We start from the raw sequence: 72,089 nt of genomic DNA on the forward strand, positions 1-72,089 counted from the left end.
TTCATTACTTTGGGAAAGCTGAGAAGTAAACAACTTTTCAGATGAAAATGAGGGTAAAGGAAGATCACAGATCTGAAAACAAGCACAAAGTGGGACTCTCAGATAACAGGAGCAGTTGCTGGCAAATAAAGGTCCTCCTACCAATTGACGGGGTTTCCCTGCAGAGTGAGGTATGCCGCTGACGGTGTCTCCAGACCGACAGCCCGGTATCAGGGGTTGGAAACCTCTAGCCCAGCCTCATAGCTCTCAAACCCGCGACACCCGCCCGCTGCATTTCCATTGGACACCCGATTGTCGGCGACAGCCAATCAGGAGTCTCTTCCCCCGCTCCCCCCATTCGCCCGGTGTGCGACGTCATCTAGGGCGGGGACCAATATGCGTCTAGGTCACGTGGACTAAACAGTAAAACGCCTGCCCTCTCATTCCATTGGTCCAACAGCTGTGGGGGTGGGTCCCTCCGCGTGCTGCTGCCGTCGGTCTTTTTAAAACTGGAAATCAGTAACAGCCAACGGTTTCAGGGGATCGGAGCGACAATGGGAGAACAGGGGAGGTAAGGCGAACGTATTTGCAAAGACCGACGTCACGAATGAATTGGACAAGCTCAAGGCCAGCGCTGCCGTGGGCCGGAATCCAACGAGTTTGAGGAAAGCGCGCGCGCTCGCTCGCCTGAGACCACAACACGTGACCCTCAGCTGTCCATCATCTCGAACCCCACCTTCTGTTGGCCACTTGCTCATCGGATTGGATAGATTTTGTGTCACGTGATACCCCACCTCTCTCCGTCACACCTGCGTGTTGGTATCTGCACCTGGTGCTGTATTAATTAATCCCGATTCAGGTAAACCTCCAGTGGCTATTTAAATGTCCGGATGGTACATGGCCAACACACCTGAGAATGCGCTGAAGGCGGACTGCCTGCGTTTGCCACACATTCCGGCACCAACAAAACATGCCCATAATGTACAGCAGAAACAACACAACAAAGTACATTTCCATCCTCCACCCACCCAACATACCTCCAACCCTCAGACAGGCTGCCTCTGGACCTCTCCGTTCAGCTCTGCCCCTCTGATTCCTTTGGGCTTCTCCCTTCGGTTTTCAACCTTCAGCTTTCTACCTCTGGAGTCCAGGCACCCACTGTGTAGAAAACAATTGCCCCAGTTCCCTTCGAAACCTCTTTCTTCTCAGCTCAACCTTTGTCCTCTTGTTGTAGGCACCCCCACAGAGAGGGCTGAAAATTACTGTATTCTCAAGCCAGAATTGGCTGCCCACTTGTTCCCTGGTTCAGTGTAGTACTGTTCAGTATTGGTGGTAGGAGGAGGAAAGGGATCTGATTTATAGACAAGTCATGCTGAGGTGGGATGGCATGCTTCACTCCATGAAGAGTCGATTAGCAGATTTGTGTCTTTAATTCATTTTCTGGATAAGGGCGTCAATGAAAGGCCAACTTGTATTGCCCATACTTAATGGAAGCACTTGATCTATTTCCTTGAATCACTACAGTCCTTAGTATAGTGTTTCCAGGGAATTCTCTACCCTCTGATTGAAATATTTCTAATTATTTCATTACGAGAGTGCAGGCAGCTTATTTCACAACTGGTTCTCAATACTGCAGCAAGAGAACAATCACTGAGGAGGAAATTATAGGATTTAAATTCAGCAACAATCCATAATTTCATGGTTACCACTGCAAATGTTTTATTCCAGGTTTCAAAGTCAAAGAAAATGCTTATAGTACCATGTGTCTGCTGGTGACACACTTTTGTTTATTTTTCTCCCAATTTAGTAGCTTTGTAGATCATGTGAACCTGTATGTGGTTTTTTTTCTTTGAGTGGCATCTGCCTCCCTCACCCTTTAAAGCAGTGGGTTCCAGGCCTTTTGAATGAAAGGTTATTTCCTTGGAAAGGGCTGGAGGTCAGCGATTACTGATGTAAATCTCCTTAGCTCTGAGCTAAGAGGACTCTAACTTCCTAACTTTTTAGAATTCTTCTCCATGATTCTGGAATATCATTCTCAGTGGGGATAATCTCGGGATATACTATTTTTGGATTTATTCCCAGATGTGCCTTCACATAACTTTTGCCTTAATCTATACTGCCACCAAACCTTCATCTTTTTGTGACTCATGCACCACTGTCCCGTATCAACGTAAACACAAATACAGTACACATTAGCAGATCGGATGATCGTTAACTGTTAGAGAAACTTGGGGTACTCTGAAAGATCAGCTTTGCTTTTCACAGTAAAATGCATTGATTGCTTCAAGACCCAGCACAGTCCAAGGATGTACAGGGGGCAGCTTGCAAGTGTTATCATGTTTCTGGCACCAACATCACATGCCCACAACTTTTTAACCCAGGGGTTCCCAATCTTTTTCATGCCGTAGACCAATACCATTAAGCAAGGGGTCAGTGGACCCCAGGTTTGGAACCCCTGTTCTAATTCTAACCTTTGGAATGTGGGAGGAAACTGGAGCAAGTGCCTTTGTGTCTCACTGCCTTGTCTCCATGCTTCCCTCATTTATTGAGCCAGTATGCTCATTGTGAGCACCAGTTTTCCACTGCTGATTAATTTTTCACTGTCAATCAGAATAGCCTTCTCTCACAGGTGTTATATTTGTCTCAAGTCTCAGAATAAGTGGTCAGCCATTCTGGACTGGAATGAGAAGGAACTTTTCCACTTGTAGGGCACAGAATCTTTTGAATCCTGTGCTAGAGGGATATGAAGGCTCAGATGTTTAGCATATTCAGGGAATCACAGGATGTGGGATTAGTGTTATAAACTGTCACTGGTTAAAACAAGTTTGCCATGATCTTATGAATGGGATAGTAAGCACAAGGGGTTGAAGGGTCTATTCCCATTTCTTTAATGTTCCTGCTGGTAAACAGTTACAATTTTAAACAAAAAAATGACCCCCCCCCCCCCCCAAATCAGTACTGAGAGGAACTGCTGATGTTTTGGATCAAAACCCAGTTCAAGACCTGATGCAGGATTTCCACCTGAAAAGTTGTCAGTTCCTTTCACCTCACAGATGCTGCTCAACCTGCAGATAGTTTGTTGTTTCAGTCTTTCGTTTAGATTTGTGCTTTAAATCCACATAGAGTGAACTCCACTCATTCTCACATTTGTGTGTTTGGGTGTGTGTGTGTCTCTCTCTCTCTATCTCTCTCTCTCTATCTCTCTCATATACAAGGAGAAAACAGTGTCTTTATATTGATTTGATGCTGAGATACATTCTCGAACGCACTGGGACACATCAGTGATGTAAGCTGAGGTCATCCGGTGTTTCAGGTCATTCAACATCAGAGACTCTCTCTCAGGTGACTCAGCCAGGGTTGATCAGTCCCTGGCTTGTATCACACCTCTTGATCCACAGCCATCTTAAGGCTTGCTCAGCAGCTGATGGCTCTTTTCTTTGCAGCCCATGTAATGCCAAGGAGAGAGTAGGTTCTGCACAGCGAGCAGCCAGCAAAACCTCTACACCTCAGATCTATAGGCTCACATCATGCCCTCCTCTTGTTGTTCAGATTTTTTCATTTACAAGGCAGTTAACTACAGGTAATATACTGTGAATTTAAAAGGTACTCTAGGTAGAATATCCCTGTTAATCACTGTAGACACTCATATTATTTGTTCTTGTCAGTAGCAAATTTGGCTTGTTACAATGCATGTATAAAATAATCTTTGCATTGTGTTAAATTGAATGCAATTCAGCGTATATTCACACATTTTTCTATAACACTCTCAATTATTAGCCATTTTCAATAACCGAAGTACTTTATGTGAATAATAAATGCATATCAGGGCGTCATGGTCGCATTGCAGTCTGCACAATGCTGTTCCAGCTGGGGGGGTGGGGGTGGGGGGGTTGGAGTTCGGGGTTCAATTCCAATGTCATCTGAAAGGAGTCTGAATGTCCTGCTTGTGGAATGCGTGGATTTCCCCCAGGTGCTCTGGTTTCTTCCCACTTTCCAAAGACATACCAGTGAGTAGGTTAATCGGTGATTGTAAATTGTCCTGTGATTAGGCTGGGGTTAAATGGTGGCTGTCTGGCGGCACAGCTTGAAGGGCCTGTTCCATTACGTATCTCTAAATAAAATTAAACAATAGGCAAGATATAATGCTGGATAATCTAATTACCAACAACTTTCTTTCTGAATAAAGTTCACAAGATCTTAAAGAGAAGGCTACATGACACCATCCTTTAAGTTGACCACACTGACAAGAATGAATTGAAAGAAGATGGTGACATTTTCAAAGAACCTTTGATAGGGAAATCTCATCTGGTTAAACAAAAATTAGCTAATACCTATAAAATAATTCCAGATAAGAAATTTGATTTTGCTGCAGTTGCAAGAAGAGATTAGATGAACTTTTGGAGGTAAAGTAAACCATAGCATAATTTTGAAAAGAGAAAATGTGAGGTTTATTTTATCTGTGTTACTGTGTTAGAAAGGAAGCTGCTTCTCAGATGCTTGCTCAGCCATTTTACTCCACACCACTTTCTTGTGCTAACCCCATAACCCCATATTCTAGATTCCCCTGATATCGGAATCAAATTCAGGTTTAATATCACTGTCATATGTCCTGAAAAAGGCAAATTTTTCATGCTAGGGATCCTTAGTTTGAAACTGATAAAGTGTGGTAGCACTTCATGGTTTTAATTAGCCATTTGAAATGTTATACATGTGTTTTTGTGTAGCAGTTTAGAGAAATGGTTGAAAGTTATACTGCATAGTTAAATGCTGCTGAGGGTTCTGCCCTAATTCTGCAAAAAGATATCTTGCAATCACACCTCAAGTTTAACATCTACACCAAGAATAGCACAATTCTGTACAGTTATAGCCCAGAATGAAACTTCAACAAAATTACAGCCATGCATTTTCAAAAACCTCTCTTCCAGTCAGGGAAAAGTTGGGTAAGGGTATTGTCCCATAACCACTTTTCATGTGTTTGCATTGATTACATAAATAAAGGATACTGTGAAACTAATGGTGTTCTAGCTATTAAGAACTTACACTTAATCATTGTGTGTTTAGATAATTAAAAGAAACATTTAATGAATTGAAATAAAGCAGATTTTAATTCTAGGGTTGATGAAAAGGGATATAAATCCCTCGATTAAATTTAATTTGATTAAATATTCTAAAATAAAAGTGCTCCCCAGCATGTGTCATTCCATCCTGAGAGCAGTTAGGAAATGCCGTGAATAGCTTCATGCTAAAACTGGTATTCCTGGATTTAGTTTGCAATAACAATCAATTGCATTTGTTGTTAGTTCATTTGAATTGCTGCAACAATTCAGGGAGCAATAATTACAAACATATTTCCATTGCTTAACCCTCTTAGCAGCACTCTGAATAACGAGTATTGATAATCCTGAAATCACATTGGTAATCCATCCCTTTTCTGTTCAAACCAGAAACCGATCAATATTGCCTGGTTTGAAATTATTCAAAAGTCACCTTCTAACTTTGAGAATCACACCCATGAATTTTCCCATTTCAAACAGGATCTGCCATGGAATTTGATGTTAGCTTAGGGGCAACAATGGCTGCCCTGTGCTACTGGAAGAGTTAGGATATGATCCTGGAACTTCTGGTTGCATGATGATTACAGGATAGTTATGGCCACAAGTCTCCATCTTTTGGGACTCAGCTTCATGCTGGCCTCCTTTTTCAATTTACAAATATATGAAAATAGCAGAAGAGGAAAATGATCCCAATGCCAGTAATGTGGATGTTACAACTACCAGTGTTGGAGAAAAGAGTGATGAATGCTGACACGAGGAAATCTGGAGATGCTGGAAATTCTGATATGTCTATCCACGGCCTCCTCTACTGTAAAGATGAAGCCTCACTCAAGTTGGAGGAACATCACCTTATATTCCGTCTGGGTAGCCTCCAACCTGATGGCATGAACATTGACTTCTGAAACTTCCGCTAATGCCCCACCTCCCCCTCGTACCCCATCCGTTATTTATTTATATACACTTTCTTTTTCTCTCTCTCCTTTTTCTCCCTCTGTCCCTCTCACTATACCCCTTGCCCATCCTCTGGGCTTTTTCCCCCTCCCCCTTTTCTTTCTCCCTAGGCCTCCTGTCCCATGATCCTCTCATATCCCTTTTGCCAATCAACTGACCAGCTCTCGGCTCCATCCCACCCCCTCCTGTCTTCTTCTATCATTTTGGATCTCCCCCTCCCCCCTCCCACTTTCAAATCTCTTACTAACTCTTCCTTCAGTTCGTCCTGATGAAGGGTCTTGGCCTGAAACGTCGACTGTACCTCTTCCTAGAGATGTTGCCTGGCCTGCTGCGTTCACCAGCAACTTTGATGTGTGTTGATGAATGCTGAGCTCTGTTAGCTCTACGGCAGGCAAAATTGCAGAGCTAATGAAGGAATTTAAACACCACAAGATATGGGCTTGGGAGCCATTAGGCCCATCAAGTCTGCTCAGACATTTTATCTCCCAATACATTAAAATTTACTTCAATAGGGATTAACAAGCACCAATGGGACGTGGGATTGTGTAGAGACAGAAGGAACAAAATCACATGAATTAATGTTTATGGGGCATCAGTGTGCCAAAATGGAGAAGAATTGAGTAGTCAAGTGACAGCCGTCTAGGTTTTTAAAAGTTATCTGATGACAATGCATTTGAGAAGGGCAGTGGAGGTTTGATTAGTTACAGCCTGTTTAGCCGATGTTATTGGCAACAAGTGCCACACTTCCTTTGCCAAACATTAAAAAATGCACTGTGAGGAAAATGCTTAATTTTTGCTTTGATAGGAAGAAAGTAAAATTGCTCTGAATTTTATTCGTTAAGGAACAAAACATGTTTAGAATGGAGAAAGGCCTTTGAAAATTAATAAAAAGGTAGAATGGAGAAAGGCCAATATTCATTTTTATTTCTTTTTCCCCAAAAGGACAAACTAAGAAATAAAGACCTTTATAGTAAACACTTCAAGGCAATGACTCTTTCCCTTTCTGATGACATAAAATCTAAGGCAAAATAATTGGCACCTGAATGATATAAACTAATAGCTGATGTTTTCACGGGAGAATTAAAAAAATTAAGATTTAAGAGTAGGTATTTATTTTAATACTTAAATATACTTATTTATTTGAATACTTATTTTAAATAGGCTGATCATGTTTGTTTAGTGTGATCTGGATCTGTCACCACATTTTGAAAAGAATGCCTGGATCTGTACCTGAAGAGCTAAGGCTCGGGACTGAGTACTGAAAAGAGATTAGACATAGTTTTCCCCCAAAATCAAGTTGTTATGTTTTGATTTGAGTTGATGATTAGGATGCAGAGCAAATTACTATATTTGAAAATAGCAAAAATGCTTGTGTGGGAACTGAAAAAAATTAGACTGCAGAATTCAAGCAGGTAAATTGGTAAATGAAATTTAATGTTGGGGAGTATGAAATGATACATTTTGGCAGAAAGCACAAAAAAACTGTCAGCAGGAGAGAAACCTGGGTGTGTATGTGCTCAGATCCTTCAAGGTGCTAGGTTGCAAAAGTGATGGGTAAACATATGAAATCATGGATTCCTTACAGATGTGTAATTCAGGCCAGAACATTCAGTATTGATCCTTGATGTGATCACAACAGAAGTAACATGAAGGACCAAGGGAACTTGCAGAAAAAAGTTTCTAGAATGGTTCTACGGTTAAGGGATATCAGTTATTAGGACAGACAAGAAAATCTAGAGCACACAAGGTTAGTGAAGATTGGTAGAGATGTGCGAAACTAACCAGGTAAATATGAAGAAGCTGTTCAATTGAGTGGACAGATTAAGTAAATGACGATGGATTTGAAGTTCAAGCAAGAAGTCTGGGGGTGGTGCAAGGATAGAGATTTTATAGAGTGAGAAATTATCTGGAATGAACTACCTGAAAGTGAGATCGATGCAAAATCAATTGTGTAATTAAAAAGGAATCAGATACAAATTTAATACAAAAAATGCTGGGCTTGGTGGTGGTTGACGATGGGAGGGAAATTGAACAAGTGAATTGTTCTTCAAAGAACAAGTAGAGTCAATGATCAACGTGTTCTCCTGTGCTCTTTATTCTTTTTTGGTGTTTAATTCAGAATGCAGTATTGCATGTTTGAAATGATTGCATATGCCATTCTAACAGATTTTACTTTAATTCCACAGATTGCCGCCAGATTTCTCTGGGATCCAGAATATGATAACTGGTGTGAAAGCCAATTTCAAACAACTTCATCTTTTGTAGTAGGGATAGTGTATGCTGTATATTTTGATAGCATTACTATAATGTTTACCATTTACTTCATAATTTAGAGAGCGTTTTAAAAAGCATATTGTAGTTTGTTGAAGAAATTAAACCCAGAATTCACAAAGTACGCAAGCGTGGAGTATAAAATTGTTTCACTTAATCCAAAATTTTATCTGCACTTTCAGTTTTAATAAGTATCAAGTACGGGGATAAGGCAGGAACTGGATACTGATTGTGGATGATCAGCCATGATCACAGTGAATGGCGGTGCTGGCTCGAAGGGCCAAATGGCCTACTCCTGCACCTATTGTCTATTGTCTAAGTACATGCTTTGTGTGCAAATAAGTTTACATAATTTTAAATTATCATTAGTTAGCAATAATATCACAAATCAATGTGAAGTAAATAGTTTTTCCTAATTCAAGAAGCCTGCCATGACATTTCATATGTTTATAACTTCTTTTCAAAGTTCAAAGTAAAATTTATTATCAGAGAACATACATGTCACCACATACAATCCTGAGATTCTTTTTCTGTGGGCATACTTAGCAAATATATAGAACAGTAACTGTAAACATCAGGAACTATAAACTTTAAGCAAACTGCACAAATGTCGATATAAATGAACTGCAATAGTTAAGAGTTTGAAACAATATAACAGAGTCCTTAAATGAATGTACCTATTGCCTTTTGTTGAAGAGCTGATGGTTGAGGGGTGGTAACTTCATGAGCCTGGTGATGCAAGTCCTGAGGCTCCTGTACCTTCTACGTGATGGCAACAGGAGGAAAAGAACATTGCCTGGGTGGTGAGGATCTTTGATGATGGATGCTGCTTTTCTGTGGCAACATTTCATGTAGATGTGCTCAATGGTTGGGAGAGTTTTACCAATGATGCACTGCACCAAATCCACTATCTTTTGTAGGATTTTCTGCTCAGAGGCATCGATGTTCCCATATCAGGCTGTAATGCAGCCAGTCAGCGCACTTTCCACTGCACATCTATAGAAGTTTGCCAAGGTTTACAATGACATGCCGAACCTCCACAGACTCCTGAGGAAGCAGAGGCGCTGTGGTGCTTTCTTTGCAATCATATTCAATAATGGGTCCAGTACAAGTCCTCTGAGGTAGTGACACCCAGGGATTTAAAGCTACTGACCCTCTCCACCTCTTTTCCTCCAATGATTACTGGCTCATGGACCTCTGGTTTCCCGCTCCTGAAGTCTACAATCAGTACCTTGCTCTTATTGACACTGATTGAGAGGTCATTGTTATTACACCACTGAGCTATATTTTCAGTCTCCCTCCTGTACGCTGATTCATCGCCCCCTTTGATACAGTGGTGTCAAAAACAAATTTGTATTGTTGTTGGAGCTGTATGTAGCTACATAGTTGTAGGTGTAAAGCGAGTAGAGCCGGGGGCTGTACACATCCCTGTGATGCTCCTGTAGGAGATTGTAGAGGAGATGTTTTTGCCAATCTGAACTGACTGGGGTCTACAAGTGAGGAAATCCAGGATCGAATTGTACAAGGAGGTACTGAGGCCCAGGTCTCAGAGGTTATTGATTAGATTTGAGGGGATGATGGTGCTATAATTGATGAAGAGCATCCTGATGTATGCACCTTTGCTGTACAGATGTTCCAGAGTGGTGTGAACAGCCAGTGAGATAGTATCTGCCGTAGACCTGTTTCTTCGGTAGGAGAATTGGAGTGGATCTAAGTCAGCATTCAGACAGGAGCTTCATCACCTGCCTGTCAAGACACTGAATCACTGTGGATGTAAGTGTCGCTGGGCGATCGTCATTGAGGCAGGTTACCAAGCTCTTGGGCACCGGTACGATTGAAGCCTGCCTGAAGGAGGTGGGTACCACACATTGCCAGAGCCAGTTGGTCAGTACAGGTCTTCAGTACTCAGCCAGGTACTCTCTTCTGTACTAGTTCTCCATAATCCTCAACTCCTACGTCTATTTCAAATACTTATCTATTTCCATTTTAAATAACATAATAATCTGGTCTTCACCAACTCAGGGCAGGGAATTCCCGAAATTCACTGCCCTCTGAGAGAAGGAACTTTTTCACAACAGTTTTAAATCACAATCCCCTTTTTTGGAACACCTTCCTCATGTTCACAATTCTCCTACTAGTGAAATTAAGTCAATATTTATTCTCACAAGACTCTTGGGATCATGCAAGTTCAAATAAGAGCACCTCTCCTTTTTCTAAGCTCCAAAAAATTACTGTCTACCCATGCCACACTGTGATTTTTAAAAATGTCTAGCCTCTCTTGACAGAACAATCCTTTCATTCAAGGAGCTAATCTGGAATGCTTCTAATGCTACTGGATGCTCCTTCATGAGGAGAAGCGAACTGTTCACAGATATGGCCTCACCAACACTCTGTTCTGTACAACTGTGACAAAACCTCCCTGTTCTTAAACTCCATACCCTTTGCAATAAAGATAAAAATTCTGCTTAGATTATTGGACTTGCCTGCAAACATTTTATGAATTAGATCATGAGATATCAGAGCAGAATTAGGCCATTCAAGGCATTGAGTTTGCTCTGCCATTCTATCATGGCTGATTTATTGTTCCTCTCAATGCCATTTTTCTTGCCTTCTCCCTGTAACTTTTGATATCTTTAATAATCAAGAGCCTATCAAACTCCACTTTAAATATAGCCAATAACCTGGCTGCCACGGCTGTCTGTGGCAATGAATTCTGGCTCTGGCTAAAGCAATTCCTCCACATCTCTTCTAACCTTCTAGTCTGAGGCTTTTCCCTCTGGTCTTAAACTCCCCCAGTACAGGAAACATACTCTCCACGTCCACTCTATCTAGTCTTTTCAATATTTCATGGGTTTCAATGTGATTTCTGCCCCCCCCCCACCATTCTTCTAAACTCCAACATGTACAGGCTAAGAGCCATCAAATGCTCCTCACATGTTAACCCTTACATTCCCAGAATTATTCTCATGAACCTCCTCTGGACCCTAAATTTACTATCTTTACCAGCTCTCGTATTTCAACTCTCTGTTACATCCAGAAACAACTTGAACAAATTTGTCAAACGTGATTTCCCTTTCATAAATCAGGTTGACTATGTTTCATTTCATTCAGCTTTCATAAGATTAGTTATATCCTCTTGATTATTGACTCAAGCATCTTGCCAACAATATATGTTAAACTAACTGACCTAGAGATCCCTGCCTTCCATCTTCACCTTTTAAAGAAGAGAATCACATTGGCTGTTTTCCAGTAGGTACTTAGTTCTGTTTCCAATGGTCTAGCTTGTTTTAAAAACCATACAGTGCAAGAAAATCAGATTCTGGTTTATTTTCAGTTATGCATATTGTGAAATGTCTCGGTCTGCAGCAGCTGCACAATGTACAGCACAAAAAATTATTGCAAGTTACAAAAACACTCTGAAACACTCTGGTTGTGTCGCCTGCGTAAGTCTAGGGAAGATGATCTCTGGCCCCACCAAAGATGTGAAATTGAGATGCGAGCCCTTCCTGAAACCCCATTTGTGTGGATGCTGCATGATTTGCTACCCTGTTGCAAATGAGTACCGCGAGATAACAGACAGTACACTGCATACAATTGAATTATTTAGCTTTATAATTCTTAATTTGACTAAAGTTAGTAAAGAGAAAGTAAAAACAAAAAGAAGAAAAGGGCCCATTTTAATGAAACAGGCTAATGTGCACAAGTTGGAGCTCAGTTTCCCCTTCACCAATCCTCCTTTGATCGCCCCGGGCTTCGCCGGATTATGGCCCCGCTCCTGGTCGAGTCCAGCGACCTCCTCTCTCTGGCGTCTTCTCCCTTCATTTCCCGCCAAACAAAAAATCCAGCTCACCCCACTGTCAGGCACACAACATGAAAACACACTCCCTTCATTGGATGGCTCACATTCCAAAGCACCTATTATCTCTAACCATAACCCAAACACTGCTTCTTCAGAAAGACAATTACATTAGCAGTGACACGAGGAGTTCTGCAGATGCTGGAAATTCAAGCAACACACATCAAAGTTGCTGGTGAATGCAGCAGGCCAGACAGCATCTCTAGGAAGAAGTACAGTCGACGTTTCAGGTCGAAACCCTTCGTCAGGACTAACTGAAAGAAGAGCTAGTAAGAGATTTGAAAGTGGGAGGGGGAGGGGAGATCCAAAATGATAGGACCCCTCGTCTTCTCCTATCATTTTGGATCGACACCCCTGCAGCCGCTTTCAGTCCTGCACATTGGAGCCTCCATATCATCTGGCCCATTGCGTCTGCGATGTCTATTGACTTGTTTAAGGGACATGCCAATTAGAATCAAACCCATATCATTTTCCGTTATCCTGCAGTTTTCCTTAATGTGTTTATCCAATCTCTATTGATACTGTTTCAGCAAATTTTCTAATTGTGTGTTAATTAATAGCCAGCAGTGACGCTTGGAATTTTTGCTTCCAACTACTTTAAGTATCTGCTCTGACTATTGACATCTCCCATTGGTAAAAGTTTCTTTTTCCGTCTGAAGTATGATCAATAAATCAGTGGATGAAGCAGAATTATTAATGGAATGGAATAGACTTTATCTAGAGATTTCCAAATCTTCCAGTGTAATTTTGGCAGGAAATTTTCAAATGATGTTTCTGTCATCCAGAGGTTTTATGTTCCTCACAGGGACTTCAGTCACTTCAGCAGCAAAGCTTGCTGAGCAGGTTGTGGGAGGAGGTCAGCATCTGTGGAGTCTGTACAAATACTTTTTATAGTGATAATCAATTGGTATATTTTCAACTTTATTTTTCATCAATCTCTAAATACTGCAAATTTTCATTTCAAGAACAGTGACTGTTTTGCTAGCCTAATATTCCAAATTCGTATGCTAGTAATCTAAAATATTTGAAATAATATCCACAAAACAACAGTTCTCTACCAACATGTCCCTGTGGTACAAAATCACTGTCCAACAATAAAAAAAATCCCTCCAGACTGCAAAATGTGAGCCACCTGCAGTATCTCTGAAGCTATCCCTCAGCAAAGACAGACATTAATAATGAAATTCATTGTCACATTCAACGTGGTGCATAACTGCTGGCTGTATGAGGAATGGGCCGCTGGAAGATCTAGTTCCCAAGCAAAGCTCAAAACTTGATGGCTATTGGGAAGTACAGATCTCTATCCTCCTACATACTTTTGAGATCTGGACTAGATAAAAGTATTAACCTTAAAATACCAAGAATTTTCTCTCTGTAAAAGCCTCCAATCCACAGAAGGGACTGATGTTAGCATCCTTTCCCAGACTCACATCCTCAATGCTGAGGCCCTAGTTCCACTCAGCTGGCCAGGCCACATTATTCACATACTCTGTCATATTGGATGCTTGATTCCAAGGTCTGATACAGGAAGAGATTACCAGGCAGACAGAGAATTGTGGACACAGCTCAGTTCATCACAGAAACCGGTCTCATCACGCGGGACTCTGTCTACAATTGCCACTGCCTAACATAGTGAAAGAGCTCTCCCACCCTGGACGTTCTCTCTTATCAAGAAGAAGACAAAAGGCACGTGCCACCAGGCTCAAAAACAGCTTCAATTGACTATTGAATGAAAACCACAATAATAAACTTTTGACCACAGTCTCCCTCCATATGGCTGTTGCAGCTTATTGTCTACCTGCACTGCATTTTCTCAGTAATGGGAACTGTAACAGGATATTTTGAATTTGCTAATGCTCAATTGGTTTATTATTGCCATTTGTACCCGGGTAAAGTGAAAAGACTTTTACACAGGAAATTCAGCGGATGCTGGAAATCTAAAGTAACACACACAAAATGCTGGTGGATCTCAGCATGTCGGTCAGGCAGCATCTGTGGAGGGGAATAAACAGACGATGTTTTGCACCCAGGCCCTCCATTATACAGACATTTCATCACATCAGCACATGATGCTAATTCAAAGGAAAAGCTCCAACAGAATGCAGAACTGCTTTTCCCACGTACTATCTGGATGTATGTAGTTTTGAAATGACTTGTATGGAGGACATGTAAAAGAAAGTTTTTCACTAGCTAGGTGTATGTGTTCTGACCAACAGCCATGAATCAGGCTGCCACGAAGGAATCCAACAAAAGCTACTTACATCTTTAATCGCGAAATGCCTTTAGGTGCTTCATAGCAAGATTATAAAAATGTCATTTGTACCCGTGTTAAGGCAGATGGCCAAATGCTTGTTTCTAAAGCATCACCTTACAGTGTGTAATTGCAGCAGATTGCCTTCCCGATGATGTACATTTCATTGCCTCAGTAAAGCACCCAACATAATCAAAGATCCAACCTAACCAGGCCGTTCTCTCTTCCCCCCTCTCTCATCGGGCAGAAGATACAAACATCTGAAGTATGTTCCACTGGGCTCAAGAACAGCTTCTATCCCACTGTCAGGCTCTTGAGTGGAGTATTTATACTCTCCGACAGACTCTTGGCCTCATAATCTACCTCTTTATGATCTTACACTTTATCGTTTACTTGCTCTGCACTGTTTCAGTAGCTTTTACCATTTTACTTTAGTCTCGCTCAATGCGCTGTGTAAGGATTTGATGATCAGTCTATCTTGGTACATGTGAATAATAAACCAACGCTAATAATGAACAGACTGGAATTGGAAGGCTAAAGCAATCTCGATATTTTACTTAATGCTAACAACTTCACTCTTATAAATACATCTTCGTGAAGATATTTTGCATTTGGTCTGACCCCCTTCTTCACTCCAAGCCCAAGATTATTCCGCAGACAATGATCTGTTTTGGACCCGAGGGATGGAAACACATCAAGTAACAGCATCTGGTGGGCCGACCATGGCGCTGGCCGAGATTTTCGGCTTCGGCGTCTAAGGGAACGCTTATGGTCGGCCCACTAGCCAGGAAAAACGCTTCAGTTAAAATGGCTACTGTGGTATCATCGAGCCGCCTGTGCGATAGCAACCCGGCAACTCCGGGAGCGCGGTCCAGCAGGGTGAGTGTCCAGGAAAAGGGAGCCGGGTTCCCTTTGCTTTCCCCATCCTTCGGTGCGGATTCCTGGCGGCCGGGGCTTTAACCTCGGGTTGCTAGGCGCCTGCCCACCCGCTCTCTCCCGAGCGAAGGGATGGATTGATTTTGAGTTTACGGCTCAACGAATCCGCCTGCAAGTGACGCGAGCGGCATAATTCCAAAGAGTTTCTGACAGTCCGGTGAAACGTGAAAGGTCACTGGCCTGAAACTTCATCATATCTCCCACCAAATGATTTGCAACGGGCTCCTGGCATTCTCTGTATTTCCAGTTTCTATAATTTTTGTTTCGTAAAAAAGAAAGAGGAGGATTCCAGTCACCAGATCAACCACGTCTATGTATTAACACCTCCTGAATAGGACCTGCATTTATATACTGTAGTGCCATCAGGATTAACTAAAGCACTTTATAGCCAGTTAAGTACTTTGAGTCTTATCACTCTTGGCATTGTGATAGCATTGTTGGGCCGAGCAAGCTCCCACAAACGGCAGTGTAACAACGTTTTGGAAATGTTGAAAAGGAATAAGTATTGGCGAAAGCAATGAAACCAGTAATTGGGAGATAATGGTACAATGGTTATGGGTTGTAACAAAGACAGAAATACTGGAGACACGCCGCAAGTCCAGAGACATCTGTGGAGAGAGAAATAGTTTATGAAACCTTCATCAGAACTGGGAAAGAGAGTAAACAAGTTAGTTTGAGGTAGCAGAGAAGGTGGGAAGGGATGGGTAGATCACAAGAAATAACTTTGATAGGGTAAGACTATCTGACACAATTTATTTTTTAAGAAATGTTTATCAGTGATTTCGACTGTATTATAGGAGATGACAGGGCCTAACTTTTGACTGATTTGAGAAGGGGGGGGTGGTGCGGATTTCAGAGGAACGTATTTTACACAGAGAGGGTTGGGTGTGTGGAATGCCCTGCCAGGGGTGCTGTTAGAGGCAGGTACATTTGGGACATTTAAGAAGCTCTCAGAGAAGCAAGTGGATGAAAGAAAAATGGAGGGCTATGTAGGAGGGAAAGGTTAGATTGATCTTAGAGTGGGTTAAAAGGTCAACACAACATGGTGGGCCGAAGAGTATGTAATGTAAGAAGTTAAAACTAGTTAAAAACCAAAAATTTGAGAGCGAGCAAAGAAAACTGAGAGCTGCAATACATTGTCAACTAGCTGGCTAGGCAGGAAAATGCCAAATGGTAGGCAATTCCCTTCCCTGCAGCCAGTGATGCACTTGGAGGGAGAAAACAAATTATGAAGATGCATGATAAATAAGAGGAAACTACCAAGTGTTGAGAACAGAGGAACGTTGGAGCTCGTACTCATAGGACAGGTAGATAATAACGCAATTCAGAGCATACAACTACTTTATTTACCAAACCTTAGAATATAAGTAGGGAAGCCAAGTTAAAGCACTCCAGTCATAGTGCCTCTTCCGTTCTTACTGGAAGTGAGTGAAAAGCTGGGAGGTGATTGGTGGAAGAAGTAAAGTAAGAGTCTTTACCTCTTCCACCTCTCCCCTCTCAGGCTCTCCTTGATCTTCTTCACCCCCCCTCCCCCAGGCTGGACTTACCCGTCAGCTTGTACTCCTTCCCTCCACCCCCCCCCAACCCCAACCTCCTTATTCTGGCTTCTCCCCTTTCCTTTCCAGTCCTGGTGAAGGGTCTCAGCGCAAAATGTCAGCAGTTAATTCCTTCCCAGAGATGCTGCCTGACCTGCTGAGTTCCGCTGGCATCTTGTGTGTGTTATTCTTGACACTGTTCCTTGACTTGTCTTCCTCAGTTTTCTCATTAGAATCAGAACAATTCTTTCCCTCAATTGTCCGTTTCCTTCCAAAGTGCTACCCGATGCTGAGTTCAACTGGCATCTTGCTTCTCACTCCAGCTTTCAGCTTCTACCATTTCTTGTGTGTTTAATTCCTTTTCTTCCCACTTATGCTTCATGTCACTGACCTCTTTCGTGTCTTCCAGTAGCGCAACATCCTGTAAGACAGCAGTTGCTGGAATCTGGAGCGAGAAACTTTATGCTGGAGGAAGTCAGTGGGCCAGGCAGCATTTGTGCGAGGAAGGGAATTGCTGCTGTGTCGCATTAAAACTTTTCATCAAGTCCTACAGAATTCGGCAGTTAGGGGGTGGGGATCTCTTCGAGATTAGCTTTATTTGTCAAATGTACATTGAAACTTGCAGTGAAATGCATTGTTTGCATCAAATCCAATCAGCAAACATTGTGCTGGGGATAGCTTTGACGCACTTCTGGCGCCAACATAGCATGCCCACAACTCTCTAACCCTAATCAGTACATCTTAGGGACGTGTGAGGAAACCAGAGCACCAGGGAGAAACCTCATGGTCACTGTGCCAACCATTACACAATGGTAACCATTACAATGCTAACCATTACACAATAACTAGTGAATGAAGTTTGCAGCATATTTATTGGAGAAATCGCCTGCTGGTCCAGAACTGGAGAGGCCCAGAAAGGTGGCGTTGAGATAGAGCAGAGAGCCACACATTAAAAAAGGCTGGAGGAGCTCAGCAGGTCAGGCAGCATCTACGAAAAATTAATAAACAGTCGACGTTTTGGCCGAGACCCTTATTCAAGGCTGGAAGGGAAGGAGGAAGACAGCAGAGTAAAATGGTGAAGGTGGTGGGTGGGAAAGATAAAGGGCTGGAGAAGAAAGAATCTGATAGGAGAGAAGAGTGGACCATGGGGGAAATGGAAGAAGGAGGGGCATCTGGGGGAGGCCAAAGTGGGCCATAGAAAAAGAGGGAAGGGGGAGAGATTTTTTTTTACCAGAAGGAGAAATTGTTGAATCCATCAGGTTGGAGGCTACCCAGACAGAGTATGAGGTGTTGCTCCTCCACCCTGAGGGTGGCCTCATCGTGGCAAAAGAGGAGGTCATGGAGCGACATGTCAGGACGGGACTGGGGATAGGAATTAAAGTAGTTGGTCACTGGAAGATTCTGCTCTTGGCAGATGGAGTGGGGGTGCTCCGTCCCCTGAGAGTTATTGCTGATATGGAAGGGGAAGGAAGGGTTTCACCAAGATGTAGCGTGTAGGCAGGAGGTGGAGGAAAAGCTGCCATTGTGACGTTATCAGAATCACTGGCAGAAGTAATGAAATTTGCCGTTTTGTGACAGCAGTACAGCGCAGATATAAATTACAATAATAAATAGTGCAAAAGAGGGCATGTTCATGGGTTCACACACCATTCAGAAATCTGATACCTGATATGAGAATGGAATTGGGTGAGTGTATCTTTAGCTGAATGATATACGGAAGCTGTTACTGGAGATTGCTGTGATCAACTGTGTCAGAGGTTGGCAGCAGATTTAGGAGAATTATATAGATTACTGACGATATTAAGAGCCACATCAATACACTGCTGGGAATGAAATCTGACTGAGAGATGTTTCAAACATATGCCTTGCACCCAAAGGGGACCAAACCCAGCAGATTCAGCAGATCAGGCAGCATCTATGGAAAGGACTAAACAGTCAATGTTTCAGGCCTGATGAAGGGTCCCAGCTCAAAGCGATGACTGTTTATTCCCCTCCATCGATGCTGCCTGATTGGCTGAGTTCCTCCAGCATTTTGTGTGTATAGGTTCTTGATGAGGACGTTGTGGAGCAAGGGGTGAAAGGCCACTGTGTGTGGAATGGGAATGAATAACCGAAGATATATGCAGAAAATAGATAGGTGACCAAATGTTTGGATAAGAGGTCACTTATGAATGTCATGAAAAGATTTACCCAAAAGTGATTGATCTTGTACAGTGTTTAATATTCTTGTTCATTGTTCTAGGAAGATGCTGAGGAGACTTCAAATGATGACGCTACAAGTCAGGCTGCCAAGCGCCGACGCATGGGATCTGGAGACAGCTCAAAAAGCAGCGACACCACTCAAGACTTCAGGTAGAGAATTGTGTCATTTCTGCACCTTTTAGAAAAAATCTGCATGTTAATATTTGCACAGATTGTCTAACATAATTATGTCCCAATAAATCAAGTTGAAGTTTATTGTCCTCTGACTATGCAGTACTATGCAAAGGTCTTAGGCTCATATATAGAGCTAAGGTGCCAAAGACTTTTGCACAATACTGTACATATTTAGACAAACGAAACATTGTTCCTCCAGACCACAGTGCACCCACAAAACGTATATTACACACAGCAGATAAAACAAAATATTACCACAAATAAGTTAATAAAATGTAATTCGAAGTGTGTGTAGTGTGCAGCACAATAAACAGCTCGCTGTCCGTGTGACAAGACCTCGATGGTGACAGGGTATTCATTGGTCTCCTGGCCTGAGGGAAAAGCTGTTACCCAGTCTGACAGTCCTAGTCCTGATGCTTCTGTACCTCCTTCCTGGTGGTAATGGATCAAAGAGATTGTGGGATGGGTGATAGGGGTCATCAGCAACACTTTGGGCCCTTCATATACAAGGACTTCATTTCTGTCTTGTTATCTCTGTACTTAGATGTTGTTTTCTGTGCTGTTTTCTCCAGGTTTCCAACATCTCTGCACACTAGCATTCATGCATCTTGAGTTCTCTGATCCTTATCGCTCCACTGTTGTCATCTACATCTTCAGATTTCAAATCCCAAGAACTGGGCTCGTTTTCTGCCTGTCTCTTTAGGTTTCATTGTTGAATATTTCTTTAAAACCTCCCATTTCAACCAAACCTTTTGGCTATTTGTCTTGATGCTGAAATTCTATTTGACAATGCTCCCTGCAAAGCCCCTTGCAACTTTGAAGGTGCAATATACCCTACTGTGCTAAAGTCTTAGGCACGTATATATAGTTAGGGTGCCTTAAGAATTTTGCACAGTACTTAAGTAATTTTATGTATTGCACTGTACTGCTGCTGCAATAAAAAATAGTCATGACATATGTGAGTGATGATAAAGCTGATTCCGATATGGGTCGCTATTGTGGACTGAGAGTGGGAAGGGGATAGAGAGAGGAGAATCATAGTTGGGAACAGGAGAAGGGAGAGTGGAGGGAGCAGGAAGCACCAAAGAGACATTCTGTAATGATCAATAAACCAATTGTTTGGAATCAGATGACCTTGCCCCTGATCACTTCTTCACCACCTGTCCCACACTCCTCCTACGGTGCTCCATCCTTGTCTTTCCCAACGTCCTTAACTCCTGCCAGATTTACAAACTTGCTCCCCGCTCCACGTTGACAAACACAGTACTGTGCAAAAGTCTTGGGCACCCTAGCTTTATATATGTGCCTATAACTTTTGCACAGTACTGTAAATAAATTTATTGTTGTCGTAATCTCATTGAAGAGATGTTGTTCGCCAATTTGTACCATGTCATTTCCAATTGGACCTATTAGAACATTAGCTGTTTAAACTATAAAATTCAACTGTACTGGAGAAAGTTTAAAATAACTTTTCTTCTCAGCTCAACCTATTTTCCAGCAGAGATGTTGACGGAGTATAAATGGCCAGGTGATGATACAGGAGAGTATTATATGCTGCAGGAACAAGTTAGTGAATACCTAGGCGTGACTTCGTTCAAGCGAAAATATCCAGGTAGGCGGTGATTTTCATTTTAATTTTGTTTTGTTTATTAATATGTATTTAAAGGCTATGCATACAGTGGAGTTAATTGGAACACATTAGCACCAGTACAATTAAGCGGCTGCCCCAATTTCCAATACTACTACAGTACTATAAAACTGTGTATTGTTTCTAATACACATTGAGCACCCCCTATCCGAAAATCCAAAACTGGAAAATTTTTTGAATGCTGACATGATGCCATTAATGGAAGGTTCCTAGCAATGCGCAGGTCTCTGCACCCCACAGACAGTTCTGAAAAGTGACCTCACATACCCCTTTTCAACCTTTCAATCTTTTGTTGCTTACATAAAACCTCAAAAGAGTAAAATGCAAATACAGTATACTGCAAGCTTTTAATAAAAGCACAGCATGGTAGATGGAGACTGAGAGCCTGTCGTGTGTTGTTCAACAATTGATTCAGGTATTCTCCCGATGCTGCTGTGCTGCTTATCTTACTCACTGTATTTTCATCATATTAATGGTATGTAATCACTTTTACTGTTAAGTTTATGTGTGTGATGAACAAGTGTAAGACAAAGACTGGTTACTGGTAGCACATAAATTCAGAGTTGGGAATGATGGCAATATCAAACAGCCACTGACTGCCCACCTGGGCAGCTGAGGTAGTGATACCTACCTTTAGGTATATGCATAAACGGTGTACGTAATGTAATTTTGTGTTTAGACTTTGGTCCCATCGCTAAGGTATCTCATTGTATGAATGCAAATATTCTAAAATCCCCCCAAAAAAAAATCAGATATTCGAAACGCTTTTGCCCCAAGCTTTTTGGATAAAGGGTGCTCAGCTTGTAGTTATTGATGGAGGGATTCATCCAGTGTCTACGATGCCATGTTCTTTTGATTGACCGTAAATGAACAAAATCAGCGCAGACATTTCATTCAGATAGTGGACTTCCTCCATACAATCCTTTTAACAATTTCATCTTCCAAATCTTCATTTTCACTGTAATATTCAAGGTGTTTGTCAAAATCTTCAAATTCTTCGTAGTTTTTATCTTGTTGAAGTCGTGAAATCATTTCATTTTCACTCCTGGTCATTTCTGGCATCTTCAAGCCCGAATACAGCTGTACTGAATTGTCTTATTGCTATTTCTCGCTAATTATCAGTGTCAAAAATCACTGCTTTTCAAACACAGGCACATACAACCTATGCTATTGTCTTCCTGCACGAAGTAGTGTTAGAAAATACTACTTTTTAATTCGGCGTCCATCGGCCCAGTTGAACAACATAACACAAGCACAATGCAACTGCTGCAACTCTAACTACAGTGTACTGTGTAACGGCAACGCAAGTACACGTGCTCTGTCACTAGTTGGAAACTTTTTGGCAACAATCTTCTGTCCCAATTAAGTGGCAATATTATACCAACTAAACGAAGGGAATCCCAGTTTTCTCAATTAGTTTTTGTTCTTTAAAAGTTGTCGCAAACCAGTGGCTACTCTGATTAACCACTGTAATTGTAAAATTACCTGAAAGTTTATGAATCCAATCCTAACCTGAATTCTGCATGGGAATGTTGGTGCCTCCCCTCAACGACCTGCCACCATCCTGTGGGATTCTACGCACTTCCAATTGATCTCTGGAATTGCAAAGCTGTACTTTGCTCTTTGGCTTTGTTTCTTCACGAGACTCTAGTATAGGCTTCCCATGCAGGTTGAATAGCACAGGAAATACATAACTATTACCGTTAATGGAGAAGTCCAGTTGTGAGGGGTTTAATTTACACTTAACTTTGTTTTCCAGCACTTTGAAATGTTGCAAGTGTATGTTTAACATATTAAATACGAAAAGTTTCGAGTGTACAATAACTTCTATTTTTGAATGATGAAGGTATTCAGGGTTTTGTTAGCTTAGGGCTTCACCATTAATCAGTGTTTTTGTTCTTACTTCTTTTGTGCTGGGTTTGTTCTTGCCCTGAGAAGTTCAGTGAAAGCATGGCAGGCGCTCGTGATAAGTGAGGCCTTGGCCTGTTCCTGACAAAGAGTTGTAACCAATGTTCCGTCTAATTTGTAATGACCAGTGGCACAAAAATCTTGCGCTGTGCAATTTTTTGCCCAGTGACAACATGTGCGCACTGAATTTTATGTATAGAGGTATTCATTTTAAACAGTAGCTAAACACTGTCAACACGAACTTCGATCTCCTCTAGGTTTGTTCGTTTTCGCTCTCGTTTATTGGCACTCTCACAAAACATACTTAGCAGGTTTTGCAGCGCGTTTTCTCACTGGAGATTTTGCACACCATCCATATGTGATTTGCTTGCTAAATGATGCTTTGAAAAGTTAAGTTTCCAGCTATCACTCCACTTCTTTCCACTTGCAAATTCTCCATCAACTTTTGCATCATGACAATACTCACAGTAACACCAGTTTCTATGTTGTACATAAATATTTCTCCTAGCTGCATTTTCCTGACCTCATGAGCTTTCGGTGCAACAGCTTCTTCTGTTTCATTAAGCCATTCCACTGTAAATGAACTAGCAGTTCTTTTGCGCTTCACGCCCTCTGCTTCTTTGGAATTTGACATAGTGAATCGATAATTTCTTCAATAAAACAGTATAAATAAACCAGTTCTAAAATCTGCAGACAAATCATTGCAAACTCCACATTGTCAGCAATGTCTGGATCAGAAACTGGAGACGGAAATGTGATTGTGTTCTATCGTGAAATATACTTAACATGCCAATGAGTTAGAGGGCGACAACCTTTTGTGCGCAGTTTAATTTCCTTTGTGTGCCAGTAGCAAATAATGTGAGGACGCACAGCTTAGTGGGAACGTTGTTTGTAACTATCTGGAATGCTTTTTGTAACTTTGGAGGAATCTCTACAAAGCTCTAGAAGTTTGTTAAAGTTCAGAGTTAAATTATTATTAAACTACATATACGTCACCATATACCCTGAGCTTGCAGGAATACTCAATAAATCTACAATGGGATAATAACCACAATAGAATCAATGATAGACCACACCAACTTGGATGTTCAACCAGAATGCGAAAGGCAACAAACTATGCAGATACAAAAAGAAAGCAATAATAATAAATAAATATGTGATAACTATTGAGAACATGAAATGAAGAGTCCTCGAAAGTGAGTTTGTGGGTTGAGGGAACAGTTCAATGATGGGGTAAGTGAAGTTGAGTGAGGTTATCCCCTCTGGTTCAAGAGCCTGATGGTTGAGGGGTAGTAACTGTTCCTGAACCTGGTGGTGTGAATCCTGAGGCTCCTGTACCACCTTCCTGATGGCAGCAGTGACCTGGGTGGTGTGGTTCCTGATGATGGATGCTGCTTTCCTGTGACAACGTTTCGTAAAGAAGTGCTCAATGGTGGGGAGGGCTTTACCCGAGATGGACTGAACTGTGTCCACTACATTTTGTAGGATTTTCCGTTCAAGAGCATTGGTGTTTCCATACCAGGCTGTGATGCAGCCAGTCAATATACTCTCCACCACACATCTTTAGAGTTTGTTAAAGTTTTAGGTGTCATGCTGAATCTTCGCAAACTGCTGAGGAAGTAGAGGTGTTGCTGTGCTTTCTTCGTAATTGCACTTACCAAGGAATTTAAAGTTTCTGACCCTCTCCACCTCTGATAAGGTCAGGCACATGGACCTGTGGTTTCCTCTTCCTGATCAATAATCAGCTCCTTGGTCTTGCTGACATTGAGTAAGAGGTTGTTGTTGTGGCGCCACTAAGCCAGACTTTCTTGTATGCTGATTCATCACCACTTTTGATTCGATGTATGACAGTGGTTTCGTCAGCAAACTTGAATATGGCATTGAAGCTGTGCTTAGCCTCACAGTCATAAGTGTAAAGCGACTGGAGCAGGGAGCTAAGCATATGGCCTTCTGGTGCACTTGTGCTGATAAAGATTGAGGAGGACATATTGTTGCCAACACCTGCTCCACACTCTGACTTGATTGGGGTCTACAAGTGAGAAAATCATGGATTCAATTGCACAAGGAAGTATTGAGGCCAAGTTCTTGAAGCTTATTGATTAGTTTTGAGGGATGATGGTATTGAATGCCGAGCTGTTGTCGATAAGCAACATCCTGATATTATGCATCTTTGCTGTCTGGATGTTCCAGGGTTGAATGGAGAGCCATTGAGATGGCATCTGCTGTTGAATTTGCCTGTAGGCAAATTGAAGCAGATCCAAGTCGCTTCTTAGGCAGGGGTTGATATGTTTCATCACCAATCTCCTATGTAACCCTCTCACCAGAGCTAACTCTGCTGACAGCCATGTGACTCACTGGTGAGAAGGCCTCCTTCCATAAGCAGCACGTGTGGAGTCAGTATGATTTGGGTTCAACCAAACAGGAAAGCTAGGATGTTTTGATTAAGGAACATTGATTGTAGTGAATGCTCTGTAAATACTGTCCCATGCAAAGTTATCACTTGCCAGAAATATAACAGATTATATACCGGCATAAAATCACAAAGGGAATATATTTACCAATATTTTGACTTTAACAAACAGTTAACAGATAAAGAAAAGAAAAATAAAAGGCCCATTCCAGTTAAGCCAGTCTAAATGTGCACGTAAATGTTGACACGAGATAATCTTCAGATGCTGGAAATTCAAGCAACACGCACAAAATGGTGGTAGAACACAGCAGGCCAGGCAGCATCTATAGGAAGAGGTACAGTCGACGTTTTGGGCCGAGACCCTTCGTCAGGACTAACTGAAAGAAGAAATTAGATTAGATTAGATTCAACTTTATTGTCATTGTGCCGAGTACAGATACAAAGCCAATGAAATGCATTTAGCATTTGATCAGAAATGCAAAGAATAGTGTTACAGGTTTCCCCCACCATCCGAAGGTAGAGCGTTCCTATGAAACGGTTCGTAAGCCGAAATGTCATAAAGCGAAGAGCAGTTACCATTTATTTATATAGGAAAATTTTGTGAGCTTTCGCAGACCCAAAAATAACCTACCAAATCATGCCGAATAACTCTTAAAACCTAAAATAACAGTAACATATAGTAAAAGCAGGAATGATATGATAAATACACAGCCTATATAAAGTAGAAATAATGTATGTACAGTGTAGTATCACTTAGCGGAATTGGGAAAGCACGGAGCACACGGATGATGGTGTGTTAGACTGAGTCGTCGCAGGTTGGGTGGTGCAGTGGCCCCCACCCTCCGGGCCGCCGACCCGATACATTGCCGCGAAGAACGCAGCAGTAGCCAGGAGGCACACAGCACATCTTTAAGGAAAAAGCTGAAATAAACATGCTAATTAATTAGGTGCTGCCCGGCACGTAAATGTCGGCCCAGATCAGTGCCGACTGCATCGCCTCTGATCTGGGCCGACAATTACGTGCTAGGCGGCATCTAATTAATTAGCATGTTTATTTTGGCTTTTTTCTTAAAGACGTGCTGTGTGCCTCCCAGCTACCGCTACATTCTCCGCGAATCAGTACAGTGTCTGTCCGGGGCCCGGGGTTTGGGGTGGTGGGACACGGGGGTGTCATCTCATCGTCAACTGGGGCAAGTAGCTCATCTTCTCCTATGACTGCCCGCCTCGATGTCAAAGGTCGAGGTTCGTCGTCTGCTCTGGAAGGCTTGCTTGACTGCTGAGCCTTGCGCATTTTTCTATCATACAGTTGTTTGTAAGCATTCAAACCATCTTGCAAATATCCCCTAAACCTACGTACCCTTTCAAAAGTAAAGTCGTACTTTATCATTGCAGCGAAAATCTCACGCAGTTGCTTCACTTTCGCTACTGCATTCGGTTTCGATTGTTATCCTTCCCTCTTCCAATTGCATCAGCTCTTCATCTATCAGTTCTTGGTCATGAGATGTCAAAACCTCTTCAACATCATCTTCGTCAGCTTCCACAAGCCAAACTCACTTTGTCCTTGCTTCGCTCACCATGATTGAAATGCTTAATTACGTCTAGTTTTACGCTAAGTGTAACACCCTTACTCTTTCAGGCTTTTCCGACACCTTAGAACTCACCTTGCAAACGGCTGCTCACAGACACGTGTTTAAGCAATGCCGTTCCGAATCTGGGGGAGAGCGGCTGCTCGGGGCACGCGCTGCCTTTTATTGCACGCTGATTTTTTATTGCGCACTACCTTTCTTCATAACAGTGAAAACACCTTCTGAAAGCGAAAACAGGGTACTAATGTAGGTCTTTCGTAACAGTGAGGTTTCGTAAAGCGAACGTTCGAAAAGCGGGGGACACCTGTATTTACAAAATAACTGCAAATAAAAAGTGCTACAGCACACAAATATAAAAGTACTGAGACATTGCAATACGGATGCAATGCTGCTTAGTGCTGTGATGTGAGGTTCAGTAGGGTCACAGCCTCAGGAAAGATGCTCTTCCTGTGTCTGCTGGTGTGGGAGCGGAGGCTCCTGTAGCGCCTACTGGCCGAGAGGAGAATAAAAAGTCCATGGTTAGGGTGAGATGCATCCCTGATAATGCTTTTCACCCTTCCCAGGCAGCGTTTATAGTAGATAGTCTAATGGTGGGCAATTGGGTGCCGATAATCCGCTGGGCAGCTTTCACCACACGCTGGAGTGCTTTGCGGTCCGATACAGGACAATTGCCATACCACACTGAGATGCAGTTGGTGAGTATGCTCTCAATGGTACAGCGGTAAAAGTCTGTCTGTATTCTGGGCCAGAGGTGAGCTTTCTTGATGCTCCGCAGGAAATAAAGACGCTATTGTGCCTTTTTGATCAGGATGGAGGAGTTCAGGGACCAGGTGAGATCCTCGGAAATCGTAAGAGATTTGAAAGGGGGGGAGGGGGAGATCTGAAAAGGAGAAGACAGGAGGGGGAGGGATGAAGCTAAGAGCTGGGAAGTTGATTGGCAAAAGGGAAACAAAGCTGGAGACACAGGAGAAAGAAATGGGGAGGGGAGCACCAGAGGGAAATGGAGAGCAGGCAGGGAGTGATTGTGAGAGGGAAAGAGAGAGAGAAGGGGGGGGGGAATAATAAATGAATAAATAAATAAAATAGGAGATGGGATAAGAAGGGGAGGAGGGGCATTAGCGGAAGTTAGAGAAGTCAATGTTCATGCCATCAGGTTGGAGGCTACCCAGACGGAATATAAAGTGTTGTTCCCAGACAGACTATAAGGTGTTGCTGAATAAGGTGTTGTCATAAATGTTGAAGCTTGTTTCTATAGTGGTTGGGTGTTTCACTTTACTCACATGCTGAACCCACGTTCTGTGTGAAAGACACCAACCACAGTTTGAATTTCCCTCGAAGATCATCTGAAACAAACTGGCTAACTTAGGAGTATAGGCACTTCGTCCTTGGAACCACTCGTCAGCTCAAAGAACTTCTTTCAATGGGGTCTCTCCTTCGAGGGGCATTCTGTGGCATCTTCCCTGGTGCTCCGCTCCGCAGCTCCTGCCAAAAGACCCCGAACCAGACTACTGTCCTTCAGAAATCTGATCCCACTCAGCTCCCTTAGCTTCCCACTAGAGTTACAACACCTTACCAGGACAGACCTGATTGGCTGACACAACATTCCTAAGTTGGGCAAATGGTTCCTTATCTTTGGCCAAAGTCAAAACACTCTTACTAACAGGACACATTGCTTTTGCAGAAAACTGCTAAAATAAAAATACCTCACAATCTTAACCAGGACATTACACTTAAAACACTTCATAACTGTTGATGTAAGTGCTACTGGATGAAAGTCATTGAAGCAAGTTACCAAGTACTTCTGAGGCACTGGTACAAGTGAAGTCTGTTTGAAGCAGGTGGGTACCTCAGTCTGCTGAAGTGAGAGATTAAAGATCTCAGTGAACATTCCAGCCAGTTGATAAACATAGGTCTTTAGTACTTGGCCAGGTACCCTGTCTGGGCCATATGCTTATCGTGGATCCACCCTCTTGAAGACTGCTCGCATATCGGCCTTAGACTGAAATCACAGGATCATCAGGTGCTGCGGGAGTTCGCGATGGTTCCTCCATGTTTTGACAGTCAAGGCGAGCATAGAAGGCTTTGAGCTCATCTGGAAGCGAAGCCCTGTTGTCATCTATGCCCTTAATTTTTCTTTATAAGGGGTGGTAGCACTCAAGGCCAGCTTCAACTGTCAGGCATCTTTCTTTGATTCAAGTTCAGTCTGGAATTGCCACTTTGCCTGTGAGATGCATCCATGATCCATGGTGCTGGTAGTTGGTAGCTTTTGCTCTTATACAGAATTAGTGCTATGGTTAAAACAGTGTGAACATCCCACTTTGCTCCTCCTATTTGGACTGTTCCTCAGATCCAAATGTCATTCAGCATCTGATTAGAAATCTGAACAGCAAATTGCCTGTGGCCTCTCAAAACTATGAATCAAGGATCAATTACCTCAATTACCTCAGGTGTTTTAATTCATTGTAAACTGAGTGGTTTGTTGAAACCTATAACCAAGAAACCTTTTTGTAGGTCCACCCTCCTGAATACTACTCACATGTTGGCCGCAGACTGAAATCACAGGGTTTTCGGGGTCTTAGAGCCATGACAATAACATTCCAATCTTTTATTTTGGTCCTTCAGCAATGAGGAATCTCAAACACAGGGGTTCCCAACCTGGGGTCCACGGACACCTCAGGTACTACCCCTTAACCATCAGGCTCTTGATCAAAAGGGAATAGCTACACTCACTTGCCCATCCATTGAGAAGTTCCCACAACCAATGATCTCACTTTAAGGATTCTTTTTTTTTGTTTTTAAATTTTTTTTTGTTCAGCATAACAAAACTTTCAATTTCCAGGTACATTTACATTTCTTCCCCTCACAGATATCAGCTATCAAAACAGTTCCATCACCACCACATCCTATACAAAGTCCTTATTAGTATAGCAGAAGGTTTACATCTACATATTGTAGAAAAGATTGCCATGTTTTATGAAAACTATTTGTTTTTGAGTGTACCATACATGTTTAAAAAGTCCGAAGGAATATATTCCATGATTAATTTACGCCAACCAGAAAGTCCAGGGGCCTTATCGGATATCCAACAAAGTAAAATGTTCTTCCTCGCACAAAAAGTCAGGATGTTAAAAAGTTTTTTCTGATGTGCATTAATAATAGGACTGCTGGGTAAGCCTAAGAGAAAAGGCATTGGGTCCAGTTCAATCTCCATCTTCAGAATCTTTTCCATTTCACCCAAAATGTCACTCCAGTATGCCTGAAGTTTGGGACAAGTCCAAAAACAGTGGGTGAAAGTTCCAGTATTTACATTTAGAATACATTGGAGAAACCCCCGTCTTAAATTTCGAGAGACGATCTGGAGTCAGATGGGCTCTATGCAGAATGTTGAGTTGCATTGCTTTAGTTCTATTACAAACTGAAATTTTCTAAGCATTATCACAAATGTTTTTCCATGTTTCAGCTGTAATTTCTACTCCCAGCTCTTCCTCCCAGACCCTTCCCAGCTGCTCAGCCTCTCCACAAGAACATTCCCTCAGGATGCTGTAAAAAGTACTGATGGAGACTTCACCCTTAGAACAAAACACCCTCTTTTCTATGTCAGAACTATAGAAACCAGTTAACAATGATGTTTTTTCCTGTATATAATCTCGTATCTGAAAGAAAAAAGATCCTTGCTGGGTATGTTGAATTTCTGTACTATTTGACTAAAAGATATCATCGTTCCTTCATCAAACAAATCTCCTAGATGGAAAATACCCTTAGAAATCCAAAGTTCAAATCCAGGATCCAATATGCCAGGCTGAAAATCTGGGCTGCCGGTTATTGGAGTGAAGGGTGATATTTTTGCTCTGTTGCCCTCAATTTGTCGCACTGCCCTCTAAGCCTTGATTGTGTTAATTATTATTGGATTGTGACAATATTCCTTAACTAATTTCATCTTATTGAGGAAAAGCAAATTAATAAGAGGACATTTTGTTTGTGAGGCTTCAATGTCCAGCCAAATTGAGGAGGGGTCCCTGCAAACCCAGTTAACCACATAAGATAAAAAGGAACTTAACTGATACTTTTTGATGTCTGGAAAATCCAGACCCCCTAGACTACTGCGAAGCTGTAACTTAGATATTTTAATAAAGGGTCTTTTTTTGATCCAAATGAAAGAAGCAAACCAGCCATTTATTTTTTTAAGTGTTTGTTTGGTGAAAATGACTGGAATCATTCGTATTGGGAAGAGCAGACAAGGAAGAATGTTCATTTTGAGCAAGGATATTCGGCCAAGCCAAGAAATGGGAAGAGTGCACCATCGTTCAAGATCCTGTTTGATTTTGTCAAATAACTGTGTTATTTTTGAACAGTTAGCTTTGAAGAATTGATTAAACGTAGGTGTGATGAATACACCTATGTAAACGAAACCTGTCTGTGACCATTTAAAGGGGAAAACACCCTGAGTGTCAGGTACCTGCTGCAGATTCCCCAGAGGCATAGCCTCTGATTTAGTAAAGTTGATTTTATAACCTGAAAAGACGCTAAATGAATTAATGCATTGTATAAGGTGGTGCGCTGACATAGCAGGGTTTGATAAGAAAATTAGAACATCATCCGCATACAATGTAATTTTAAGTGACTAGTCCTTTGTCTGGAGCCGATATTTTGGAGTTTTGCCAAATAGCCTCAGCCAATGGCTCAATCGTTAGTGTGAAAAGTAGTGGTGATAAAGGGCAGCCCTGCCGGCTGCCCCTCAAAATACTAAAGTTATCCGACCTAATACCATTAGTAAGAATCGCAGGCAGAGGGTCTTTGTAAAGAACCTTCACCCACTTAATAAAATTATTGCCCACACCAAATCGTTCTAAAGTGAAAAAAAGGTACGGCCATTCGACACAATCAAAGGCCTTTTCTGCATCCAAGGAAACTACCAAGCCGTCCACTGCCTGTTGCTGACATGCCTGAATCACATTAAGTAATCTTCTGATATTGTTAGATGATCTACGGCCTTTTACAAAACCCGTTTGATCCTCTTTTATGATAAAAGGTAACACAGTTTCTAATGGCAACGCTAAGGTTTTAGATAAGATTTTAAAGTCAACATTTAACAATGAAATAGGCCTGTAGGAGGCACAGTCTTCAGGGCTCTTTCCTTTTTTAGGAATTAAGATATTAATTAGATATTAGCTTCTCTCAATGATGGTGGGAGGAGACCACAATTAAATGCATGATTGAACATGTTTAGCATAGGCTCTGATAATAACCCTGTGAACTCTTTATAGAATTCACTAGTGAGTCCATCAGGACCAGGGACCTTCCCACTTTGGAGCTGTCTCACAGCTTCCTGTATCTCATGAGGAGCATTGAGGAGAGACTCTTGTTCAGAAGAAATGCCTAGGAAATTTAAATTCCTGAAAAAGGACTCCATCCTAGATTGTCCATCATTTCATTGCTCAGATTGATACAATTTAGAATAAAAATTCTTAAACACAATATTAATCATTTTAGAATTACTAGTGAGGGCTCCTGTCCCATCCATAATTGAAGCAATAGTCTGAGAGGCATTTTTCTTTCTAGCTAAATAAGCTAAATACCTACCTGGTTTTTCACCATGTTGAAACAACCTTTGTTTAACATATGTCAATTTTCTTTTGGCTGCTTGTGTAAATGAAGAGTTTAGTGTACAGCGTAGGGCTGTGATATTCTGTAACTTGGCTGCAGAAGGCTTATTAATATAATCCTTTTCAGCTGCCGCAAGCCTTGCTTCCACTAGGCACTACTGTTCCGCAGCTTGTCGCTTCTTACTAGCAGAGTAGAAGATAATTAATCCCTTTGCATAGGCCTTAGCGGTTTCCCAGAGCATCGATAGACTATTAGCTGATTTGGAATTAATAGATTGGAAGGTTTTGAATTCGGAACTAAAGTAGTCTATAAACTTATTATCTTTTAGAATAAAAGGGTTCAGCCTCCAATGTCTAGATCGTGCTGAATTATCTATGGGCTTAATATTTAAATATATTGCTGCATGGTCAGATATAGTGATATTTCCAATTGTGCAGGATACAACTAAGTCTAGGAGTGTTTTGGGGGTTAGAAAAGGATCAATTCTGGTGTAACACTTGTGTGGATTAGAAAAAAATGTGAAGTCTTTGTCTGAGGGATATAACAACCTCCAGACATCCACAAGTCCTATTTCTCCACAAAAGCCCATGATTTGTTTGGACTGTGAGAAGAGCAATGGGGGATCACTAGGCACTCTGTCCATCAATGGGTCCATGAGACAATTAAAATCCCCACCTACAATAATGTTTTGTATTGAAAAGCTTGTAAGTTTGGAAAAAGCATCTATTAGGAATTTGAGAGGATGAGCTGGAGGGCAGTAAACATTGAGAATACCGTATTCCTCTTCATATATTGAAGCCTTAACAATCACAAATCTCCCATAATTATCCTTAATGCAGTCTAATAACTTAAAAGGTAAGTTCTTCCTAGTTAAAATGGCCACCCCTCCCCCACTCCTGGCATTAAAAGATGAAAAATAGACTTGATCAAATCCACTGTTTTGCAGTTTTAGATGTTCCTTGTCATTTAAATGTACCTCCTGCAATAAGGCTATATCCACCCTCTCCTTTTTCAGGTTTAGTAGGACTTTCTTTCTCTTGATTGGTGAATGATTCCCCTTAATGTTCCAAGTGCACAATTTTAATATATTACTGGCCATAACCCTTTATAGCAATCATTTGACTCCGGAGGAGAAGAAACCCAACTTAAGATCAGCTGAGCGGCAATAAGTGAACAAAAAAAACCCACACAAAAAAAAACAAAGCGCCAACAGTGCTGAACAAAAGGATTTACCCCACACTTAAAGAGGACATCTGAACCTTCGAGCACCCCATATTCTGCCCCACTGCCACTATGGCATTTAACCTAGTCAAAAATGAAAACAGGGCCCGGCTTTGGAGCCAGCGTACGATGAGCTCTTTCCACTTTAATGCGTCCAGCCTTGGTTTCCAAATCAAGGTAAATAGGCAGCCAGCCCTCAAAAAACTTCACTGGCTGGCTGCCTTCTGTATCATCAGGTAGACCGATGATCCGTATGTTTTTCCTCCTGTCTCTATTCTCAAGATCATCAATATGGTCAGACAGGCTTTGAACTTGCTTTCCCAGTGCCCGGATGTGGCTTTGGGCACGATCAGCTACTGTCTCTACCGTGGAAACTCTTCCCTCGGCCTCGGTCATTCTTGTATCAAGATTTTTAAGCTCCAATGTGTGGTTTTGGAGTATTGGAGAGAGTGGAGCCAGCTTCTGGTCCATCATTTTGGATATGTTCTCTGTAACTTCCTGAATTACTTGACGAAAAGCAGGGTCCAGCGTGTTAGCAGAGCAGCCCCGGGCAAGCGCTCTGTGCAGTCCGTCGTGGTCATCTTTTTAGTACTTTTCAATGGCGTGGTGTTGGAACAGCTCAAAAAATACTCATCAATGTTCATGTTATTAAATCCGACACTTGGGCATTTTAAAAAAAGTTGAGACTGATAGGTTTATATGCGAAATTATCAGTGTTGCGGTGCTGAGCTCAGCAAAGCAAACCTTTCACTGCGCTGCCATCTTGAAATCCCCACTTTAAGGATTCTTATGATCTTGTTATTTATTGCTATTTATTTATATTTGTATTTGCACAGTTTGTTGTCTGCTGCACTTTGGTTCACCTTTCATTGATCCTGTTATAGTTACTATTCGTTAGATGAATCTCAGGGTGTATATGGTGTCATATATGTACTTTTATGATAAATTTTACTTTGAACATTAGTTAATGGTAGATATCTAAAAAAATGTGTTCTTGATAAATTATATTTATTAGATCATTGTTCAAAAGACATAAGGAAACCATCTAAAAATAAATCCAAAAACCGTGAAATACCCTTAATCTTCCAAATTTGAAAAGCACGATCCGTAAAAGAGGGAGGAAAAAATATGTTACCTAAAATAGAAATCGCTAGCCCAAATTGGTTAAGATCAAAAAATTTTCTGAATTGAAACCAAATACGTAAGGTATATCTAACTATCAGGTTAGATACCTGTTTGAGGCGTTTCAAATCAAAAGGAAGAGAGGAACCTAAAACAGAGCCAAGTGTATAGCCCTGAACAGATTGTAATTCCAATGCTACCCATTTAGGAATGGATAGTATATCCTGGTCAAGTAACCAAAATTTCATATGTCGAATATTAATTGCCCAATAATAAAATCTAAAGTTGGGTAATGCTAAACCTCCATCTCTCTTAGCTTTCTGTAAATGTATTTTACCCAGTCTCGGGTTTTTATTTGGCCAAATAAATGAAGAAATTTTTGAGTCAACTTTATCAAAAAAAGATTCTGGAACAAAGATTGGCAATGCCTGAAATATATATAGAAATTTTGGCAAAAAAAACATCTTAACTGCATTAATACGACCAATCAAAGTTAAATATAAAGGAAACCATTTAGATGAAAGTTGAGTAATATGGTCAATTAAGGGTAAAAAGTTAATCTTAAATAAATCTTTGTATTTACATGTAATTTTAATCCCAAGATATGAAAAATAATTATTAATCAATTTAAATGGAAAGTTATGATATAAGGGAAGTTGTTTATTAATTGGGAAAAGGTCGCTCTTACTAAGATTTAATTTATAACCTGAAAAGAGACTAAATTGTGCTAATAACTCTAAAACAGCAGGGATGGATTTTTGAGGATTAGAAATATATAAAAGTAAGTCATCAGCATAGAGTGATATTTTATGGGACTTTAAGCCCCGAGTTATCCCAGTAATATTTGGAGATTCTCGAATGGCAATTGCAAGAGGTTCTAATGCAATATCAAATAATAAAGGACTAAGAGGACAACCTTGTCGAGTGCCTCGAAAAAGAGGGAAAAAAGGTGAGCTTAGAGAGTTAGTATGGACCGAGGCCACAGGAGAATGACATAACAGTTTGATCCAGGATATAAATTTCAAGCTAAAATTAAACATTTCAAGCACCTTAAATAAGTAAGGCCATTCTACTCTATCAAAAGCTTTCTCAGCAGCTAAAGAGATAACACACTCAGGAACATTTTGTGAGGGGGTATAAACAATATTTAACAGTGTGTGAATGTTATAAAAAGAGTAACGACCTTTAATAAAACCCGTTTGGTCTTCCGAAATAATAAAAGGAAGTACTTTTTCTAATCTGTTTGCTAATAATTTAGAAAAAACTTTAGAATCAACATTTAATAAAGATATTGGTCTATAAGATGCACATTGAGCAGGATCTTTACCTTTCTTTAATATTAGAGAGATTGACGCTCTATTGAAAGATTCAGGAAGTTTACCAAGTTTTAATGAAGCCTCGAAAACCCTACAGAACCAAGGGATTAATGAAGGTGCAAAACATTTATAAAATTCTACGGTAAACCCATCAGGGCCAGGAGCTTTCCCCAAATTCATAGAGGAAATAACATTCTTAATCTCATCAGTGGTAATTGGAGTATCTAACATAGAAGACATATCCTGTGAAATCTCAGGGAAGTCTAGGTTATCTAAAAAATCATTCATATATTTAGAGTCTCGAGGAGACTCTGATTGATATAAGGAAGAATAAAAATTACAGAAGGTTTGATTAATCCCCGCATGATCAAGTATCAGTCGGTCATCTTGATTATAAATCTGATTAATTTGAGATTTAGCATAATTAGACTTCAATTGGTTAGCCAGCAGTTTGCCAATTTTGTCACTGTGTACATAAAATTCACTTCTTGTTTTCTTTAATTGGTTTACAATCGAGGACGAAAGTAATAAACTGTGTTCCATTTGACATTCAGTTCTTTGTTTATATAACTCCTCAGAGGGAGCTGTAACATATTTCTTATCGATTTCCTTAATCTTGTCCACAATTACCAACTCCTCCTGCTTCAGCTTCTCCCTCAAAGCAGCAGAATACGAGATAATCTGACCATGAATATAAGCTTTAAAAGTATCCCAAAGAATGTTCACAGAAATATCCTCTGTATAGCTGATTGTAAAAAAAAGATCAATCTGTTCATTCATAAAGTTAACAAAGTCCGCGTCCTGAAGCTACAGCGAATTAAAACACCATTGTCTATTATTTTGTGTATTGGCCTGAATTTTAATAGAAAGCTTAAGTGGAGCATGATCCGAAAAGGTTATAGAGTCATAATCACATTTAATCACTGAAGAAATAAGACGAGAGTCAATAAAGAAATAATCAATTCTTGAATAGGAATGGTGAACATGTGAAAAAAAAGAAAAATCCTTTTCCTGAGGATGCAAAAAACGCCAAATGTCCATCGACCCAGAATCAGAGAGGAATGAGTTAATCAAAGTTGCAGATTTATTAGGTAAGGTCCGTAGAGGAGCCGAACGGTCCAAAGCTGGAGATAAACAGGTATTAAGATCTCCGCCCCAGATCAATGAAAACTCATTCAAATTCGGGAACTGATTGAATAATGATTTATAAAATTCCGGACAGTCCATATTAGGAGCATAAACATTAACCAAAACTACCTTTTTATTAAATAGTAGACCACTAACCAGTAGAAATCTACCATTCGGATCAGAAATAATACCATGTTGTATAAAAGTAACTGAGGAGTCTATAAAAATAGAGACGCCTCGAATCTTAGCGTTGGAGTTCGAATAAAACTGTTGTCCCTTCCAGAATTTAAAAAAACGTAGTCTGTCCCCCCTCTGCACATGGGTCTCTTGTAAAAATAAAATTTGTGCTTTAAGTCTCCGGAACACTTTAAAAACTTTTTTCCTTTTAATAGGATGATTAAGACCATTAGTATTCCAGGAGACAAAATTAATAACAGACTCCATAAACCCTAAAGTCAACCCGCAACAAGGAGGATTGACGATAGGCTCGACCCATGAACCCGGAAAGGGAACAGAACAAATAAGAGATACCGGGAAGGAGAATGCAACCAATACTTCAATAGTGTACATAGCCCAAGAAGAAAGAAACTAAAACGTGAAGCCCCTCCCACCACCTTTCTTCTTTTCCAATGCTTCCTCCTACATACATTTTAGATACTATAATTAACCTTAATCCATGTCAGAAAGGTGCATCGGCTATGATTTATAATATTATTATGAAACTTAGGAAAGCTCCATTTGATAAGATTAGGGTAGATTGGGAACAGGAATTGGGGTCTATCATTTCCGTGGATGACTGGGGGCAGATTTTACAATTAGTCAATACTTCCTCTATTTGTGCTAAACATTCCCTAATTCAATTTACAGTTGTTCATAGAGCACATACGTCCAAAGATAAATTAGCTCGCTTTTATTCTCATATTAATCCTTTTTGTGATAGATGTCCGGGGCAGATAGCCTCTTTAACTCATATTTTTTGGTCTTGTCCTACTCTGGAAACTTTTTGGAGAGACATTTTTAATATTATTTCCAAGGTATTGAATATAGATATCTCTCCTCACCCTATTACTGCTATCTTTGGACTACCTAAAATTTCCAGTAATCTTTCTCCTTCAGCCCGTAGAATGATTGCATTTCTTACTTTAATGGCGAAAAGATGTATCTTACAACATTGGAAAGAGCTTAATGCTCCAACTACCTTTTTTTGGTTTTCTCAGATGATATTATGCTTGAATTTGGAGAAAATTAGAAGCAATCTTTATGATTCCTCACTTAAATTTGAACAGACCTGGAAATCTTTTATTCAATATTTTCACTTAATGTAATTTTTTTTCTCCTCTTTATTTGCTCCATATTTATATACCCTTCTTGGTTTTTTTTTACGGTTTTTAATGGAGGTCGGGATTGAGGACGTGATTTTAAGTTTTTTAACTCTGCTTGGTTCCAAGTTAGCCCATTGCTTTGCTTTGCTTTTAGTTAGTTGCACGGTGGTTTTTTTGGGTTTTTTTTTTTCCCTTTTCTCTATTGGTATATATATATAAAAATTAGTATACTATTATGTTACCTTAGTATGTTATGTTTAAATTACATTGTTTGTATCATTTTTTTCTGTATTAATATCTCCTGTAATTTTATTATATTCTAACAGTGTATTAGTGCCTTTATGGCTTACCTTTTTGTATACTTAGTCAATAAAAAGATTTAAAAAGAAAGAACATTAGTTAATGGTAAGGCTCCATGGCATAAAAGAGGTGGGGAACCCCTGCCCTAGGAGAATATGTCAGGTTTTAATCCACAACAACCCATTCTCGAGCTGTCAACTGATGTGGAGTTGTTGATTAAATGTTTCCAGCTCTTGTAGTTTAGAATGTTCTCTGATTATATGCAATAAACATCCTTGCACAAACAAATGATGTCTCACTTGTGAAAGGGTATAATAGGCCTTAATTATTATTTTCCTTGTTATGGTTTTGTTCTGAACTCACTTTGTTGCACGTATGTATATGCATCTGTGGTTTATCTTCTCAAAAGTCACAATGAACATAGAACATTTCAGCACACAAACAGGCCCTTCAGCCCACAGTGTTGTGCTGAACCAATTAAATTAGTGATCAAATAGCCAACTAAACTAATCCCTTCTGCCTTCACAATGTGCATATCCCTCCATTTTCTTCACATTCATGTGTCTGTCTAATATGACTTTTTAAAATAAATGTCCTTTGACAGATCTGGAACGACGTGATTTATCGCACAAAGAGAAGCTTTACCTCAGAGAGATGAATGTGATCACAGAAACACAGTGCACCTTAGGTAAGCTGTCCACCCACTTGTCTCTTTTCAATTTGTGTGGATAGAATCACTATATTAAATTTAATTCCAGTTTTACGTTTTTAAAGATAATGACAGTGTTCATGCCGGGAATGTGGATGCCACTTGCAAGGCCGGCATACATCGTATAATCTTTAAATACTCCTTGAAATTGAGAAGTTTCCTAGACCACTTCAGAACGTGGTTAAGATCTAGTAATGTTGGTTGGCCTAGAATCTTGTTCAGGTTAGTAAGTATGCCTTCAGTGATGAGGCTTTCAGGTGATAAGAGTATGGAACGAGCAGCCAGCAGCATGGTTCAATTTTAACATCTAAGCAAAGCTTGCATAGGCCCATGGATGGGAGCATTATGGAGGGCTATGGTCGGGATGCATGTCAATGGCATTAAGCAGATTAATAGTTTGGCCCTGACCTGATGGACCAAAGGCCTGTTTCTGTGCTGCAGTGTTCTATGACTCTATAAGAATTGCCCAAGGCACCAGGTGATCTTATTCTTTGAAATAGTGCCGTGGAATATTTTATGATTAGCTACACACATTGCTTGATTGGGGCCTAAGAAACAACATTTTGCCTTAGAGAGCCAAGCTATTGAGCTACATTAGAGATCTTTATCAGCAACAAAAATATTTTTTAATAGTTAGAAATTCCAAGCAGAAGTTGAAATATGTCAATGTTTGCCCACACTTGCCAGAATATGTGGAATATGCTTTGTGCACACTAGAACTGCAGGAGAAAAAATTTGACCTCTGTTGGAATTTTAACCAGCATTCTGTGGTTGTAATCAATTTAGACCATAAGACATTGGAGCAGAATTTGACCATTCAGCCCAGTGAGTCTGCTCTGCTATTTTGTCATGGCTGATTTATATTCCCTCTCAACCCCATTCTCCTTCCTTCTCCCCATAGCCTCCTACACCCTTACTAATCAAGAACCTGTCAATCTCTGCCTTAAGCGTACCCAATGACTTGGCCTCCTTGGCCGTCTGTGGCAATGATTTCCACAGATTCACAGAAATTCCTCTCATCTCTGTTCTAAAGGTACTTCCTTCTATTCTGAGGCTGTGCTGTCTAATCGTAGAATCTCCCACTATTGGAATCATCCTCTCCATGTCCAGGCCTTTCCTCTCTACTATCTAGGCCTTTCAATATTCAGTATTTTTCAATGAGATCCTCTCTCATTCTAAATTCCAGCAAGTACAGGCCCAGAGCCATGAAACACTCTTCAGATAGGTTAACTCTTCAAAATAAATGTATTATCAAAGTATATATATGTCACCATATGCTACCTTGAGATTCATTTTCTTGCAGGCATTCACAGTTCGAACAAACAAATACAATAGAATTAGTGAAAAAGTACACAAAGACTGACAAACAACCACTTTGCAAAAGAAGACAAACTGTGCAAATACAAAAAACAAATATTAATATTAATAGGTAAATAAATAATACTGAGAACATGAGTTGTAGAGTTTTTGGAAGTGGGTCCATAGGTTGTGGAATCAGTTCTGTATTGAGGTGAAAGAAGTTATCCTTGCTGGTTCAGGAGCCTGAAGGTTGAAGGATAGTGATTACTCCTAAACTGGTGCAGTGGGACCTAATACTCTCGTACCTCCTTCTGATAGCAGCAGTGAGAAGAGAGCATGGCCTGGATGGTGGGGGAACTCATAACTCTTTAAATTAACTGTTTAGAATTCAACTCTTTATGCAATGATAGAGCTCATTGCAGTTGAATTACTCTATTAGAAGACTGATAGGAGTTTTGTTCGTAACTCAGCACGATTTTACAAAGTTGGGGTGTAAAAACAGAGTTTCAATTGTTGTCAGTTTCCCGCAGATTACAGAAGGGGTTCCCAATCTGGGTTCCATGGACCCCTCAGTTAATGGTAGGAGTTCTTACGATTAAAAAAGAGGGGACCCCTGGATTACAGGGACTGTCTGTGTGTCATCTAGGAGCTATGGAAAGATGGATTTAAGTGGCTTCCTTAACAAAAGCTTAAGAACCTACTTGTGTCATTAATAAAATGATGTACCATGTTTCTCATCACAATTTGATGTCAGGACGTTTCTCAGGGCCATTATTTGAGCTTGCTGTTCGATTTACTGGGACAGTGCAGTAGTGTAACTGTTAGCGCAATGCTTTACAGCGCCAGCCAACTGATTCAATTGCCGCCATGGTCTGCAATGAGTTTGGATGTCCTCCTCATGACTGTGTTGGTTTCCCCTGAGGAATCTGGTTTCTTCCCACATTCCAAAGTCAAGGTTGATAAGTTGTGGGCATGCTACGTTGGCACTGGAAACAAGGCAGCTCTTGTGGTCTGCCCCAGCCCATTCTTGGACTGCAAAAGTTGCGGTTCGCTCTATGTTTTAAAATACCTGTGACAAATAAAGCTGATCTAATCTTGATTGTTTTGTTTAATAAAATGCTTTAAGTTGCTTTATTTAAACAAGATCAGTACAATCACTTGTGGGATCTTTTCAGGCATCTATCAGGACATTTATTTTAAGGTGATTTACTTTTTGATGTCTGTGCCTTTTCCTCTATGGTGCTTGAGTCAAGTCTTCTCTAGTTTAACTTCATTTCTCCAGTCTACTTGGTAAGAAGAATAAATTAATGCTTGAGAGTGATTTTTCGGCTCCAGCTGACATCTCTCAGGCCGTGGATTGGAAAACATGGACAGAATATTTCCATTTATGGAATAATCTGTAAATGTGGGTCATAAATAAAGCAGTTACTAATAAATCCAGAAGGGAGGTAAGGAAAGACTTTACTCAGGGAGTGCTGACATTGTGGAATTTTCTGCCACACAGAACTAGCTGGGCTATTTACAAAAGGAAGCGAGATATATACGTGAGAGAAAAGGGAATAGATGGATTCAGATAGAGTAGTTTGAATTGAAAGGGAGGATAAGCATTGGACCTGCCAGCATGAATTATCTCTGCTTTTGGTCTCCTCATAATATTACATAAATTGTCACACAGATGCAGAGACCAGTCAAAGTCAAAGTAAATTTATTGTCAAAGTATGTACATGTCACCATATGCTACCCTGACATTCATTTTCTTGCAGGAATTCACAGTAGAACAAAAAAATGCAGTAGAATCAGAGAAAAACTACATACAAAGCTACTGACAACCAACCAGTGTGCAAAAGAAGACAAGCTGTGCAAATACAAAAACAAGTATTAATAATAATAATTGGGTAAATAAATAATATTTAGAACATAAGTTGTAGAGTCCTTGAAAGTGAGTCTGTAAGTTTTAGGAATAGTTCAGTATTGGAGTGAGTGAAGTTATCCTCTCTGGTTCAGGAGCCTGATGATGAAGGGTAATAACTGTTCCTGAACCTGGTGGTGTGGGTCCTGAGTCCTCTGTACCCGCTTCTCGATGGCAACAGCAAGAAGAGAGCATGGCCTGGGTGGCAGGATGTAGTTGTGAAAGGAAAACCCAAGAAAACTTTTCATTAGCGGGAAACACAGTAGAACATCGTTTCTATAAATGGAGGAATCCCAAAAATAATATGTGAGCTGGAGTACAAAATGCAGTTTGGATATGTGACGTAAATCTCGCAAATCCAGTTGTTGCTTACTGGTTCACTTCAATTTAGTCACGGGCACAACAAATTTAAAACCAGCTGTAATATTATTTTTACAAAAGCCTGTATCAAAATCAAAGTTGAGTTTATTGTCATCTGCACAGGTGCAATGAAAAACTTGCTTGCAACAGCATTACAGGTACATAGCATCAGATAAGCAGCGTTCACAAGAAAAACATAAATTGGACAGAAATTATACACAATGTTTACAAGAGTACAGTTAGAACAGAACACTACAGGCCCTTCAAGCCATAATGTTGTGCCGACCTTTCAACCTGCTCTAAGATCAATTTGACCCTTACTTCTGTCGAGCACCTTTTCACTACGTCCTAGAACAAACAACAAATAACTCAGAGTGGATCAATCATAAGCACATCTATTTTACTTGTAGCAAGGGGAGACCATCACTGCACAAACAGCAGCAATAGCCTCCAAAAAACAGATACAAGTGCAGGCACCCACACTTTAGTGCAAGGAAAGTGTGCATTCTGTCCTTCTTAGTCAGTACACTTGGCATACTTCCAGTAACGCATCTGCTGGTCTGCGGTTTGTCAAGGACACAGGTTCCACTGGCATAATGTTGCATGAACACTATTAGTATAGCACTCTGGTACAATAGAGGTTCTATTTTGTTACAGATAATAATGCCGTTTTGTTACTACAAGTACATTTCCACATTCCCTCCTTTTTGTCATTTCATGACAACATTACATTTCACCAAATACATTAATTGAAATGTGTGTGTTTGTGTGTGTGTGTATATATATATATTCTACTAAGCCCGCTGACTGAGGTGGCAGCTACAGTGAAAATGTTGGTCAGTCTGTAAGGCCTTCATACTTCTTTTATTACCAGTAAAGTAGATACCATTGTCGCTAGAGAATTTCCAAAGGACCCCGAACCTTGGGATGATTTCCTTCCAATAAACATTTAGCTACTGTAACTGCATCATTCTTTCTACAAGGAAATGTTTTAACCCATTGTGGAAAAAAAAATCGGTAATGACCATTGCATATTTATATCCTTCACACAAATCTAATTCTATAAAATCTATCTGTAAATGCATGAATGGTGCATTAGAGGGTGATGTATGAGATTCTTTCACCTTCACTAATTTCCCTGGATTTTGGAAAATACATATCATACATTGTTCCTAAACATTGTTTAAAGTTTGCAATAAACCAGGGGCACACCATATTTAATTTATACGATCTATCAATCCGCTCTTTAGCCTCCAGGGAAAGAGGGTACTGTGCCCTGTGGGGGAGTGGAGTATTCGAGTTGATGGTCACTTTATGCAGTTCATCTGTGACCATCTTAACCCTTCCATTTGGCTTGTCAGCCCAAAGTTGTGGTGGGACTTTGGAGAGTAAAGGTTCCACATCAGCATTGAACAACAACCCTCCTACAACTTCCTGTTCAAAAGCTGCCTCTGCTCCCAGTGTACTAGGGAACAATAAAAGGAAGCCCTTACCTCCTTCCAATTGCCACAGGCTCCATCCAGTTGTTTCCAGGACCTTCTGTCATGGCATTCTTTCCAGACCCTTGAGTACTAGTCCGGCAACGTTTGCCGCCTTACCTCTGGAACTGGTGGGGTTTCCTGTTCTGATCTTGTATCATCCACCAAACTTCGTGGGGATATCACACTGCTGCCACAATCACCCACATATATTTCAGAAGTGGATAGAACGATTTCCTTACCGATATAAGGGTCCAAATTCTGATGCATGAAATGGTCATTTACTGCTGTCATCATAAGCCATACTGTGAAAATAATAGTGCCATTTACCGAGTTGTAGGTCTAGACAGAATCTAGAGAAATCTCCAGAGGCTTTCAAGGCACTCTCGTAAAAATGTTCCAAGCTCCATGATTAGTGGGTAGTGAGTTACTGCCACTTACACAAAATAGGTTGACTACTACTACTGAAATTGTACAGTCCATAATGGCTCTCTGGTTTATGCACACTAAGTCCCTCAGGAGTGCAGGTATTAGTAGCTCGCATTTTACACAATGAACCTCTTCCACGTAAGTACAGGCACATCCGGGGACAGTAGAAAGGCATAATATAAATTCTGGTCTCCAGTGCTAACCACCACCAGATCTGATTTCAGAACATTAACAGACTGTCTCCCTATTGCAGTTATACAAATATTATCCTTATCAAACTTTGGAGTACAGTCCTCCTCTTTCATCAAAGAATAGGTGGCTCCTGTATCCACCAGAAATGGCTTGCTTTGTCCATTTAACCCATGTAGGCAATTCTTCCACTGATCCCTTTCCATAATTATTAAACATAGACCATGCTGGTGTCCCTGAATTTGGGACAGGGAAGGACTCTCCTTGTCCCATTACTACCACTTCCTAGTCTCTCTTTCTCACCCTATTTGCTGTATTTTTTCTTCCTTCTGTTCACTGCAGCATCCTGTGGGGATTAAACACAAGCTTACTTTCCACAAATCTCACTCTTTCTTACTCTTTCTATCAATGTATTCCTGACATGCCTACCGTTCACATTTGGTGCGTCCTTGATGCCAGAGTTGTCCTCACAGTCTAACTACACAGATTTTGGGTGTCTCTGACACTCTTAACATTCAGATTTTGGGTGTCTCTGATTCTCTAACTATACAAATTTTGGGTGTCTCTGACATTCTTAACCATACAGATTTTGGGTGTCTCTGACTCTTAACCATACAGGTTTTGGGTGTCTCTGACTCTCTTAACATTCAGAGTTTGGGTGTCTCTGACACTCTCTAACCATGCAGATTTTGGGTGTCTCTGACTCTCTAACCATACAGGTTTTGGGTGTCTCTGACTCTCTTAACATTCAGAGTTTGGGTGATTCTGACTCTTAACCATACAGGTTTTGGGTGTCTCTGACTCTCTTAACATTCAGAGTTTGGGTGATTCTGACTCTTAACCATACAGATTTTGGGTGTCTCTGACTCTCTTAACATTAAGATTTTGGGTGTCTCTGACACTCTCTAACCATGCAGATTTTGGGTGTCTCTGACTCTCTAACCATACAGGTTTTGGGTGTCTCTGACTCTTAACATTCAGATTTTGAGTGTCTCTGACACTCTCTAACCATACAGATTTTGGGTGTCTCTGATCTCTAACCATGCAGATTTTGGGTGTCTCTGACACTCTAACCGTGCAGATTTTGGGGGTCTCTGACTCTAACCATACAGATTTAATATGATTCTGGTCACCGTGCTGAAAGCATCGGGATCACAGATAGAGCAACTGATCCACTCAGTAGGCAGTGGCACAGATTGCAGTGTATAGAATGGGAGCAGGGCAGAACCCGGTATTTGCTACTTGCCTAGAAAGGCCACGGTTACCAGAATCCTCCTAGGTCCGCACTTACACCTAGGCATCCAATCTCGGTGGGACCTCCATGTTCTGTTGGGCACCTTGTCCCTACGTCCCAATACAAACAAACAACTCAGAGTGGATTAATCATAAGAACATTTATTTAACTTGCGGCCAGGGAAGTCTGTTACCACACAAATGCTGGTGATAGCCTCCAATAAACAGACAGCGTAGTCACTCCTTTATGCAGCTACCCACACCTCAGTTCAAGACAAAGGTGCATTCTGATGTTTCTCACCCTCTGCATGCCATCTTGGCCAAACGGAGGAGTACTTTTGGTAATAGACTAAGACAATTCCACTGCTCCAAAGAGCGCTATGTAAGATCATTCTTATCCTCTGTCATTAGGCTCTATAATGGGTTAATCCATAGCTGGAGAAGTGATAACCCCCTCCTGTTAGACTGTTTGAGGTAACTTATTTTTTATTCTTTCTTACTTCTCTTCTAATATTTGTGTATTTATTTATCTGTGCACTGATAATGCTACTGTAACACTGTAATTTCCTTTGAGATCAATAAAGTAACCTATCTATCTACCTATCTCATTCTGTCCTTCTGCTTAATCAGTGTACTTGACATTCTTCCTGTAACGTAACTGGTGCTCTGCAGTTTGTCAAGGACTCAGGCTCGATTGGCATAATAGAGTTATAGGAAAGTACAGCACAGAACCAGGTCCTTCAGCCCAACTAGTCCATGCCGAATCATTTAAACTGCCTACTCCCATTTACCTGCACTGGGACCATAGCCTGCCATACCCTGACAATCCATGTACCTATCCAAACTTCTCTTAAACATTGAAATCAAGCTCACATGCACCACGTACGCTAGTTCCAGATTCTCACAGCCCTCTGAGTGAAGAAGCTTCCCCTCATGTTCCCCTTAAATGTTTCACCTTAACTCATGATCTCTAATTGTAGTCCCACCTAACCTGAGTGGAAAAAGCCTACTTGCATTTACCTTATCTATACCCCTCTTATTTTATATATCTCCATCAAATCTCCCCTCAGTCTTTTACGATCTAAGAAATATAGTCATGCTCTCTCCAATTTTTCCTCATAACACAGGTCCTCCAGTCCCAGCAACATCCTGTAACTCGGTACTCTCAACCTTACATCTTGTAGGTAGGTGACCAAAACTACACACAGTATTCCAAATTAGGCCTCAGCAATGTCTTATACAAGTTCAATATAACATCCCATTTCCTGAACTCAGTACTTTGATTTATGAAGGTCAGTGTGCCAAAAGCTTTCGTTACGACCCTATTTACCTGTGATGCCACTTTCAATGAATTATTGGACCTGTAATTGCAGGTCCTTTTGTTGGACTGCATGGTAATGTTGCATGAATGCTTTTAGCAGAGCACTCTGGTACAACGCAGATTCCAATTTACTACCACAAGTAAAGTACATTTCCACACCACTTACATAGACTTTCTATCATTCCTGTGCCTAATTAATAGTTTCCTAAATGTCCCTAATGTGTCTGCTTCTATGATCACCCCTGGTGGAGCATTCATTCACCCAGTACCCAGTGTGAAAAAATCTTACCTTCGACATCCCCCCCTTTACATTCCTCTAATTATCTTGATACTATGCTCCTTGGTATTAGAACAAAGAAACCAGCAGATCTGTTTTAGTGCATGGTGATCAAAGTAGTCATAGGATTGCTAAAGTCTCATGATTAGGGTTGTACTAATTGGTCAAGAACTGAATGGCGGAAATGAAGTAGTTCTTGAACCTGATGGTGTGGGACTTCAGATTTCAAAGGTTCAAAGGTACAATTTAATGTCAGAGAAATGTATACAATATATATCCTGAAATGCTTTTTCTTAGCAACCATCCATGAAAACAGAGGAGTGCCCCAAAGAATGAACAACAGTTAAATGTTACCCCGAAGTCCCCCCCAGTTCACCCCTCCCATGCGTAAGCGGCAGCAAGCAGCAATCCCCCCTCCCCCCACTGGCAAAAAAAGCATTGGCACCCGCCACCGAGCACTCAAGCATGAGCTAGGCAATAGCAAAGACACAGTCTTGCAGTTACCCCAAAGACTTCGCATTTCACCTGGTATTTGAGATACCGCAGGTTCTCTCTCTCCCTAATAAGAGAAAGAGGTGTCTCCATTTTCCCATTGAGCAGGGAGACATAACAAACAACTCACTGGTTTATGCTGTTAAAAGTCCGTTACGTCGCTTTTCTTCGTGCTCTGTGCCTGAAGATTGCAAAGATCCCAGGTCTCCAGGCACACAGCGGATATCCTGACTCCCCCGACGACACACAGGTCTCCTGTCGTAACACCGACCCTCCATCCACCCGTCTCCAGAGCCCCGAGATCCTAGGCTTCTGAATTCAAGCCGGACTCTTAATCCAAGCCTTTGGCGGCTGAACAATGGCCAGTTATGGAACCCCGAGAGCAGGTCCCATTTCCGCAAAGAACCGTAGTCAGTATGTAACTCCAGGTCAGGGTCTTCAAAAAAACCCTGAAAGGGAAAAATAGAGATATTAGAGATAGAAATAGAGCTGTTTCTGAAGATGAAAACAAAGGAGTCACCGTTTGGTGCCATTCTGTACATCTTGCCCAATGGTAGCTGTAGAAAGATGGCGTGGCGTGTATTGTGTGAGTCTTTGATGATGAATGTACCTTCTTAGTATAATACATATATTAGAAGGCTTTTGAGTTCAAACTTAAATGTAGGAAGTAAATTAGATTGGAGTAGACACAGCCTCTTTTGTTCACAGAAGAGTACCTGGACCTTAGATATTATTTCAGTTAATACTGAGTTTCCTGTCAAGAAATTTACACAGTTGAACCCTTTATACACCTTCTGGTTTTGCTTTCTACTGACTTTGCTGTATGTTAGTGGTGGTGAAGCCACGTGTCAGTTGCCTGAGCACATGTGAAATTCATCTTGTGCTGGGGTGCAAATCTGATCTGTGAGGCTGAAGTTGTGGAGAGTTTACATAAACCTGGGTCACGCTCACGTTCCTTCATTCAGAGAGTGAGAGATCCAAAAATGTAATAGGATTTGATGGATGCAGAGAAGCCAGGTCCTGTGGTGAAGAAACTGAGAAAGAAATTGTTGTTTTAAACATAAGAGCTTCTGCAGATGTTGGAAATCCAGAGTAACACACACAAAATGTACTTTAAGTCTACCTCTAAATTGCTGGAGGATACAGGTTAGGCAGCAACTATGGAGAGGAACAGCATCTATGGAGAGAGTCGAGATTTCTGGCTGAGACCCTTCATCAGGTCTGGAAAGAAAATGGGAAGAAGTCAGAATAGGAAGGTGTGGAGAGGGGAAGGAGTACGCTGGCAAGTGATAGGTGAGATGAGGTGAGCGGGAAGGTAGGTGGATGAGTGGGGTGGGATGAAGTGAGAAGCTGGGAGGTGATAGCTGGGAAAGGTAAAAGGATGAAGAAGAAGGAATCTGATAGGAGAAGAGAGTGGACTCTGCAGATTCTGGAAAGCTTGAGCAACACACACAAAATGCTGGAGGAACTTAGCAAGTCAGGCAGCATCCATAGAGGGGAATAAATAGTCAATGTTTTGGGCCTAATTAAAGGTCTCAGTCTGAAAGATCATATGTTTATGGGCGTTGCTGCTGTCTTAAAGCTACAACTGGGCTCTTCAACAGGGAATTTGGGAAGCATTATGTCATGGAAAGGATTGTGGAAATCCTGAACATCTTTTGCTGGAAAGTTGCAATTACTGGATCATTTGGAATTTTTAAGACTGTTAATCAGTACAACTACCAAAGGAAATGAAGCAAAGGACATGCAAACTCTTAGTACTGATCAGTTGTAATGAATCAGAATTGTGCCTGTTTCTACATCTAGTTACGTGTATCATCACCGGCTAACTGCACTCTGTGACAACTCACACTCCTTCCTCAACCAAATTTTATTTACTTGTGCACAAGGACAGCCTGGCCCCTGTCAAGCTTCTCTGAAATTTGATCAAATGAATGCCATTTTGATAGAAAAATTAACTAATTGGATAGAAATACTGACCAATTGGTAATTACGTTCAGAATCCTTATTTGCATGATCACCAATAGAATTACATGTTGGAGGCCAATTAGTAAAGTAACTGACCAATAGTAGGTGTCACCCTTGAATCCTTTGTTTGCATCGTTATCTTTTCTTGGGATGCCAAATGGCTTCAGTCTCCTGCTCTGCAAAGGGAAGCTATACTCTTCAAAGACCTTCTTTTCCTGGGCTGACCCACAAATAGGGCAACCAGGCCTGGATGTTAGTTTAACCCTTTCCTTGCTGCAACTTTCACAGTATGAGGAAATTATTTAGGAATCATATACAATCTACAAAAAAGTTCCTATTTCAAAGGATATATGAATTGTAGCTGCTGTCCATTTAATTATTGGTGAATAGTCATAAATCTTTATGGGGAAGATCTGTTGAATAAGCATCTCCTGAGAATCAGAATGGATTATATATAAAACTATAAAGTGTAAGCTAATTAGAATATCTTGGCATTAGATTCAGTTTCCTTCTACTTGAGGTCTTCCGGTTTAAGATGGCGCTGCTGAGGGCGAGCGAAAACTTACTGGCGGTTACTGAAACAAGATATACAATTAAATCCTTTATTAATATCACTTTATCGATGAAAAATGATGGTGAATGATCACCACGGACAAGGAAGAAGCAAGCGAAGGCAAGGATGTGGGTGTAAGGTGAAGTTGGAGCAAGGTCGAGGCAAGTTCGAGACAAAGTTGGAGCAAGTGGAGCGGAGGAGAGTAGAAGAAAAGGAGGAGAGGCAGATTCAGAGCCTTCCACCTAAACTGAGGGCGAGGTTTGATCCAACTAAGCGCGGGGCCGACTTGGAAATGTGGGGTAACATGGACAGGGTCCAGGCCCAGAGTGTACTGATACAAGGAATGATCTGGACGATTTAAGTACCAGGCCAAACGGATTGAAAAGGCGGGGTGTCAGGAGGGTTGAGGCAGAGGTGAGGGTTGGACCAGTTCTGCTCGCTGCGCTGAGGCTACAGTCCTGCTCTGGGCTTCGCGCCTGTGAGCCCTGCAACCTTTGCAGACATCCCACCCTGCAAAAACTCATTTCAGGGAGGTAGCACCATCAATTTGCAGGAGACTCCCAGAATTTCTGGGAGAGCTGGGATGTCTGCAATAGAGTAGCTCCTTAGCAGCTAGTCAGCTGGTTTAAGTAACGTTAGCTATGCTAATGAACGAATGACACCTGTTAAACTCACCTCAACATGTCTTTTACAGTCTTAACCCACCATGGGCAATAGAAAAGTCACTGTTGCAAACAGTGCAGCGAGCAACATTGTCATTATTTTTGACCCCTATTAGGCAGGGGTACACTTTAGTGTAGTCTGGGGTGACGTATGTTTTATATTTCCTTTTTTTGGAGCACTCTGCCATGGCGTGCGCCCGCGCTCTCTCTCTCTCTCACTCTCTCGCACGCTCTCGCTCACTCGCTCTCATGCTGTCTCTCTCGCTCTCAAAAAAATGGATTTCCGGGATATTATATGTAATTTGCGGGTATCAGGGTGCCACTATTAATATGCGGGAGACTCCCAGAACTTCCGGGAGAGGTGGGATGTCTGCCTTTGCTGTCTATGTTCTGAACTGAGTCTGAGGCTGCGGCAGTGGCCTGCTCTGAGCTCCGTGTCTGAGTACTCACTTTCAATCTAGATTCTATTTGCTTACTTTTATTGTTTGCACGATTTGTTTTTCTTTTCATTAGGGTTTTTATTGGTCTTTTTTAATGGGTTCTTTTGGATTTTTTGTGGCTGCCTGTTGGGAGACGAACCTCAAGGTTGTATAATGCATACATACTTTGATAACAAAAGTATTTTGAACTTTGAGATAGTAGATTTTTTCAGCAATTTTTTAGGTCACGATAAGATTAGACCCTCTCTCTATGACGGTCTCATTAATATTCAGTGGCCCTGCAGGTAAAATTGTTCTCCAGTCCTCATTGCCATGATTTTTTTGCCGCAGTGATCAAGCTGTGGGCAACACATCCCATGGCCCTGTCCTTTGGTAATCTCCTTGATAAATCACTTTTTATAATGCTGTTCACATAGTAACTACCTGCTGGTGTTTATGTACATTTATTCCATAAACTTGTAATATATTTTTCTATAATTTTCCTCTATGTTTCCTATGGTGGGGGAGGGAGTCTGATACCAGAGGGCACAGCCTCAGAATAGAGGGATGACCATTTAGAACAGAGATGAGGAGGAATTTCTTTAGCCAGAGAGTAGTGAATCTGTGGAATTCTTTGCCACGGGCGGTTTTGGAGGCCAAGTCATTGGGTATATTTAAGGCAGACGTTGATAGATTCTTGATTGGTCAGGGCATAAAGAGATACGGGGAGAAGGCAGGAGATGGGGCTGAGAGGGGAAAATGGATCAGCCATGATGAAATAGCGGAGCAGACTTGATGGGCCAAATGGCCCAATTCTGCTCCTCCATGTTAACGGTCTTATAATTTTATTTATCCTTTAGAATTATTGAATGTTGTTTTTGTTGCATGTTGTGCCCTGACCAGCTCACCACAGCAAATTCCTAACATGTGTAAATGTATATGGTGGATAAAGTTGATCACGATCAAATATCTTTTCAACTGTTTCTCTAAGTCTTGTGGATGTGGAAGTCAGGAATGTTCTTGGTTGTGTAATGCAGTTCTTATTGCACTACCTCAGGTTGCACTACAACCTTTGCAAAATTCTGTTGTTTTTGCAATTATTGTTGTATTTATTGTTACATTTATTATCATGGCCTATACTGATTACTCTGTGAGGTTCATGCAAGCAAGGAGTTTGGTTGCATCATGGTGTATAAGAACAACAAACCTAATCTAATTAACACTGCGGAACTACTGGCTGCAGCCAGGCCTTTATTTACTGATAGTTGTGCAGCTTAGTAAACAGGCTTAGTATCTTAACCATCAAGTAATAGTCAGATCATAGGAACAGAATTGGGTCATTTGGACCATGGAGTCTGCTCCGCCGTTCAATCCTGGCTGATTTATTATCCCTTTTAACTCATTCTCATGCCTTTTCCTCGTAACCTTTGACGCTCTGACTAATCAAAAATCTTATCAACCTCCACTTTAAATATACACAATGACTTGGCCTCCACAGCCGTGTGTGGCAATGAATTCCACATACTCACCACCCTCTGGTTAAAGAAATCCCTTCACATCTCTGTTCTAAAGGAACGTCCTTCTATTCTGAGCTGCAGCCCCTGGTATCTCCCACTATCGGAAGCATCCTCTCCATGTCCACTCTATCTAGGCTTTTCAACATTTAATAGGTTTCAATGCGATCCCCCTTCATTCTTCTAAACCCCAGCGAGTACAGGCCCAGAGCTATCAAATGCTGCTGACATATTAACCCTTGCCTTCCCAGAATCATTGCTGTAAACTTCCTCTGGACCTCTCTAATGTATTTGTGGTGAATACCTATCTACACTAGAAGAGATGGACAGTGTAAAATAGCGTTGCTTAATATGTTCGTCTGGACATGCTGCTAATGATTTCTGAGCTCTCAGGATTAATGTAGATGTTCTTGAAGATGTGCGGAGCTGGTTTTGCTGAGAACTGGTGAAAATCTCTATAAGTGGGAGAAGACCCACATGCATAAATGGAATAACAACTATAGCAACATACTGTTAATTTTTGCAGGTTTTTGACATGGTAAAATCCTCTTTTCTAGGCTTAACTGCTTTGAGAAGCGATGAAGTTATTGATCTGATGATCAAGGAATATCCAACCAAGTATGCTGAATATGCAGTGGTTCTGCAGGAAAGAGAGCGACAGCAGATCACCGACCGATACAAGGAATATTCGGTCAGTACTGGGAGCAGAGTGACAATTTAACTCAAGCTTATCTGTTATTAATGTATAATGCTTTACTTACCTGCTGAGACATTTCAAAAGCAAAAGGGTATCTTGCAGAAACATATGAAAATGTGAAAGGAATAGACAAGATAGAGGCTGGGAAGTTGTAGTTCCACTGGTAGGTGATCCCAGAGCTCAGGGTCGTAGCCTTAAGGTTTGGGGGAATAGACTTAGGACAGAGATCAGGAGACATTGCTTCTCCCCAGGGTGTAGTGAATCTGTGGAATTCTCTGCCCAGGGAAGCAGTACGAGCTACTTCATTAAATATATTTAAGAGACAGTTAGATAGATTTTTGCATTGCAGGGAATTGAGGGTTATGGAGAGAAAGTTTGGTGGAGCCTAGTCCATGGCCAGAGCAACCATGATCTTAATAAATGGCAGAACAGGCTCGACGGGCTGGATTACCGACTCCTGCTCCTATTCCTTATGCTCTTACTGAATGGCAGAGGAGGCTTGTCAGGTCGGATGGATGACCCCTGCTCCTGGTCCTCATGTTCTCAAATGCTGCAGATACGAAATAAAGTATCTGGAACAGCGTGTAGCATTGGGGTTAGTGTAATGCCGGCAGCCCAGTTCAATTCTGCCACTGTCTGTAAGGAGTTTGTATGTTATCCCTGTGACCATGTGGGTTTCCTCCAGTTTCCAAATAAGTACGACAAAGTAGGTGAATTGGTCACATGGGAGTAATTGGGCGGCATGGTCTTGTTGGGTCCAAAGGGCCTGTTACCATGCTGAAATAAAAGAAAATAGAAAATGATGGCAGCAATCAGCCAATTAGGCAGTATCTGTAGAGACAGAGCTAAGGTTCCAGCTCAAAGACCATTCTTCAGAATACTTGAAAATTGTGCTGTATAGAGAGAGGTTTCGGTTACTCGTGCCTATGATGGTTCTTTGGAAAAGCTGTATATTAATCCCATAAATACAAAAGATTCTGCAGGTGCTGAAAACCTTGAGCAATATGCACAAAATGCAGGTCAGGTAGTTGACGATTCGGGTTGAGACCCTTCATCGGGACATTAACTCCATTCCCTGCCCTTGGCTCGAAACCCTGAAGAATTTCCTTCAACCAAGTTAGGAGTAGTTAGCGTTTCGGTGTTTTTCATTTGCTTTTTAGCAGGTTTGGCACAACACTGTGGGCCGAATGGCCTGTTCCTGTGCTGTATTCTTCTGTGTTCTAACTCCTTAGCCACGTGTTAAACCAAATGACCTTCCTATTTCTGGCCTCACTAGCATGTGGCACAGTAGCAATCCTGAGATCAAACTTCCCTGTGAAAGAAGGCTTGCAGTTCCAAGCACCCTCTAAAGAGGAATGATATGACTCACAACAGTTTTGGTTACTGCCTGCTACTTAAACATTAACTTGCAGATGAAGCTTCAGGTTCTCCAATGCAGCTATTGACAATGGTGGTTCAAAGCTGGGAAAGAATGGAATAAGATAGCCTTTCATTTTTGTGGTGAAGAGAGTTTTTTTTTTGAAAGGTAGTTTTCACTGCCAAGGCCAGTGTTTATTGTCCACCTCTAACCATTTCCTGAAAAGTGTCGGTAATATTAAACTTGATTCTGATTCTGAAACAAGTACCTTTTAAAGTCGCCCACATTGCTTGGGTTCTGGAATCACATAGCTCATTGCACAGCAGTGCAGAAAAATATTCTTTACAAACCAATTTTCAGATATGTAGTTGTGAACCAGAGTACAAAGAAATTGCCTAATCTCACATTTTAATCTCAGATTTCCAAATTTTGTGCACTTTCGATCAGTTCTTTTCAACTGATGGGCGATATCACTGCAGGGTCATAGAATATGGCCAACAGAAGATGGCACTGATGAGCCGTGGCTATTTTTTTGCGGGCAGCTAACAAAACTATTATTGTTCTTCTACTAAATATACTCTCATGATCACTGCAATCTGCAGCCTGTAATTCCCCTTTGGGAGTTGTGCTTTAGAACCATCCAAACGGTCTGGCGTTTTTTGCGGCATCCTGAAGGATTTGGCAAACTGGACTCTCAAAGGTGCCATTGCTGGGGCGGACTTCAGGCTGCTTTGAAACTCTGGGCCGGGTTGAAAGATCAGGGTCCGGGCCTGTGAGCAAAGGTGAACTGATGTTCAGCTGACTGAAGCGCCAAGCCTGATTTTAAAAAGTTAAGTCGCTGAGGTTGAGGATGGAGGATGAACCAGATGAACTAGTGTTCAGCTCACTACTCCGGGTCAGCAAGGATCCTCCAAGTGAGTCTACCCCATCTGCCTGTGTCTGACCTGTCTCCCTACGACAATCAGGTGTGGTGTGCAGGTGCTAAACAGGCTTTATGGCTGTGACCTGCAGCCATCGGGCTCCTGGACCAGCTGCAGTGCCGAGCGGGATTTGTGGCTGTGGGTTCACAGTCAGGGACTCTGTGGTTCATGTTCTCCTAACTTTTTATTGTTTGCACAATTTGTTCTTCTTTTCACACATTGCATGCTTGATGGTCTTTGTTGTGCGTGGTTTTTCATGGATTCAATTGTGTTTCTTTGTTTTGTGGCTGCCTGCAAGAAGACGAATCCAAAGTATACTTTTATTTATTTACTTATTGGGATACAGCACGGAATTGGCCCTTCAGGCCCTTCGAGCTGCACCGCTCAACAACGCCCGAAGTAACTCTGGCCAAATCACAGGACAATTTACGATGACCAGTTAACCTACCAACCAGTTTGTCTCTGGACTGTGGGAGGGAACTGGAACACCCAGAAGAAGCCCTCATGGACACGGGAGAACATACAAATTCCTTACAGGCAGTGGCGACAATTGAACTGGGTCGCTGGTACTGTCAAGTGCTGTGCTAACCACTATACTACTGTGCTGCCCACGTTTCCTACTTTTATAATGAATGTACTTTGAACTTTGAGTGAGATTGCTAGTTTAAAGCTAAATTGTACCTACAATGACATAGTTCAGGCACTACCCAAAATTACCTCATTCAGGACACTTGTACAATCGGCCCACTCCGAACTCATCCCAAGCCTCACTTGATTTCAGCTTCACGTATGAGTTATTATATTTTAAATTGATGATCGTCTATAAAAGCAGCAAAAAGAATATGTGACTTTTTCCTTTCCTACCGAATGCTTGAAATTCCAGGAAATGTAGGTCACCATTTCAGAATCAGATTTAATATCACCGGCATATGTTGTGAAATTTGTTGTTATGTAGTAGCAGTGCAAAATAAAAAAAAGACTGTAAATTACTGAAAGTGTGTATATCTTCAAAAAGTTTAATTAAATAATTAGTGTAAACAGAGAAGAAATAAGTCGTGAGGTAGTGTCCATGGGTTCAATGTCCATTCAGAAATTGGATGGCAGAGGGGAAGAAGTTATTCCTGAATTGTTTGAGTGTGTTTCCTCCCTGATGGTAACAATCAGAAGAGGGCACATCCTGGGTGAGGGAGCTCCTTAAGGATGGGTGCTGCCTTTTTGAGACACCACTCCCTGAAGATGTCCTGGATGCTGAGGGGGAGCTCGAGTGCCCACAAAGGAGCTGACTGACCTCACAACTTTCAGTAGTTTACTTGCATCATGTGGAGTGCTCATCTCCCACCTCCCCACTATCCCCCATTCCTAAACCAGACAGTGACGCAACTAGCACTTGCACCTGTCAGTTTGGTCGGCAGTCACCTTCTGCGTATCGGTAAAGGAGGACACATTAGATGAGAGGCTCCAGGACTCGGTTTGTGAGCCTCTGAATGAAACCAGGGTCTTTAACAATGTGATCATAGAATATAGAACACCAGAGCACAGGACAGGCCCTATGGCCCACAACGTTGTGTCGACCTTTCACCTACTCTAATATTAATCTAACCCTTCCCTCCTACACTGCCCTCCATTTTCCTATCATCCGTGTGCCTATCTAAGAGATTCTTAAATGCCCCTCATGGATCTCCCTCGACCACCATGTGTGGCTGGGTGTTCCACACACCCCTTCCATGAAAAGAACTTATTTCTGACATTCCCCCATATACCTTCCCCTAATCATCCTAAAATTTTGCCTCCTGGTGTTAGCAGTGGTGGGTGCTATGGTACCGTAGCCGTTAGCATGATGCTATTACATCTTGGGGCATTCTGGAGTTCAGAGTTCAGTTCTGGCACTGTTCTGTAAGAAGTCTGTGTATATTCTCCTGTGTAGTGCATGGGTTTTCCCCGGCTGCTCCGGTTTCCTCTGACAGTTCACATGAGCCCCGGAAGGTGAATCGGTAATTGCAGATTGTCCCATGACAAGGTTAGGATTAATCAGGTTTGTCAGGGGTTGCTGGGGCGGAATGGCGCAAAGAGCCAACTTTGCACTGTATCACAAAAATAAAATATACATAAAAATAAAAAATCCCCCTGGGGGAAAAGGTCTGGCCAACCACTCAATCTGTGCCTCCTATCATCTTGGACACCTCTGTACACTCCATCTGTGATCATTATCTTGTACATCTCTGTCCATTCGATCTGTGACTCTCATCATCTTGTACACATCTGTCCACTCGATCTGTGACTCTCATGTTGTACACCTCTGTCCACTCGATCTGTGACTCTCAACTTGTACACCTCTGTCCACTCGCTCTGTGACTCTCATCTTGTACACCTCTGTCCACTCGATCTGTGACTCTCATCTTTTACACCTTTGTCCACTCAATCTGTGACTCTCATTATCTTGTGCACCTCCGTCCACTCGATCTGTGACTCTCATAATCTTCTGCACCTCCGTCCACTCGATCTGTGACTCTCATCATCTTCTACACCTCTGTCCACTCGATCTGTGACTCTCATCTTGTACACCTCTGTCCACTCGATCTGTGACTCTCATCTTGTATACCTCTGTCCAGTCGATCTGTGACTCTCATCTTGTATACTTCTGTCCACTTGATCTGTTACTCTTATCATCTTTTACCCCTCTGTCCATTCGATCTGTGACTCTCATCTTGTACACCTCTGTCCACTCGATCTGTGACTCTCATCTTGTACACCTTTGTCCACTCGATCTGTGACTCTCATCATCTTGTACACCTCTGTCCACTTGGTCTGTGACTCTCATCTTGTACACCTCTGTCCACTTGATCTGTGACTCTCATCTTGTATACCTTTGTCCACTCTATCTCTGACTCTCATGTTCTACACCTCTATCGACTCGAACTGTGACTCTCATCATCTTGTACACCTGTGTCCACTTGATCTGTGACTCTCATCATCTTGTACACCTTTGTCCACTCGATCTGTGACTCTCATCATGTTGCACACCTTTGTGCACTTGATCTGTGACTCTCATCATCTTATATACCTCTGTCCACTCCATCTGTGACTCTCATCTTGTACACCTCTATCCACTGGATCTGTGACTCTCATCATCTTGTACGCCTTTGTCCACTCGATCTGTGACTCTCATCTTGTACACCTGTGTCCACTCGATCTGTGACTCTCATCATCTTGTACACCTTTGTCCACTCGATCTGTGACTCTCATCATCTTGTACACCTTTGTCCACTCGATCTGTGACTCTCATCATCTTGTACGCCTCTGTCCACTCGATCTGTAACTCTCATCTTGTACACCTGTGTCCACTCGATCTGTGACTCTCATCATCTTGTACACCTCTGTCCACTCGATCTGTGACTCTCATCTTGTACACCTCTGTGCACTCGATCTGTGACTCTCATCTTGTACACCTCTGTGCACTCGATCTGTGACTCTCATCACCTTGTACACCTCTGTCCACTCGATCTGTGACTCTCATCATGTTGCACACCTTTGTGCACTTCATCTGTGACTCTCATCATCTTGTACACCTCTGTCCACTCGATCTGTGACTCTCATCATCTTTTACCCGTCTATCCACTTGATCTGTGACTGTTATCATCTTGTACACCTCTGTCCACTCGATCTGTGACTCTCTACATCTTGTACACCTCTGTCCACTCGATCTGTGACTCTCATCATCTACACCTCTGAACACTCGATGTGTGACTCTCATCATCTTGTACACCTCTGTCCATTCGATCTGTGACTCTCTTCATCTTGTACACCTCTGTCCACTCGATCTGTGACTCTCATCTTGTACACCTCTGTCCACTTGATCTGTGACTCTCATCTTGTACACCTCTGTCCATTCGATGTGTGACTCTCATCATCTTGTACACCTCTGTCCACTCGATCTGTGACTATTATCATCTTCTACAACTCTGTCCACTGGATCTGTGAATCTCATCTTGTACACCTCTGTCCACTCGATCTGTGATTCTCATCTTGTACACCTCTGTCCACTCGATCTGTGACTCTCATCATCTTGTACACCTCTGTTCACTCGATGTCTGACTGTCGTCATCTTTGTCCATTCGATCTGTGAGTCTCTTCATCTTGTACACCTCTGTCCACTCGATCTGTGACTCTCATCTTGTACACCTCTGTCCACTTGATCAGTGACTCTCATCTGCTTGTGCAGCTCTCTCCACTCGATCTGTGACTCTCTTCATCTTGTAAACCTCTGTCCCCTCGATCTGTGACTCTCATCTTGTACACATCTGTACACTCGATCTGTGAATATTATCATCTTATACACCTCTGTCCACTGGATCTGTGACTCTCATCTTGTACACCTCTGTCCACTTGATCTGTGACTCTCATCTATTACACCTTTGTCCACTCGATCTGTGACTCTCATCATATTGTGCACCTCCGTCCACTCGATCTGTGACTCTCATCATCTTCTACACCTCTGTCCACTCGATCTGTGACTCTCATCTTGTGCACCTCTGTCCACTCGATCTGTGACTCTCATCTTGTACACCTCTGTCCACTCGATCTGTGACTCTCATCTTGTACACCTCAGTCCACTCGGTCTGTGACTCTCATCTTTTACACCTTTGTCCACTCGATCTGTTACTCTAATCATCATTTACCCCTCTGTCCATTCGATCTGTGACTCTCATCTTGTACACCTCTGTCCACTCGATCTGTGACTCTCATCTTGTACACCTTTGTCCACGCGATCTGTGACTCTCATCATCTTGTACACCTCTGTCCACTTGGTCTGTGACTCTCATCTTGTACACCTCTGTCCCCTTGATCTGTGACTCTCATCTTGTACACCTCTGTACACTCGATCTGTGAATATTATCATCTTGTACACCTCTGTCCACTGGATCTGTGACTCTCATCTTGTACACCTCAGTCCACTCGGTCTGTGACTCTCATCTTTTACACCTTTGTCCACTCGATCTGTGACTCTCATAATCTTCTGCACCTCCGTCCACTCGATCTGTGACTCTCATCATCTTCTACACCTCTGTCCACTCGATCTGTGACTCTCATCTTGTACACCTCTGTCCACTCGATCTGTGACTCTCATCTTGTATACCTCTGTCCACTCGATCTGTGACTCTCATCTTGTACACCTCTGTCCACTCGATCTGTGAATATTATCATCTTGTACACCTCTGTCCACTGGATCTGTGACTCTCATCTTGTACACCTCAGTCCACTCGGTCTGTGACTCTCATCTTTTACACCTTTGTCCACTCGATCTGTGACTCTCATAATCTTCTGCACCTCCGTCCACTCGATCTGTGACTCTCATCATCTTTTACCCCTCTGTCCATTCAATCTGTGACTCTCATCTTGTACACCTCTGTCCACTCGATCTGTGACTCTCATCTTGTACACCTTTGTCCACTCGATCTGTGACTCTCATCATCTTGTACACCTCTGTCCACTTGGTCTGTGACTCTCATCTTGTACACCTCTGTCCACTTGATCTGTGACTCTCATCTTGTATACCTTTGTCCACTCTATCTCTGACTCTCATGTTCTACACCTCTGTCGACTCGATCTGTGACTCTCATCATCTTGTACACCTTTGTCCACTCGATCTGTGACTCTCATCATGTTGCACACCTTTGTGCACTTGATCTGTGACTCTCATCATTTTGTATCCCTCTGTCCACTCGATCTGTGACTCTAATCTTGTACACCTCTGTCCACTCGATCTGTGACTCTCATCTTGTACACCTCTGTGCACTCGATCTGTGACTCTCATCATCTTGTACACCTCTGTCCACTTGATCAGTGACTCTCATCTACTTGTGCAGCTCTGTCCACTCGATCTGTGACTCTCTTCATCTTGTAAACCTCTGCCCCTCGATCTGTGACTCTCATCTTGTACACCTCTGTACACTCGATCTGTGAATATTATCATCTTATACACCTCTGTCCACTGGATCTGTGACTCTCATCTTGTACACCTCTGTCCACTCGATCTGTGACTCTCATCTTTTACACCTTTGTCCACTCGATCTGTGACTCTCATCATCTTGTGCACCTCCGTCCACTCGATCTGTGACTCTCATCTTTTACACCTTTGTCCACTCAATCTGTGACTCTCATCATCTTGTGCACCTCCGTCCACTCGATCTGTGACTCTCATCATCTTCTACACCTCTGTCCACTCGATCTGTGACTCTCATCTTGTACACCTCGGTCCACTCGATCTGTGACTCTCATCTTGTACACTTCTGTCCACTCGATCTGTTACTCTAATCATCATTTACCCCTCTGTCCATTCGATCTGTGACTCTCATCTTGTACACCTCTGTCCACTCGATCTGTGACTCTCATCTTGTACACCTCTGTCCACTTGGTCTGTGACTCTCATCTTGTACACCTCTGTCCACTCGATCTGTGACTCTCATCTTGTACACCCCTGTCCACTCGATCTGTGACTCTCATCATCTTGTACACCTCTGTCCCCTTGATCTGTGACTCTCATCTTCTGCACCTCTGTACACTCGATCTGTGAATATTATCATCTTGTACACCTCTGTCCACTGGATCTGTGACTCTCATCTTATACACCTCAGTCCACTCGGTCTGTGACTCTCATCTTTTACACCTTTGTCTACTCGATCTGTGACTCTCATAATCTTCTGCACCTCCGTCCACTCGATCTGTGACTCTCATCATCTTCTACACCTCTGTCCACTCGATCTGTGACTCTCATCTTGTACATCTCTGTCCACTCGATCTGTGACTCTCATCTTGTATACCTCTGTCCAGTCGATCTGTGACTCTCATCTTGTATACTTCTGTCCACTTGATCTGTTACTCTTGTCATCTTTTACCCCTCTGTCCATTCGATCTGTGACTCTCATCTTGTACACCTCTGTCCACTCGATCTGTGACTCTCATCTTGTACACCTTTGTCCACTCGATCTGTGACTCTCATCATCTTGTACACCTCTGTCCACTTGGTCTGTGACTCTCCTCTTGTACACCTCTGTCCACTTGATCTGTGACTCTCATCTTGTATACCTTTGTCCACTCTATCTCTGACTCTCATGTTCTACACCTCTGTCCACTTGCTCTGTGACTCTCATCTTGTACACCACTGTCCACTCGACCTGTGACTCTCATCTTGTATGCCTTTGTCCACTCGATCTCTGACTCTCATCATCTTGTACACCTCTGTCCACTCGAACTCTGACTCTCATCATCTTGTGCACCTCTGTCCACTCGATCTGTGACTCTCATCATCTTGTACACCTCTGTCCACTCGATCTGTGACTCTCTACATCTTGTACACCTCTGTCCACTCGATCTGTGACTCTGATCTTGTACACCTCTGTCCACTCGATCTGTGACTCTCATCTTGTACACCTCTGTCCACTCGATCTGTGACTCTCATCTTGTACGCCTCTGTGCACTCGATCTGTGACTCTCATCATCTTGTACCCCTCTGTCCACTCGATCTGTGACTCTCATCATCTTGTACACCTCTGTTCACTCGATGTCTGACTGTCGTCATCTTTGTCCATTCGATCTGTGACTCTCTTCATCTTGTACACCTCTGTCCACTCGATCTGTGACTCTCATCTTGTACACATCTGTCCACTCAATATGTGACTCTCATCTTGTACACCTCTGTCCACTTGATCAGTGACTCTCATCTGCTTGTGCAGCTCTGTCCACTCGATCTGTGACTCTCTTCATCTTGTAAACCTCTGTCCCCTCGATCTGTGACTCTCATCTTGTACACCTCTGTACACTCGATCTGTGAATATTATCATCTTATACACCTCTGTCCACTGGATCTGTGACTCTCATCTTGTACACCTCTGTCCACTCGATCTGTGACTCTCATCTTTTACACCTTTGTCCACTCGATCTGTGACTCTCATCATCTTGTGCACCTCCGTCCACTCGATCTGTGACTCTCATCATCTTCTACACCACTGTCCACTCGATCTGTGACTCTCTTCTTGTGCACCTCTGTCCACTCGATCTGTGACTCTCATCTTGTACACCTCTGTCCACTCGATCTGTGACTCTCATCTTGTATACCTCTGTCCACTCGATCTGTGACTCTCATCTTATACACTTCTGTCCACTCGATCTGTTACTCTAATCATCATTTACCCCTCTGTCCATTCGATCTGTGACTCTCATCTTGTACACCTCTGTCCACTCGATCTGTGACTCTCATCTTCTACACCTTTGTCCACTCGATCTTTGACTCTCATCATCTTGTACACCTCTGTCCACTTGGTCTGTGACTCTCATCTTGTACACCTCTGTCCACTCGATCTGTGACTCTCATCTTGTACACCCCTGTCCACTCGATCTGTGACTCTCATCATCTTGTACACCTCTGTCCCCTCGATCTGTGACTCTCATCTTGTACACCTCTGTACACTCGATCTGAGAATATTATCATCTTGTACACCTCTGTCCACTGGATCTGTGACTCTCATCTTGTACACCTCAGTCCACTCGGTCTGTGACTCTCATCTTTTACACCTTTGTCCACTCGATCTGTGACTCTCATAATCTTGTGCACCTCCGTCCACTCGATCTGTGACTCTCATCATCTTCTACACCTCTGTCCACTCGATCTGTGACTCTCATCTTGTGCACCTCTGTCCACTCGATCTGTGACTCTCATCTTGTACACCTCTGTCCACTCGATCTGTGACTCTCATCTTGTATACCTCTGTCCACTCGATCTGTGACTCTCATCTTCTATACTTCTGTCCACTCGATCTGTTACTCTTATCATCTTTTACCCCTCTGTCCATTCGATCTGTGACTCTCATCTTGTACACCTCTGTACACTCGATCTGTGACTCTCATCATCTTCTACACCTCTGTCCACTCGATCTGTGACTCTCATCTTGTGCACCTCTGTCCACTCGATCTGCGACTCTCATCTTGTATACCTCTGTCCACTCGATCTGTGACTCTCATCTTGTATACTTCTGTCCACTCGATCTGTTACTCTTATCATCTTTTACCCCTGTGTCCATTCCATCTGTGACTCTCATCTTGACACCTCTGTCCACTCGATCTGTGACTCTCATCTTGTGCACCTCTGTCCACTCGATCTGTGACTCTCATTTTGTATACCTCTGTCCACTCGATCTGTGACTCTCATCTTGTATACTTCTGTCCACTCGATCTGTTACTCTTATCATCATTTACCCCTCTGTCCATTCGATCTGTGACTCTCATCTTGTACACCTCTGTCCACTCGATCTGTGACTCTCATCTTGTACACCTTTGTCCACTCGATCTGTGACTCTCATCATCTTGTACACCTCTGTCCACTTGCTCTGTGACTCTCATCTTGTACACCTCTGTCCACTCGATCTGTGACTCTCATCATCTTGTGCACCTCCGTCCACTCGATCTGTGACTCTCATCATCTTCTACACCACTGTCCACTCGATCTGTGACTCTCATCTTGTGCACCTCTGTCCACACGATCTGTGACTCTCATCTTGTATACCTCTGTCCACTCGATCTGTGACTCTCATCTTGTATACTTCTGTCCACTCGATCTGTTACTCTTATCATCTTTTACCCCTCTGTCCATTCGATCTGTGACTCTCATCTTGTACACCTCTGTCCACTCGATCTGTGACTCTCATCTTGTACACCTTTGTCCACTCGATCTGTGACTCTCATCATCTTGTACACCTCTGTCCACTTGGTCTGTGACTCTCATCTTGTACACCTCTGTCCACTCGATCTGTGACTCTCATCTTGTACACCTCTGTCCACTCGATCTGTGACTCTCATCTTGTACACCTCTGTCGACTCGAACTGTGACTCTCATCATCTTGTGCACCTGTGTCCACTCGATCTGTGACTCTCATCATCTTGTACACCTTTGTCCACTCGATCTGTGACTCTCATCATGTTGCACACCTTTGTGCACTTGATCTGTGACTCTCATCATCTTGTATACCTCTGTCCACTCGAACTGTGACTCTCATCAACTTGTATACCTCTGTCCACTCGAACTGTGACTCTCATCATCTTGTACATCTCTGTCCACTCGATCTGTGACTCTCATCATCTTGTGCACCTCCGTCCACTCGATCTGTGATTCTCGTCATCTTCTACACCTCTGTCCACTCGATCTGTGACTCTCATATTGTGCACCTCTGTCCACTCGATCTGTGACTCTCATCTTGTATACCTCTGTCCACTCGATCTGTGACTCTCATCTTGTATACTTCTGTCCACTCGATCTGTTACTCTTATCATCTTTTACCCCTCTGTCCATTCGATCTGTGACTCTCATCTTGTACACCTCTGTCCACTCGATCTGTGACTCTCATCTTGTACACCTTTGTCCACTCGATCTGTGACTCTCATCATCTTGTACACCTCTGTCCACTTGCTCTGTGACTCTCATCTTGTACACCTCTGTCCACTCGACCTGTGACTCTCATCTTGTATGCCTTTGTCCACTCGATCTCTGACTCTAATGTTCTACACCTCTGTCGACTCGAACTGTGACTCTCATCTTCTTGTACACCTGTGTCCACTCGATCTGTGACTCTCATCATCTTGTACACCTCTGTCCACTCGATCTGTGACTCTCATCATGTTGCACGCCTTTGTGCACTTCATCTGTGACTCTCATCATCTTGTATACCTCTGTCCACTCCATCTGTGACTCTCTACATCTTGTACCCCTCTGTCCACTCGATCTGTGACTCTCATCTTGTACACCTCTGTCCACTCGATCCGTGACTCTCATCTTGTACACCTCTGTCCACTCGATCTGTGACTCTCATCATCTTGTGCACCTCCGTCCACTCGATCTGTGACTCTCATCATCTTCTACACCACTGTCCACTCGATCTGTGACTCTCATCTTGTGCACCTCTGTCCACACGATCTGTGACTCTCATCTTGTATACCTCTGTCCACTCGATCTGTGACTCTCATCTTGTATACTTCTGTCCACTCGATCTGTTACTCTTATCATCTTTTACCCCTCTGTCCATTCGATCTGTGACTCTCATCTTGTACACCTCTGTCCACTCGATCTGTGACTCTCATCTTGTACACCTTTGTCCACTCGATCTGTGACTCTCATCATCTTGTACACCTCTGTCCACTTGCTCTGTGGCTCTCATCTTGTACACCTCTGTCCACTCGACCTGTGACTCTCATCTTGTATGCCTTTGTCCACTCGATCTCTGACTCTCATGTTCTACACCTCTGTCGACTCGAACTGTGACTCTCATCATCTTGTACACCTGTGTCCACTCGATCTGTGACTCTCATCATCTTGTACACCTTTGTCCACTCGATCTGTGACTCTCATCATGTTGCACACCTTTGTGCACTTGATCTGTGACTCTCATCATCTTGTATACCTCTGTCCACTCGAACTGTGACTCTCATCATCTTGTATACCTCTGTCCACTCGAACTGTGACTCTCATCATCTTGTACATCTCTGTCCACTCGATCTGTGACTCTCATCATCTTGTGCACCTCCGTCCACTCGATCTGTGATTCTCGTCATCTTCTACACCTCTGTCCACTCGATCTGTGACTCTCATATTGTGCACCTCTGTCCACTCGATCTGTGACTCTCATCTTGTATACCTCTGTCCACTCGATCTGTGACTCTCATCTTGTATACTTCTGTCCACTCGATCTGTTACTCTTATCATCTTTTACCCCTCTGTCCATTCGATCTGTGACTCTCATCTTGTACACCTCTGTCCACTCGATCTGTGACTCTCATCTTGTACACCTTTGTCCACTCGATCTGTGACTCTCATCATCTTGTACACCTCTGTCCACTTGCTCTGTGACTCTCATCTTGTACACCTCTGTCCACTCGACCTGTGACTCTCATCTTGTATGCCTTTGTCCACTCGATCTCTGACTCTAATGTTCTACACCTCTGTCGACTCGAACTGTGACTCTCATCATCTTGTACACCTGTGTCCACTCGATCTGTGACTCTCATCATCTTGTACACCTCTGTCCACTCGATCTGTGACTCTCATCATGTTGCACGCCTTTGTGCACTTCATCTGTGACTCTAATCATCTTGTATACCTCTGTCCACTCCATCTGTGACTCTCTACATCTTGTACCCCTCTGTCCACTCGATCTGTGACTCTCATCTTGTACACCTCTGTCCACTCGATCTGTGACTCTCATCTTGTACACCTCTGTCCACTCGATCTGTGACTCTCATCATCTTGTGCACCTCCGTCCACTCGATCTGTGACTCTCATCATCTTCTACACCACTGTCCACTCGATCTGTGACTCTCATCTTGTGCACCTCTGTCCACACGATCTGTGACTCTCATCTTGTATACCTCTGTCCACTCGATCTGTGACTCTCATCTTGTATACTTCTGTCCACTCGATCTGTTACTCTTATCATCTTTTACCCCTCTGTCCATTCGATCAGTGACTCTCATCTTGTACACCTCTGTCCACTCGATCTGTGACTCTCATCTTGTACACCTTTGTCCACTCGATCTGTGACTCTCATCATCTTGTACACCTCTGTCCACTTGCTCTGTGGCTCTCATCTTGTACACCTCTGTCCACTCGACCTGTGACTCTCATCTTGTATGCCTTTGTCCACTCGATCTCTGACTCTCATGTTCTACACCTCTGTCGACTCGAACTGTGACTCTCATCATCTTGTATACCTCTGTCCACTCGAACTGTGACTCTCATCATCTTGTACATCTCTGTCCACTCGATCTGTGACTCTCATCATCTTGTGCACCTCCGTCCACTCGATCTGTGATTCTCGTCATCTTCTACACCTCTGTCCACTCGATCTGTGACTCTCATATTGTGCACCTCTGTCCACTCGATCTGTGACTCTCATCTTGTATACCTCTGTCCACTCGATCTGTGACTCTCATCTTGTATACTTCTGTCCACTCGATCTGTTACTCTTATCATCTTTTACCCCTCTGTCCATTCGATCTGTGACTCTCATCTTGTACACCTCTGTCCACTCGATCTGTGACTCTCATCTTGTACACCTTTGTCCACTCGATCTGTGACTCTCATCATCTTGTACACCTCTGTCCACTTGCTCTGTGACTCTCATCTTGTACACCTCTGTCCAGTCGACCTGTGACTCTCATCTTGTATGCCTTTGTCCACTCGATCTCTGACTCTAATGTTCTACACCTCTGTCGACTCGAACTGTGACTCTCATCATCTTGTACACCTGTGTCCACTCGATCTGTGACTCTCATCATCTTGTACACCTCTGTCCACTCGATCTGTGACTCTCATCATGTTGCACGCCTTTGTGCACTTCATCTGTGACTCTCATCATCTTGTATACCTCTGTCCACTCCATCTGTGACTCTCTACATCTTGTACCCCTCTGTCCACTCGATCTGTGACTCTCATCTTGTACACCTCTGTCCACTCGATCTGTGACTCTCATCTTGTACACCTCTGTCCACTCGATGTGTGACTCTCATCATCTTGTACACCTCTGTCCATTCGATCTGTGACTCTCTTCATCTTGTACACCTCTGTCCACTCGACCTGTGACTCTCATCTTGTACACCTCTGTCCACTCGATGTGTGACTCTCATCATCTTGTACACCTCTGTCCATTCGATCTGTGACTCTCTTCATCTGCTACACCTCTGTCCACTCGATCTGTGACTCTCATCTTGTACACCTCTGTCCACTCGATCTGTGACTCTCATCATCTTGTACACCTCTGTCCACTCGATGTCTGACTGTCGTCATCTTTGTCCATTCGATCTGTGACTCTCTTCATCTTGTACACCTCTGTCCACTCGATCTGTGACTCTCATCTTGTACACATCTGTCCACTCGATCTGTGACTCTCATCTTGTACACCTCTGTCCACTTGATCAGTGACTCTCATAGGCTTGTGCAGCTCTGTCCACTCGATCTGTGACTCTCTTCATCTTGTAAACCTCTGTCCCCTCGATCTGTGACTCTCATCTTGTACACCTCTGTACACTCGATCTGTGAATATTATCATCTTGTACACCTCTGTCCACTGGATCTGTGACTCTCATCTTGTACACCTCTGTCCACTCGATCTGTGACTCTCATCTTTTACACCTTTGTCCACTCGATCTGTGACTCTCATCATCTTGTGCACCTCCGTCCACTCGATCTGTGACTCTCATTATCTTCTACACCTCTGTCCACTCGATCTGTGACTCTCATCTTGTGCACCTCTGTCCACTCGATCTGTGACTCTCATCTTGTACACCTCTGTCCACTCGATCTGTGACTCTCATCTTGTATACCTCTGTCCACTCGATCTGTGACTCTCATCTTGTACACTTCTGTCCACTCGATCTGTTACTCTAATCATCATTTACCCCTCTGTCCATTCGATCTGTGACTCTCATCTTGTACACCTCTGTCCACTCGATCTGTGACTCTCATCTTGTACACCTTTGTCCACTCGATCTGTGACTCTCATCATCTTGTACACCTCTGTCCACTTGGTCTGTGACTCTCATCTTGTACACCTCTGTCCACTCGATCTGTGACTCTCATCTTGTATACCTTTGTCCACTCGATCTCTGACTCTCATGTTCTACACCTCTGTCGACTCGAACTGTGACTCTCATCATCTTGTACACCTGGGTCCAGTCGATCTGTGACTCTCATCATCTTGTACACCTTTGTCCACTCGATCTGTGACTCTCATTATGTTGCACACCTTTGTGCACTTGATCTGTGACTCTGACCATCTTGTATACCTCTGTCCACTCGAACTGTGACTCTCATCATCTTGTACACCTCTGTCCACTCGATTTGTGACTCACATCATCTTGTGCACCTCCGTCCACTCGATCTGGGACTCTCATCATCTTCTACACCTCTGTCCACTCGATCTATGACTCTCATCTTGTGCACCTCTGTCCACTCGATCTGTGACTCTCATCATCTTGTATACCTCTGTCCACTCGATCTGTGACTCTCATCTTGTATACTTCTGTCCACTCGATCTGTTACTCTTATCATCTTTTACCCCTCTGTCCATTCGATCTGTGACTCTCATCTTGTACACCTCTGTCCACTCGATCTGTGACTCTCATCTTGTACACCTTTGTCCACTCGATCTGTGGCTCTCATCATCTTGTACACCTCTGTCCACTTGCTCTGTGACTCTCATCTTGTACACCACTGTCCACTCGACCTGTGACTCTCATCTTGTATGCCTTTGTCCACTCGATCTCTGACTCTCATGTTCTACACCTCTGTCGACTCGAACTGTGACTCTCATCATCTTGTACACCTGTGTCCACTCGATCTGTGAATATTATCATCTTGTACACCTCTGTCCACTCGATCTGTGACTCTCTACATCTTGTACACCTCTGTCCACTCGATCTGTGACTCTGATCTTGTACACCTCTGTCCACTCGATCTGTGACTCTCATCTTGTACACCTCTGTCCACTCG

At 42.3% G+C, this 72,089-nt stretch overlaps 1 protein-coding gene across 2 annotated transcripts; it reads left to right on the forward strand.

Moving 5' to 3' along the window:
- Positions 1-14,912: 14,912 nt before the first annotated feature.
- On the forward strand, positions 14,913-56,442 carry LOC134350801 (PHD finger protein 10-like). 2 transcript variants are annotated; one of them, XM_063056501.1, is made up of 5 exons: positions 14,913-15,241; positions 19,076-19,185; positions 20,691-20,821; positions 39,379-39,462; positions 54,144-56,442. In XM_063056501.1, exons 1-5 carry the CDS (start codon positions 15,131-15,133, stop codon positions 54,305-54,307), a joined length of 600 nt encoding a protein of 199 aa, XP_062912571.1. In that variant the 5' UTR covers positions 14,913-15,130; the 3' UTR covers positions 54,308-56,442. The 2 variants fall into 2 exon arrangements, with proteins under 2 accessions (XP_062912571.1, XP_062912572.1); XM_063056502.1 differs by lacking the exon at positions 39,379-39,462.
- Positions 56,443-72,089: the final 15,647 nt, after the last annotated feature.

Source organism: Mobula hypostoma, chromosome 8, assembly GCF_963921235.1.
Source record: "Mobula hypostoma chromosome 8, sMobHyp1.1, whole genome shotgun sequence".
Lineage (NCBI taxonomy): Eukaryota > Metazoa > Chordata > Chondrichthyes > Myliobatiformes > Myliobatidae > Mobula > Mobula hypostoma.

Coding starts and splice junctions, on each gene's coding strand:
- LOC134350801 (XM_063056501.1), top strand. CDS start 15,131: ATGGTCGGCCCACTAGCCAGGAAAAACGCTTCAGTTAAAATGGCTACT. Junction 19,186..20,690: donor GACACCACTCAAGACTTCAG/GTAGAGAATTGT, acceptor TTTTCTTCTCAG/CTCAACCTATTTTCCAGCAG. Junction 39,463..54,143: donor AGAAACACAGTGCACCTTAG/GTAAGCTGTCCA, acceptor CCTCTTTTCTAG/GCTTAACTGCTTTGAGAAGC.